Source organism: Papaver somniferum, chromosome 1 (genome assembly GCF_003573695.1).
Source record: "Papaver somniferum cultivar HN1 chromosome 1, ASM357369v1, whole genome shotgun sequence".
NCBI lineage: Eukaryota > Viridiplantae > Streptophyta > Magnoliopsida > Ranunculales > Papaveraceae > Papaver > Papaver somniferum.
Window position 1 is genome coordinate 77,800,841 of NC_039358.1, and position 72,089 is coordinate 77,872,929.

The 72,089-nt window shown below is 38.0% G+C and overlaps 2 protein-coding genes across 3 annotated transcripts; one reads left to right on the forward strand and one right to left on the reverse strand.

Moving 5' to 3' along the window:
• The first annotated feature begins 8,666 nt into the window (after positions 1-8,666).
• LOC113291388 (beta-adaptin-like protein C) lies at positions 8,667-15,094 on the forward strand. Of its 2 annotated transcripts, XM_026540928.1 has the most exons (16): positions 8,667-8,771; positions 8,855-8,977; positions 9,932-10,129; positions 10,731-10,844; positions 11,037-11,287; positions 11,680-11,815; positions 11,942-12,121; positions 12,202-12,294; positions 12,392-12,603; positions 12,682-12,745; positions 12,843-13,022; positions 13,156-13,248; positions 13,444-13,847; positions 13,933-14,122; positions 14,216-14,419; positions 14,566-15,094. In XM_026540928.1, the coding sequence occupies exons 2-16, from the start codon at positions 8,891-8,893 to the stop codon at positions 14,863-14,865; spliced, it is 2,706 nt and encodes a 901-aa protein (XP_026396713.1). In that variant the 5' UTR covers positions 8,667-8,771; positions 8,855-8,890; the 3' UTR covers positions 14,866-15,094. The 2 variants fall into 2 exon arrangements, with proteins under 2 accessions (XP_026396713.1, XP_026396711.1); XM_026540926.1 differs by having other exon boundaries at positions 8,743-8,977.
• Positions 15,095-31,836: 16,742 nt separating this feature from the next.
• On the reverse strand, positions 31,837-33,463 carry LOC113330576 (delta-9 acyl-lipid desaturase 1-like). Its single transcript, XM_026577390.1, has 4 exons — positions 33,037-33,463; positions 32,791-32,931; positions 32,571-32,714; positions 31,837-32,446 (listed from the first exon to the last, which is right to left on the reverse strand). The coding sequence occupies exons 1-4, from the start codon at positions 33,373-33,375 to the stop codon at positions 32,069-32,071; spliced, it is 1,002 nt and encodes a 333-aa protein (XP_026433175.1). The 5' UTR covers positions 33,376-33,463; the 3' UTR covers positions 31,837-32,068.
• Between the last annotated feature and the right edge of the window lie 38,626 nt (positions 33,464-72,089).

Genomic DNA, 72,089 nt, shown 5'->3' on the forward strand with positions numbered 1-72,089 from the left:
CGCTAAGTCTGGAAAATTGTCAAGTTTAGATGAAAAACTTGTCTTAACATTACGTAAGCCCTTTTCATCGAGTTAATGCTTTATAGTCTTTATGTTTAAATATGTCAACTTCGTGGTAGCTAACATTGAATATCGATGAATTAAAGAATGAAGTTTCAAAGACGAAGAACTTAGGAAGAACCCAATACTGTAGCTAACATTGAATATCGATGAATTAAAGAATGAAGTTTCAAAGACGAAGAACTTAGGAAGAACCCAATACTGCAAAACGTTTCTAATTATATGGAATTTTCATTTAAAATGCCTTGTATGTGTTTTGTTAAGTTTATTTCTTTCTTTTCATCATAAAGACAAATTTATTAATAAGTAAAGAAAATTACTTGGTAAAGTTATCTTTATCCATGATAGAAAAGATGTGACTTGAAGGGTTTACCTCCCATGAATGACTCATACGACTGGTTAAAACATGCTTAGCAAGTTAATAGCTTCACTACACGACTTTGAAACATGAAAAACATTTAATGCTCTTTATAAAATCTAAAATTCTACTAATATTCGAGAGAATTTTTCCGTCCTGGAACCTACCCATAATAAAACTAGAAGCAACAATTTATATGACATACCTAAAATCATCTTGTATAGTAACATTTTTTTTCATCATCGTTCACGCATGTTTTCCTGTGTTGATGTGATTCCATCAGTCATTAGCCTAACCAGCCGTGGTAGTCAGTCCTAGTCCAAGTTCGCATTCTAGTTTAACTTGTTTGCGTCACTCATATACATATTTTTATCACGTTTTCTTTTTGTTCCTCAAGGTTATGCGCGTTTGGTTCCAAAGTTTTTCCTTTTAATCATTTTTTTTGACCCAGCGGACCAGATGCTTAACACTTTCCATGTAACTAAATTACGAGGCCACATATCTTATATTTGATTGACGACGTGGCTTTATAAAAGGAAATTTGTCTTTTTGGCTATTTTTTAAATGTGGGACTTCAAGGACCAGATTTGCTTATGCTCTCTCTCAATCTTATTTTGCCTCTCACAGTAACAAACACCTCTCTAATTAACTAAAATTTAGAGTCTGGCGGTTTGAATTATTATGAGCATCCACGGTGGTGATTGTTAAAATTTCAGTCAAATTTATCAAATTTGAAAAATAACAATGTGTTGTTTTATTAGCAACCACATTTCCTAATTGTTAAAAGATCATACGTGTTTTAAATTGGGCTATAGGAATCTACACATGGTATACGCAACTTCGATATCAAGAATTTTGTACGGATTTTAAAACAATGTATATAGAATCATACCTAATCTGGAACTGTATCTGGAACCATCCTCGACCTCAAAATGAGCATCATATTTTATGGGGATTTGAAAGTGTTTATAAGTTTATACTCAATTACTTAATTTCAAAGGAGAATCCCCCGCACTTTTATATTTACACTGTCTTACACTGTGCACCGCATTTTTTTTTCTTTCATAAGAACCAAATGGTAACCCATTGGAAGCTAATATTAGGGGGATACAAAGTTGACTGTGCAATTCTTTTAGACAAAGTAATCTCATCTTTTCAGCTTAATGTGAATTGGTTTCAACCTTTACGGTCTTCTCTAAAACTATCAATTATCTGTGATCTAATCCATAAGCTGGCTGAAGATCGTAGCAGGGTACATGCTACTACAACTAACAGAGGTAAAATCTAGATCCAATTCTCCACTTACTGGTGATAAGACTACCTTATTCTTATCACGAAATATAAAATAAACTTAAAAGAATATTAAAACCATTTTCGAAAACTTAAAAACAAATTAATTGCAAATATTAAATTGATTCGAAGAAAATCATTGTTTTTATCGGGTTATTTATGAAAGAACTTTTGAGACTCGGAGAGGGAATGAAAAAAAGGGTTTACATTCTTCACCCAATAGTAAACCCAAGAACATGCTTTTCATGTTCCTAAACAGTTCACCAGATTGATTAAAAACCAAATTAAAGTGAAATTGATCCCCATTTTTGATAAATCAAAACAAAAAGTTACATGTACCATTTAAATTTTCAAGGGTAATTAGCTCAGAATCTAACCACCAAAAAAGGGCCAGGAAGAAAAGGTTTAAATGCCCTATTAGACATAATTATTTACAAAATACATTGATTTTGGACTAACAAGTAATGAGAACTAAACCAAAATAAAATGAAAGAAAGAGATAAGATTTCAAAAATGTTGCCAAACAAGAAGAATAGAGAAGAATGAATTTGCTCAATCAACAGAGAGCTACAGACCCCTCAAAGAAGAAACCACAAAAAAGAAAAAAGAAAAAAAAAGGGCCGGACTTTGCTCCATCAAAGAAAACATACAAAAGAAAGCCTCCTCATAACTTGTTCAGTCCAGTCTAGTAAAAACCGGAAAGTTCTCCATGGTAAAAATGGTGGGTCATCCGCGGCTCCGCCAAAGATGTGTTTACAAAACAAAAAAGAATTATTAAATTTTTTACAATAGCATCTCGAATAGCCGGTGTAAATATTCTACGAAGCTCAATCAACATAGAGCTATAGACCCCTCAGAATTTCAGCGAATTGGATAGAGTAAGCACTACCGAAACTGTTCGTTTTTTATTATTTTGATGATAAAATTATATCTATGAAGATATGAAATTCCCAATTCCTTCATGGCTAGTATTCCTTTTTTTTTTTAATAAACATTCAATGTAGATGAAGTAACATCTATGTAACATATTAAACTGACTGTACGAAGAGTTCTTTTATGGGCTGCATGGACATTTCAATATCATGATTGTGAGAACATGTCCAAACACATTGGCACATGTACTATGTCAATATGGTGAGAAGTTTACATGTTGCACATATATATAAATATATTATTAAATGTCTTTGTTCTGTATGTAGAACCAAAAGTTTATAACCATATGAAGCACCCAACGGTCCGAACCTCTGTTTACCACTTGACTTCTTTGTCTTTTTGGAGCATGCATTTCCACTGCACCCTTATTATGCCCATCTGAGCTAATCAATGCCATGATGGTAGTAATTGTTTTACTGATCTTTAACTGTAATTTTGCCATGTGGTTGTTTTTGTGTGTACATTTGCTGAATTACGAGGACAAACATGTAAAAAGAAATTGTTCAAAGTCTTTGGTAACTTTTTCTCGCAGTTGCATTAAGTTTTTTTTTTTCAATCCATAAAGAATTTGATGTTGGCGAGTTTCGAACTCAGGTCACTGGTATCATCACCCAATGATTTTATCATTGTATTACAATGACATCGACCAGTTACATTAAGTTCGAGTGTTGAAATTTATACGAGAAGAAGGAATCATTCAGCTTTAAGTGGGATATTGATCAGGTTCATAAAATTGAGCATCAATGGTTCTTACAGGCGGGTTCTGCCTCATTTCATATTTAGAAATTAGTTGTTAATGTTTGTTGAGTGCGGCGTGTCTGAATTATTCTTGATTTAGTGTCTTCATTAAGAGCATGAAGGTTCTCCTGAAGATATCGAGAAAAAAAATTACTGAAAAGGAAGCTGAAGGTGATTCAGGTTGGTTTTTGGTTCTAGATTATTTGTTGATTTCATTATAATTTACTACATAGAGTATGAAGGAAACTAGCTTGAATTAGTTTGATTCACTAGCAATTGGGTAGAGTGGCTTATTATATGTCCACTTCTAATTTCATGTAATGAAATCTCTGCATGTCATCAACAGTTCGAAGTTTTTGACACCCATTGGTCATATATGATGGAAATGATCGATTCACTGAATCCAATATATCGTGGCCTATGGAGATTCGTGCTTTACTGAGTTCTTAGAATTTATTCGTTTGAGATCCTGTAGTTATCTGGTGTTTTTATTCAATTTTATTTCGCTTAATATATCATTTATTGATAAAAATCTTCTTGTTTTAGTAGTGATACATAGAAAGTTGGTTTCAATGGGAAAATCAGCTCATCTGGTTCAACACATTATAGCCCCTGTTAGAGCATTGCTTGGTTGAACCCACCAAGCGTTGGTATGTCAAGTTTGGTTGTCATATTTTAATATCAAAACTCAATTAGAGTCGCTTGATTAAAATAACTAGAGTCAACTTCGTTTAGGTTAGACTAGAAAGTCTAGGAATGTTGAGACATACAAGTATTACCTTGAAGACCCGAAGATCGTGAATACGTACCGACTACAATGAAAACATCATCCTTCCACTTGAGGTTAGTGATACTGACTTGACTTGTTTCCATTCCTATCGTTACTTTCAAGTCGTTTAAGATTGAAAACATAACATGCGAGGTTGTATCTAATACTCTAGTATTAGACTTGGTCATTTTATTATGTTCAAAATGTCAAGGAAGAACATTTGGTTACGAATTATAACATTTATCTTTTGAACTTCGTAAATGCGACATCGACAAAATCTATGTAAATTGTTACTTGATTATGTATTGGATATAGGTGTGATTTCATTCTATAAAACTATGTTTGATTACATTTATTTAAAGGAAGTACATATATGAAACTTGTTTCGTAATCGAAAAGAAATCAATAGGCGTATTAGTCGGGTTTTATATGAAAGATCTATTTGATGGACAATTCAAATCTAAGGTGAAAATGTTGGTAGAACCGATCTTAACTTATGTTGAGAGCTATGGTAGAATTGATCCTTACCTATATTGGGATTCATGGTAGAACCGATCCTAGATTTTGTTGGGAGTCTTGGTAGAACTGATCCTTACCTATATGGGATACATGGTAGAACTGATCCTTACCTATATGGGATACATGGTAGAACCAATCCTATCTTTTGTTGAGAGTCTTGGTAGAACCGATCCTTACCTGTATTGGGATACATGGTATAACCGATTCTAACTTATGTTGGGAGTCATGGTAGAACCGATCCCTAACTATACTTGGAGACTTGGTATAACCAATCAAACCTATGTTAGGAGTCATGATAGAGCCGGTCCCAAGAGAAAAACCGAGTTTCAACATTTTTACATATTACTTACGATTATGTGTGAGTTTGGAATCAGAGTCTGCTAAATAGAAAAGTTTCAGATGTCGACATGATTTGAACATGAGTATAATTCTTATCTTTTATTGTTCAAAGATATTTCTTGATACTCAAGGTGATCCTAAACCGAAATATTGAGAATCTTTTAATTAAGATTTTTGAATAATATGCTTTTGATTTTCCAGCAATCAAAACATATCTCATGAAAAACTATATTAGTTAAGTGCTAAACTAATATTAGATATTTTCTAAAGAGAGATTTCTGAATTACAGGTTGGATATTAGTTGGAAATATGAAAACCAAAATGAGGTACTTTGTTGCATGTCTTGAGAATCCTCGGGATTTGGATTTTCCTTGTTGTCCAAACAATCATGGTCTATAAATAATTGAGTTTGAATTTCTTGTAAATTATCCTAAGAGCCAGGAAAACTTCATTCGTGTTGTTTCTAGTGAAGCCATCTATCCGGAGAGAAAAGTACCCTAATTAGGAGAAATCCCTTACGACCGCCCGTTTAAAGACTTCTGCGGGATCAAGAATCTATACGAGTACTGTTGGTGGGAAACTAGATAATTGCATTGGTATTTTAGTTTTCGATTATTGATTTCAAATTGACTAATGGTTGTTCAAACTTTGATTGCACCTAGTTTGATTATTCTTGAGAGCCTTCTCTTTTGACATATGGTCACTCAAACAAGATCAAGGGATTAACATTGACTTGTGATCATCCATTGTTAGCAGACACTATTCTGTGCGTGATCGATCATAATTCAGGAATCAAATTTGTTATTGTGCAGGTATAGAAGACTATTGAAGACAAGAAGATTTTTCTTATTGGTTTTATATCTTCGTGATTTGCTTCGTGCACAAACTTGATCGACTGGGATCTGACTAGATCTAGTTTATATTTTGATATACTTGTTATTGTTAGTCGTATTTACATCGACAAGATATAATTTGGTGGTACTCTTCAATATCCGAATATGGTACTTTTGTTTGACTCGATCTGATTAACTTGTTTAATCCATATCTTAGAAGATCTAAACCCGACAAAGGATTTTAATTGATTTTAAACAAAAAATCCTTTGTCACACTCAACATACATATCTCTTATTGATTTTCTGAGATAGGATAGTGGTTACCAAACAGATTAGTTCTTTAATGTTTGGAAGACGATAAAAAGGGTTGAGTGCTTAAAGTCTTCAGAGAACTGAAGCAACTTAAGATAATGAAATCTATCTTAGGATTCACGTGCATTGTCTAGATTGGTTGTAGGCCCAAGGATATTGAGGAAACTAGGTAACTATGGTAGCTTACTTGGTCTCAACTATACGAAGTTGGTAGTGTCTTTGTATAACTGCTTAATGCAGAAAAACCGGATTAGGTCCCAGGGTTTTTCTGCATTTGTGGTTTCCTCGTTAACAAAATCTTATTGTGTGCTTTTAGTTTACTTTCCGCATTATACTTAAAGTAATTGGAATTGTACGTTAATCCCAAACACTTGGGGTTCATCCTTATAGTTTAAGGTTCAGTTTCGAACTAAAAACTATATACCAAGTGTATACCTTGTGGTTTGTTATCTTCTTGACAGTTTCTGTCTATAGTAAATCACGCAAGGTATCAGGCTTATGTAGATATCGAAAAAATTGTGGTATACTTGGTACCCTCGTCATTTCATGGAGATAGAGACCGAGTAGAAGCCAGTTATACCGATTCGAATGCATTTTTTATACTTATGCTACAAATGCATTTATGTAATGAACTAATAAATAACGTTAATATTTTTACGCAACAATTAGTGAACTAATTAGCACTGCAAATCAGTTATTCCTCGCCGAAATCTTAGGTTCCTTAATTAAAATCGATAACTGGAACCGGTTGATGTGGATAATGAAACAAAAAACACAGACTTGAAGTGGATATAAAACAAAGAAAAATTTAATTTACAGGAACGTCATATCACAACACGAGAAAAGTTCATTGACTGAGATTGAAAAATATGACTCCAGAAAAGAGAGAAATATACAGAAGACCAGAATAATATTTACCAGGAAGCAGTGATAATAAATACCGTTAAGGAACACATAAATTTATGAAATTTTATTAACCTTTTAGCCATCAAACTTAAAAATAATGGAATTTGTTTTATATCCAATCTATACTTTAAAAGAAAATGTCAATTTAAGGATGCATGCCATCAAAAATACTTCATACTGTAGTTTATTTATAAGGCATTGAATTCCTTGATGATATTAGATTTGCTGTCATACTTTAGATGCAACACGCTGCTTGCATAACGTTGTGGGAGAATAAAACAAGTAAAATGTTTTTACATGCAGGTAAAGTCAAAATTCTTCTCATGAATGGAATGACAGGCGCAACGAGTGTGCATCTTTGCAAGTCAACTGCAACAATTCCATTGTGATTGAAATTTGACGATGTTTACAAACTTACGGGTTACGGCCCACTGTGGTGCCCTATTGGACCTTTTGAACAGGCCGCGTTTGCTAATCCACTTACATTACACCTCCCTTCTAGTCTTCTACACGAAACCTGTTTTGAGGCATACTGAATTTTTTTGAGGCATACTATATAATGCCAAAATAGGGTCACTAAATAAAAAACAACATTACCCCTTATCCACCCTTTTTGATAATGGCATAACTACCCTTACATAATTAGTGTTAATGATTATGATTAGATTTGATTAGTTAGGAATTTTAAGGATTGATTAAAAATAAAATTATTAGTGGTGAATTAGTAGATAAATCAAATTTATGTGAGAGAGTTGGGATTTTTGAGAGGAAGAAGAAGAAGTGAAAAAAACTTGGATTTTGAATTTTGAGATTTTAGTGATTAGAAGTGACCAAAATGGGTGATTCAAATCAGAGGTAGACTTCTATACGAGGTTTAATTTCTTTTTATAAGTTGAATCTTTCAAAAAAATGAATTTTTAAAACCCAGATCTACTGACCAGATGAACAGTTCGGCTGATAACTTTTCAGCCGAACCTCCGTTTTTTGAAATTTACCTAGGTTCGGCTGACAAGTTATCAGCCGAACCTAGGTATATTTTTAAAAAATTGAGGTTCGGCTGAAAAGTTGTCAGCCGAACTTCACTCTGAAACTGACAAATTTAGGTTCGGCTGATTCGAACAAAATTTAGCAAAGTCGCGTGAGCCGAACATAGTGTTTCTCTAAATCATACACTAGGTTCGGCTCAAAATTGATACTCCAAGATCAGCCGAACTGATCTTCTGAAAAACCCTAATTTCATCTTTGAAATCATATTCTATCGATCAAACAAAATAAAATCAATCAAAAACAAGATGGGTTTGTTACACATACATTCTAAAATACATCTAAGAGCAATTGAGGTTTGGATTTCGCACTTCAATATCGCTCACTTTGATTCGTGTTTGCTTTACTTGATCAATTTCTTGATTGAATTGGAGTCCAAGATGTTTAAGTTTAAATTTTATTTTGATTTTTGATTTTAGGTTTTTGAGAATAAGGACGTTCTAGTAATTTAAATTGTTTAAGGATATATAGGTAATTGAACTACCTTTAGACACCCCTTATAAACCCATCTTAGATGGTGTAATGAATGAGTGCCTCAAAAAAAAACATTGAGGATGCGCCAAAACAGGTTTCTTCCACACTCGGGGTCAGGTTCTTATGCGCTGCGCTAACCGGTTTATCGTGGTCCAATTAAGAAGCTGAAGAAAGAAAGAAAATATCATTCACTGAGGTTCCGTTTTTTCTTTGAAAAATTTAATTTTCCAGTCTGGTTTTTCGTTCCTTTGGACATTATTTTTTTCTTTTCTTCCCTAGTCTTGCCCCAAAAACAACGAAGAAGAAGAAGAAGAAATGAGTGGGCACGATTCTAAGTACTTCTCCACTACAAAGAAAGGAGAAATCCCTGAACTTAAAGATGAACTTAATTCTCAGTATAAGGTATTCCTTTATATTTACTTTTATTTGATTGTACCTTCAATTGCACAGTTTTAATCTCAGATCTGTTTCGTTTTTACGGATCTTTACAATTCTATTCGTCCAATTAAGGTTTAATATGACCAGATCTGTATTGATCTTTTGCCCTCTCGATTTCCTGTTTGTGATTTTCATAGATTAGAAAATGGGAGATCTAATTCCGTGTATTGTCACTTTCAGCTGAAATGGGTGTAAGATTTTCTGTATTTGTTTGTGAAACAAATGATCTTAGCTCATCAACTTAACCTAAAAGTTTGATTAGAAATATAGGAAATGTCAAGGCAGATCAATTTGGTAGATTTGTGTTTCTGCTATTAATTTTAGGGAATTGCACATGAACTGGTCTATGAATTAACATGGTAGGAGGATATGTCATATAACTGAGGAATTTGGAGGAATGTAAGCTTAATTTGATGGGAAAAGCGTATTATCATTGTAATTTAGATACAAGGGGACAGATATTAAGTTGTTTCAACTGTAAACTAGAAATTCATGAAGAAACGCAGTAGGCAAAGCATTGACGGGATTTTAGAAAATGTGGGATAGTTTTAGTGGGTTCAATTATAATGGAATCGTTGTAGGTTGTGGTGATTCGTGTTTGAAATATGCATGACTTCATACGTATAATAACATCACAACTTACATTACCTGTTGATACTGTATTAAAGAATTATAAGTTGCATATAATCATGGGCTAATGTGGATAACCTCTTTTGAGATCGCATTGCTGTACTTCTGGTTGTATTGGTTGTCTCGAATTTGCTCCTCTTTCGTGTTCTTCTAATACTTCCTTTCACCTTTTAATGATCAAAATAAGAGTTACTGAGCATTGATATTCTCTGGTTCTGGAAGCCTCATAGATATGTGTTCTACATTTTTTACTTGTATGAAGCCTTCTCTGTTTAATGTGTCTTTCAGGATAAGAAAAAGGATGCAGTAAAGAAAGTTATTGCTGCAATGACCGTTGGGAAGGATGTTTCCTCGCTGTTCACAGATGTGGTGAACTGCATGCAAACGGAGAATTTGGAGCTGAAGAAGCTTGTTTATTTGTATCTTATTAATTATGCAAAAAGCCAGCCAGATCTTGCAATTCTTGCTGTAAATACATTCGTGAAGGTATAAATTCATTAGGCCTTTTACCTTTCCTTTGAGATTGATCTTTATGGGCAGTTGGTCGCCTGCAACTTTAATCCCTTCATTTAGACCCAATATGCTTGTGCAAGCTACTTACTCCCGAGATTTATATATGCAGACAATTTTGTTTTGGCCTGTCAAAACACCCCAAAGAAACTGGTTTTGGTGTTAAATTGTGAGCCTAGCCACCTATGTACTATTTTTTGAGACTGCCATTGGGCTAATGGTGACTTCTGGTAGTTAGTAATTGTGATATGCTTAGGCGGACAGCTATTCCCGCATTCGATTCTACGGGTTGTCAAGGGTCACTAGAGTAAAGCTGTATCATAAACTCCTCATGGAGATTTTTGGATTATACTAACTGAACAGAACATGAAACTCTAGATAGTAGCGCCACATGTCATTTACATTGGTACTATTATGTGCTTATATTGGGGAGGTTATACCACCTTTTTGATGCAATATTGAATATTCAAGACTGTAGCTAAAGATAAAATGGTCATAATGTGTAACTTGTAAATAATACGATTTTAAGCAATTTCTGTTTATATATTCTATGAAACATTTCTGGTTATACTTTCAGGATTCACAAGATCCAAATCCTTTGATTCGGGCATTAGCTGTACGGACAATGGGATGCATCCGTGTTGATAAAATCACAGAATATCTCTGCGATCCTCTTCAGAGATGTCTCAAGGTCGATCAATCTGAACAGTAACAGTTATTGCTCATTTGGGCCACTTTGGAACTTCATGTAGCTTATTATAATCTTCTTTCAGTTCTGTTAATTTTCCATTACCAGTTCCGAAGTTCCTCTGTTTCATCAATATTTTGCATCTTATGGATTTGAGATCTGAAATTTGAGTTTATGATTTTTTTTCTCTCACAGGATGATGATCCCTATGTTCGCAAGACAGCATCTATTTGTGTTGCTAAATTATATGATATTAATGCGGAGCTAGTGGAAGATAGAGGATTCTTGGATACTCTGAAGGATTTGATATCTGATAACAATCCGATGGTTGTAGCAAATGCTGTTGCAGCTCTTGCAGAGATTCAGGAGAATAGTAGTAAACCAATCTTTGAAATCACTAGTCATACACTATCCAAGCTCTTGACTGCTCTGAATGAATGTACTGAGTAAGTTCTCATGTAAAAGCTTAATTTGAACTCTATAGTTTTCTTTCTTCACAGCCTTATGCATATTTATCATGTGAAATGCCACTCCGTTCCTTTCTGTTTGTTACACATCTAAAAGTAGCAATCCTGGATACAACTCTTACAGTAGTATGTATTACTCAAACCTTTCAGTTTTGAAATGCCAACATTTTAACCTTACACACAAGGCACAACTTATTATGGTACTTGCATGAATTCAAATAGGGGAAATCTAGGGGGTATATTAAATAAGAGTCGTTTTTGGGTGGTCGGACTTGATCATCCTGTACCTTTTTGAGAGGTAGCTGTATTGCAAGCTTGTCAAAGAAAAGCCACCAGAACTTGCTGACGAAGTCACCTTTCATACTGTGCAGATGGGGTCAAGTTTTCATTCTGGATGCCCTTTCCAAATACAAGGCAGCTGATGCTCGTGAAGCTGAAAACATAGTTGAACGAGTTACTCCACGACTGCAGCATGCGAACTGTGCTGTAGTGCTATCAGCTGTTAAGGTTACATACTGTCCTCCTTGTATATCTCAGTAGTACTTGTGATTTCCCATACGGTATCATTGCAATATCATTCTTTTCCACTTTACTTCACACTGTGTGTTAAATTATGTTATGAACTTGCGGCAGATGATCCTTCAACAAATGGAACTCATCACCAGTACCGATGTTGTTCGAAATCTTTGCAAGAAAATGGCCCCTCCTCTTGTAACGCTTCTTTCTGCTGAACCTGAGATACAGTATGTTGCATTGCGGAACATTAACCTTATAGTCCAAAGGCGACCCACAATCCTTGCTCATGAAATCAAGGTGATTTTGATGAGCATTAATTCCCTCATGTTCTCAAGTTTGAATACCGCTACAATGTGTGCTGATACTGTCTTTTTTAGGTTTTCTTCTGCAAATACAACGATCCAATTTATGTGAAGATGGAAAAATTAGAGATCATGATTAAGCTTGCATCCGACCGGAATATAGATCAGGTAATGCATTTTTTTTTTCTAACCGTGATTTCTAATTGAAAAAATCAGTTGTGCTACTATGGTTTGTGATATCCCTCGGTGTCTGTACTTTCCCCAGGTCCTGTTAGAATTCAAGGAATACGCCACCGAAGTTGACGTGGATTTTGTCAGAAAAGCTGTCCGTGCTATTGGTCGCTGTGCCATCAAGTTAGAAAGAGCAGCTGAACGGTGTATAAGTGTTTTGCTTGAGCTTATAAAGATTAAAGTAAACTATGTCGTCCAGGAGGCTATTATTGTCATCAAGGATATCTTTAGGCGATATCCTAACACGTAAGTTACGGTAACACAAAGTTTATGTAACTAATGGTTCACATTCTAAATGCTAACTGTAGTCCTATTTCCCTGTAGCTACGAATCCATCATTGCAACACTTTGTGAGAGCTTAGACACCTTAGACGAGCCGGAAGCAAAGGTACTCACATTCCTTAGATAACTTATAACGTCCTGAGTTGAGGTCTCTTTATCTAAAATTAATTCTTATATATATGTTTATAATTTTCTTTCCGCAGGCATCCATGATTTGGATAATTGGTGAATATGCAGAACGAATTGACAATGCTGATGAGCTCCTTGAAAGCTTCTTGGAGAGTTTCCCGGAAGAGCCAGCTTTGGTTCAGTTGCAATTGCTTACAGCCACTGTTAAGTTGTTTCTGAAGAAGCCAACAGAAGGCCCACAACAAATGATTCAGGTCTGTTGCTTGGATTCTTGGTCCAGTGTTAAAATGTGTACCCTTGTTATTGATTCTCCCGCATTTTATTACTATCTAAAATTTTCCTTCTACTTGCTTATGAATTTTCTTTTCTTCAACTGTACCATTGCAGGTAGTCCTGAATAATGCTACTGTGGAGACGGACAATCCAGATCTGCGTGATCGGGCCTACATTTATTGGCGTCTTCTTTCAACAGATCCTGAGGTAGGTTCAATGTCTATAGACATTTGTTAGCTGGATGAGTTTTAAATCTATGACAACACTTTTAGATGGATCCTTTAAAACCAGTCTTTTTTGAAAGCTGGTCTTCATAATTAAACTCTAATCCAACGATCTAATAGATCATATATGGCTCGTTTTAACTATTTATTCATTCAATAAAACCTACTTATATTGCAGGCAGCGAAAGATGTGGTCTTAGCTGAGAAACCTGTGATAAGCGATGATTCTAACCAACTTGATTCTTCACTTCTCGATGAACTTCTTGCAAACATTGCAACTCTTTCGTCTGTCTATCATAAGCCCCCAGAAGCCTTTGTAACCCGTGTTAAAGCTACTGCTCAAAGACCAGATGATGACGAGTATCCTGATGGTGCAGAGACAGGGTTTTCTGAATCATCTGTCAATGAAGGCATTACTTCACCTTCCGCTAGTTCAAGTAGTGGTTCATATGCTGCTACAAGGCAAGCAGCACCAGCCCCGGCACCAGCACCAGCACCTGCTCCGGTGCCTGATTTGCTTGGTGACCTGATGGGTCTGGATAATGCTCTTGTCCCTGCTGACCAGCCGACATCACCTCGTGGGTGAGTAAATTTTGGATTTGCTATTGAATTAGCCGTTTATACACTCAGCATGAGTATTAGTAATGTTAAAACTATGTCTACGCAGGCCTCCATTACCTGTTGTGCTTCCAGCAGCAACTGGTCAAGGCTTACAAATCAGTGCCCAAGTTACAAGGCAAGATGGACAAGTATTTTACAACATGTCTTTTGAGAACAATACACAAGTTCCTCTAGATGGATTCATGATTCAATTCAACAAAAACACATTTGGTCTTGCAGCTGCCGGTCAATTACAGGTTTTTACTTCTATCTTCTATTTGATTTATTTTTCGTTTTTCCCCGATTTATATAGAAAGCTGATCTTGAGCTTGAATATGTTCTGTAACTAGGTTCCCCAACTACAACCTGGCACAACCGCGTCGGTCCTTCTGCCTATGGTTTTACTCCAGAATCTCTCCCCTGGCCCCCCTACCTCGCTGTTGCAGGTTGCAGTGAAAAACAATCAGCAGCCTGTATGGTACTTCAATGACAAAGTTTCCTTGTTAGTGTTGTTCTCAGAAGATGGTAGAATGGAGCGTGCAAACTTTCTCGAGGTAAGTTTTCATGTTTGTTTGTTTTTTTAGATATTTTGTTCAAGTCTTGCCAAATTTTATTTACCTTGATGTGAATAACTATTTCAAAATTGAGGAGGAAATGACTTCTTCACATTTCATTTTATTGTTTCTAATTCCTTTTGCAGACATGGAAGTCCCTTCCTGATTCGAATGAGGTTACAAAAGACCTTCCAGGCATTGTGGTGAACAGTGTGGAGGCGACTCTTGACAAATTGGCTGCATCCAATATGTTTTTCATTGCAAAGAGAAGGCATGCAAACCAGGAAGTGTTGTATCTGTCTGCCAAGATTCCAAGAGGGATCCCCTTGCTCATTGAACTTACAGCTGTCATTGGGATCCCTGGCGTTAAATGTGCAATTAAGACACCAAGCCCTGAAATGGCCCCTCTCTTCTTTGAAGCTTTGGAAATTCTTCTCAAGGGTTGATTCTTGTAGTCTGTACTTTTGTAAGTTTGTAAAATACATGATGGGGATTCTCAAGATTTTGGTTCTTTCAGGTCTCTTTCATAGTTTTCTGTATGCATCTCCTCATTCGTTTTTTGGTGTTGGGATTTATAGAGTTTCTGCAGTATTCTGTGTGTCAATTCTTGCTGTGATAGGTTTCATGTTGTTTCTTATAAAATTCTACTCTGCAAAGCCTAGTTTATTTTTGTCACCGACGGTCTCTTTTTTGTTATAAGATGATGGCCACCATACTTCACACTGTGTACACCTTCCCCGAGGTTCCAGACTTTCTAATTGGGGCGTGCCGAACAACTTTCCAATAGTGGTGTAGAAATCATGGTGTACGCGAGCAATTTGAGATATCTTTGACATGTGCCCTATTTTCAGAAATGTTTTCATTTCTTGAGACTGACATACTTTCTTTGGGTAACGATGAACCATAATAAGTAAGCTGAATACAACGGAGCAGGATGCCACCTAATTTTCCATTTCCGTCTATAGGATTTGTCTGTTCGACATAACTACGACATTTCAGAATACGAGTAATGAAGACGAGTAATGATGACATTAAGTAGTGGCGTGGAATCCTTTCAAGATAATACCGAAAACAACCCTTTTGTACTCTAGTTCGTTTTTTTGGTCGGTCCAAAAATCTTTTTTGATAAAGATGTGATGATTTTTTTCTTGAAGATGAAACCAAAAACAACTCTTTTCTATCCAACCAAACTTAACAAGTGCCAAATCATCACTTTCACTTGTTTATAACCGATGTTAACCCAAAGAAAGCCCCACTGTCGTCGACTGATGTATATGGAGGAGTAGTTCAAAGTGAAAACAAATCTTTGAAACTTGCATTTGTCTATTTGGAGAAAAAACAAATAAAATGACGAAGCTTCTTTAGAAATAATTCTGAAAAATCTATAGAAAAATAAATAAGATAAGATGGAGTTGTTTGGATTTAAAACTATCCGTTTTTCATCGGTCACAAAAATGATAGGAAACACACTATTCATATGCGCATGAAGTGGATGAGGAAATGACCCATTGTCAGAAGAATAAACCCATTATACAAAGATGATTACAACGAGAGGTGAGCCAGGAGCATGCACCATACAAAGGGTTTGCGCCTTGTCATAAAAGAAAAAGAAACTATTCCAGGCCCCACCGAAGTCAATTTTATATGGGACAGCGACAGTGGCCAATTTAGGCAAAAAAAAATATCTGAGCAAGAATTTCCAATCAAAATATCTTTACAAAGACTATATTCCTTTTTACATTGCATTAATTATTATATAAACAAAGAACGGTAGCTGAATCTACTGCTATTGAAATGTGCAATAAAGGAAAAGCAGAAGCTATTGATCAAAGAATGGAAAACTCTATTCAAAAGAGCTTATCCAATACTTTCCAAATGGGCCCGTTTATCATTAGATCCACTATTCTGAAGACCTTTGATGTTGGTCCGGTTCAAAAACATTTGACCCAGTTGGAAAATGGTTTGCCAATTGTGCTAAAACAAGTTACTACTCAAAATGTTACAGTTGCTGCATCTATCTCTGGATCAGAGTCAACTCCCAGTGGTCCGATTCACACCTCTAACTCCTCAAGAAGATTCAAAACTGCTGCTCTGCCAAATACCAGTCCAATCATCACTAGAGGAGTAGCTAATACTGTTGAATAAGATGCTCTAGCAAACCTCAAAATGAAGATTAACCCCATAGATGATTTACGAAAACGAACAAGAGCTAATTCAAGTGCGGCTAGTATAGTGGTTATCCCTAAATAACAAACTTCTACTGAACCTGATTATGCTCAGCTCTGTCCTCCAATCACCAAATTGGGAGAACTACCAGCAATTGACCTTTCTACTTGCTCGTTCAATACCCAATCAGTTTTTAACTCTTTTGGGAGCTACAATGTACCTGCTGAAAATTCCCCAAGCAACAATGGTGTCTGCAATAATTCTCTTCTCAGTGCTGCTAGTTCTAGTCCCGATTCCTCCCAATTTGACTCTCAAAGTGGTGACGGTACCAATGCTTCTCTTGGTGGTGGATCTGACTCTACCACTCAGGTAAATCAACCCCCTCCATATCCTCTAATTGACACTGCTCATAATACCATAAATCATTTTCCTGTCAATAATATCAACATGATTGCTTGGAACCTTAGGGGCTTTGGTAAAAGATCTGCTAACAAGGAGCTTAGTCTTCTATGTAAGAATGTCAACCCAGATATTATTTTCCTCTCTGAGACCAAAATGAACAGAGACATGACCAAAATAAACAAAACTAGGAATTTTCTTGTACCTTTAATGTTCCAAGTGTTGGGAGAAGTGGTGGTCTTGCCCTTGCTTGGAAAAAGGAAGTTCACCTCAACATTATTTCCTCCAGTCTGAGGGGCATCTACGTTACTACTACTGATATAATCCATTCTAAGACCTGTCATATTCATTTTATGTATGGAGAACCTAACAGTAGTCTAAGACAAGCCTTTTGGGAACAACAATGCCAACAAATAAATGTCCCTTTAGATGAACCTGCTTTCTTTATAGGATACTTTAATGCCCTCTTAGGTACTGAAGATAAAAATGGTGGCCTAGAAGTAGATGACCCTGATTTTGAAAATCTTAGAAATTTTTGTTTTGTCTTTAATCTCCATGATCCTGGCTTTTGTGGACGAAGATTTACTTGGTCTAATATGCAAAAAGGTCCTGATTCGATTCTTGAAAGATTAGATAGATGTCTTATTAATCAAACTGCTGAAGATCTTTTTCCTAAACTTTGTGTCAATAACCTTCCTAGGGATTCTTCTGACCGTTGTCCCATGCATATAAGGTTTAACTATGAGGATATTAGTATGCCTAGACCTTTTCATTTTATGGCCATGTGGATAGAGGATCCTACTTGTAGAGATATTATAGCTAATGCTTGGTCTGCTAATGTGGTAGGTTCTCCTGCCTACAAACTTAAAGCTAAGCTCTTAAGCAACAAGAAAGGCCTAAGAGATTGGAATAAGTCTTCTTTGGTAATATACAAACTAATATATCAACCATTAGAAAAGAATTAGCTGACCTTCAAACTTTTAATCCTACTGATACTAGTAATACTTCAAGACTGAAAGCCAGGTTGGAATATCTGTACAACCTGGAGGAGTTATATTGGAAGGACAAATCTAGAGAAGTATGGCTCTTGGAAGGTGACAGAAATTCACCATATTTTCATAGAGTAACTCTCTTTAGAAGAAAAAGAAATGCTATTAGCTGGATAAAGAACTCCTTGAATACTATTATAACTGATAGAGATAGTATTGGAGATTCTTTCAAAAATCTTTATTCCACCCATCCTCAGTAATTTCAAGATGAAATTCTTGCTGATCTTCCTGTTAAGTTCTCTGAAGAAGATAATGCATCCTTAAATATGCCTCTGACTCCAGAGAAAATTAAGAATGATGTCTTCCAAATGGAGGGGAAAAAGGCTCATGGTCCTGATGGTTTTACAGGCCTCTTTTATCAAAAGCATTGGGACATTGTGGGGGAAGCTGTTGTTGATATGACTCAAACCTGCTTTAGAACTGGTAACATTGCCAAGGTTTTTAATTATACCAACATAGCTCTTATCCCAAAAGTGCCTCTTGCTGAATTGGTAACCCAGTATAGGCCTATTGGCTTATGTAATTTTATTTATAAAATTCTTTCAAAAACTCTGGCTAATAGACTGAAAACTTTTATGAACAATATTATTTCCCAAAACCAAAGTGCTTTTATCCCTAAGAGGAGTATCTCTGATAACATTTTGCTTGCTAATGAAGCCATACATGCTGTCAATCATAATGATAAAGTTGAGGGCATAGCTTCCATCAAACTTGACATGTCTAAGGCCTATGATAAGCTTGAGTGGGATTTTCTTGAGAAAGTCTTAACTAAAATGGGTCTGTCTAATCATTGGGTTAAACTGATAAACCAGTGTGTCTCCACTGTGTCTTATCCTGTCCTTCTTAATGGTAGCCCTACAGGTTTCTTCCAACCTGAAATAGGTCTAAGACAGGGAGACCCTCTATCTCCCTATCTTTACATCATTTTTTCTGAAGCCCTATCTTCTTACATTGATAACCTCCAATAAAAGGGTACTTTAGAAGCATAAGAGTCTGTAAAGAGGCCCCTGAAATGACCCATCTTCTGTTTGATGATGATTCTCTCTTGTTTTCAAAAGCTACCGAAAAAACTTTCATGTCATAAAAGACTATCTTCAAAAATACTGCCTTGCTTCTGGGCAAGAAATCAATTTTGAAAAATCTGGTATTTTGTTTAGTAGGAAGATTCCTGTACATAGGAAAGCCATTTTGGCTAATATTTTAGATATCCAAAGCAGGGATTTAGGAGAAAAATATCTTGGAACACCTAGTGTTTTCCAAGCTTCAAAAATCCAGAAACATATGGGTATTCTCCAATCCATTGATGCCAAGATCTCTATCTGGCTTCACAAGCTCTTATCCCAAGCTGCTAGGACTACTCTGATCAAGCACATTGGTCAAGGTATTCCTCTTTTTCAAATGGGAGCCTTTCTTATCCCTAAACACCTTTGTAAACAGATGGACTCTCACCTATGTAAATTCTGGTGGGGTGAAACTTTAGATCCCAAGGATAGAAAGTTGCACCTTCTAGGATGGGACATTTTATGTTCCCCTAAAGCTGAAGGAGGTTTAGGTTTCAGGAAGGCTGAGTTAAACAACCTAGTAATGCTTGCTAGGAATGCCTGGAGAATCCTGGAAAATCCTAACTGTCTTCTGACCGCTATTCTTAAGGCCAAATATTTTCCCAAAACTGATTTTTTGAATGCTAAGTGTACTGCTAAATGTTCTTGGACTTGGAAGTGCCTTCATGCTATTAAGGAGCTTATAAAACCTTTTATTTCTTGGATTGTTGGGGATGGTCAATTTATTGACCCATGGTGTGATAAATGGATTCCCTCTCAGGGTTCTGCCACACCCAACCCTCTTGTTCCTCCTGATCCTAGTATTAAAGTTGCTTATTTCATTGATTCCCAATCCAGAAGTTGGGATGTGTCTAGACTAAACACCCATTTTGATAATGCTTCTCTTCATAATATTATCTCCATTCCCTTAAGCCAGCTTTGCACTCCTGATAGGAGGGCTTGGGATCTTTCAAAGAATGGCAAATTTTCCTCTAAATCTGCCTACTTGGGGATCAGAGGCCTTATGCCTTCCCCTTGTAAAAATCTTTGGAAGTGCATTTGGAAAGTTAAAGTGCCTTATAGAATTCAAGTATTTTTATGGAGAGCAGCTAGAAATGCCTTGCCCTCCAGAACCATTCTCCATACTAGAATGCCTATGCATAGTGTGGATTATCCTAGGTGTTATGATCCTCAGGAAACTATTATGCATGCTTTGGTCACTTGCCCTTTTGCTAGTAGAGTTTGGTTCATTTCTGATTTCAACATTAATATTCATTTTTTTCAGAATAAATCTTTTTTAGATTGAATTCTTTTCTGGTTAACTGACCATCAGTCTAAATTGTCTGAGGATAATCAATGTCTCTTTGTGACTATCTTATGGTCTCTCTGGACCAGTAGAAACAACTTCATTTTCCAAGGCATTAGAGAAAACTTCACTGCTGTCTTAGCTAGAGCTAGAGCTATGTTCCTCACTAGGAATTCTAGAAATCCTAGTTTGACTACTCCCTCCACCATACATGTCAGTATTAGTGATAAATGGATGCCTCCTTCTTTTGGTTGGATTAAATGCAATACTGATGGTGCCTTTGATGATATCTCTGGAGCTAATGGTGCAGGGTATGTGATGCGTAATTTCTCAAGAAAAGAAACCTTTTGTGCCTCCTTAGTCTTTGATGTTCACTCTGCTGAAGAAGCTGAAGCAAGGGCCATCTGGGAAGTTCTGAAGAAAGCTGTGGAACAACATCTCTCTCACATCATTGAAGAAAGTGATGCAAAATCTCTCATCGATCAATTTTCAGCTGGGAATTTCGATGGAGACTCTAGGACGGATGCTATCTTTAAAGACATTCTTTTTTTTTCTTCCAAATTATCTGCTTGTATCTTTAGTTTTCAGCCTAGAAATTGTAATTCTGTAGCTCATGAGCTTGCTCAATGGGCAAAAAAAAAACAATTCTTCCATGTACTGGTCTAAACCCCTTTTTGGATCCTTCCAACAGTTGAGGAGGACCATTAGCCTTTTTGAAGGCCTTTACTTATAAAAAAGAAAAAAGAAAAAAGAAAAAAGAAAAAAAAGAACGGTAGCTGAGATGGGAATATGTCAAAGAAAGCGTGCATTAACACCAACTCTTCACTGATATAATTATTAGCTCTAAATCTGAATTTATAATCTTGATTAACAAAATCATAATCAAACCAAGAGCTTATTTATGGTCTTCACATAAAATATCGAATGAATCTCTTCATATATATATATTTATGAACCTAGTAACACTCTAATCAAATCACAGTAAACAAATAAATTTAAAAACTAATCACCTAATAAGCTTTACCATTACCATTCTCATGAGTTTCTCCAAATCCTCCATTTGTAGTAGTATTATTGTTTTTGAAAGACATTTTCTGTTTCTGCAACTCAGTTGGTACTTTAACATCTGTTGCTAATCCCAAGTGGTGTAGAAATTATGGTGTATGCGAGCAATTTCAGAAATGATTTCATTTTCAGATATCTTGGCCATTTGCCCTATTCTCAGAATCTCAAAAATGATTTCTTTAGGATTTGTCTGTTCTACATAACTATGACCTCTCAGAATTATTTGCGATCACCATCAACTTCTAAAATATCCTTTGATAATTTTGTATCCGCTCAATACTCATAGATGTTACAATTCTACTCGCCTGGCATCCGAATATGACGGTGTTGCTGGAACTTACAGGTACACAAAAAAAACAAGGTTGCTACGTGGGTTACCAAACTCGATAAGATCGAAGGGTGGTTAGCTGGTTGGGAATGGAGACTGGTAACCTGTAACCCCGTTATGTTTGGCAACCCTTGTAAGCTTTAGCATCCCTGAGACATACTTGGTAGTCTTAATATAAGAACGAGTTATCATGTATAAGGAACGACCAACCCCCCATTCCATAAAGTTTCAAGTAGAAATGAAGACGAGTAATGATGACATTAAGTTGTGGCGTGGGATCCTTTCAAGATAATACCTTCTTTTTTTTTTAAGAAAACTTAGGCAGAGCCTAAGGTAATAGATTCATAACAATGCTAGTGGTGTCCTTGTTTTGAAAAACATCAAACCCACTGCTAAGGTTCTTACAAGTAATAGCCAAGTTTAGAGCTTGGAGATTTTGGGTCCTATGAAGAAGTTTAAGACCCATTAAAACAAAAGATACAAGTTTTACATTTAAGACTGTTGCTTCATTCAATGTTTGTTTTTCCTTATGATAATTCCTGCTGAATCTTCCCTTTATAGCTTTGAGATAAAGAGCATTGAAGCGTTCCAGAATTTAATTGGTTTCAGCTTGTATTTCAATGTTCATGTGCTGCTTTTTCTCTGCCCACTCAAACGATAAGTCTGCTCCTCCTGTGGCTCCTCCTGCTCCCCATTGACCTGTGTGTCCTCTGCTATCAACATAGTTTCCTGCAAAATCAGTGATAGTTAGTGCTGAGAAGAACTGATAAGTGTTAGGATCCTGAATAGTGCAGATTTTGATTAAGAAACCAAAAGTCTGCTTTTGAGGAGAGATCCCAACATAATTTCCCGTTGTTGTTATATGGGGATCGGTATCATAAGTATGCCCCTGAGTATTCAGAGCATGGTAGGGCAAAGTGTGGATTCTGTTATGATCACATAGATGTCGTTGTATACTGAGAGTTGTATTCTTAGCATTTGGAGTAAAGTTTTGGAATACTAGATCACATCTAGCCTTCCATATGAACCAGCAAGTGGTTGCATAAGTGCAGGTATTGTCACTGCAGCTAGCATTTTGAAACCAACTATTGAACCAATCCATGAAAAGAGTTTGGTGATCAAAAAGACCATGATTTCCACCTAACATGTGCTTCCAAACCTCAGTGGCATCAGGGCAGTTGAGGAACATGTGTGTCATTGTCTCCTCCCCACTATTGCATATTTTGCATATGGGATCAATATAGTGGAGAATGCTTGCAGTTTTAGCATTAGTTGGGAGGATTTCATGAGCGCATTTCCAGAGAAAGATTTTAATGGTTGGTGCCACTTCCAAGTTCCATATAGCTCCCCAGTTTCTTGTTGAATGATCATTTCTATACAGGTTCTCTATTTCGGCTTTGTACAAAGCTTTAACAGAGAATTTTCCTGTGCTGTTGAGTTTCCAGTGCATGATGTCTTCTTATCTGGAGTGGATAACAAGATCACTAATGACTTGAGCAGTACCAGGATTGAAAATTTTCTGAATGAGTTGGAAATTCCATTCCTTTTGATCAGTTATTAAATGAGCAAGCAGTTGTATATCAGTAGGGCAGTTTGCAGGCTTTGTGATCTTGTCAGTTGAGTCAGGTATCCAAAGGTCCTCCTAGATTTTGATTTTGTTACCATTTCCTATTCTCCAGATACAATGGTGTTGTATATTCTGAATTCCTTCAAGAACCCCTTTCCAAATCCATGAGTTTCCATCTTTGGCTTTGGTATTCATGTTTAGAACATTTCTACCGAATAAGTATTGGCATCCATCAATTTGTACCAGAGAGAGTCCTTATCCTGTTCCAGCCTCCATCTTATTTTTTTTATCATGGCACTATTGAAGAGTTCCATATTCATGAACCCTAATCCACCAAGATCCTTTGGTTTGCATATAGCTGTCCAAGATTTTGGGTAAAACCCAGTGGGGTGTTCCAGATTTTTCCCCCAAAAGAAATTTCTTTGTAAGTTGTTCATATCTTGACAAGTTTTCTTAGGTATTATGAAGCAGTTCATTTGATAAATGCTGGCTGTGGAGGTGACAAATTTTATTATAACTTCTCTTCCAGCTGGATTTAGAGGGGAATTCTTCCAACTTGACAGGTTTCTCTTCATCTTATCCACTCCTGGTTTGAAAGATTAGATTTTGCTTCTGTCAGTAAATAGAGGAGAGCCTAAATATTTGTCATTTAGGGGGAGAGCTTGAACTCCTAGCAGATTGCAGATATGAGGCATTAGAGCTGGGTCAGTGTCTTTGCCGAAGAAGATACCAGATTTGCTGAAGTTGATAAGTTGACCAGAAGTATCTCCAAAGATGTTGAGGATGTCCTTGAGGTTTTGGGCTTCAGTAGGATTTGCTTTGCAGAATACCATACAGTCATCAGGAAAAATAAGATGGTTTATAGATGGAGCATTCTTGCAGATTTTTACTCCAGAGATGATGCCAAAGTCTTCAGCATGAGATAGAGTTCTGGACAAAGCTTCCATGCAGAAAAGAAATAAGTATGGGGATAGAGGATCCCCTTTTCTGAGACCTCTAGAGGGATTAAAGAATTTATCAGGGGAGCCATTTATCAGGACAACTGAAGAAGTAGTGGAGATGCACTGCATAATTTTGTTACATCATTCAGAGTCAAAGCCTATTTTAGTCATAATGGTATGAAGAAATTTCCAATGCACTCTATCAAAAGCTTTGTCCATATCAATATTGATCCCTATGGTTCTTTTATTTCCTTTGAGACCTCTTCTGGTTCTCATGTAGTGAATAATTTCATGGGCTATAGCTATATTATCAGCAATTTGTCTTCCAGGTATAAAGGAAGACTGGTAGGGGGATATGATTTTGTTGAAAAGAGGTTTCATTATTTGATCTAGAAGTTTGGATATTATTTTGTAGGTGGTGTTGCAGAGACTAATGGGTCAAGTTGGGTTTTCAATTTTTTGTATCAGGGATATAAAAGTGGAATTCATTTCTTCGAGAAGATGCCCAGACTTGAAGAAATTTTGTACCATTTTAACTAAGTCTTCTCCTATAATATCCCAGTTGGCTTGGAAGAAGTTTGGAGGAAAACCATCTGGACCTGGAGCTTTATCTTTGGCCATGCTAAAAAGAATAACTTTGACCTCATGATTTTCAGGAATTCTATTGAGATTGTTGTTATCAACATTGGTGACAATTGTAGGGATGAGGTTAATGATTTCAGGGTTCATGTTAGGAGATTCAGCAGTAGCCATCTTAGAAAAATGGTTGGTGAAACATTGTTTTATTTCTTGGTAATCCTCAATCCAATTTCCAGTACTGTCTTGTATAGAATCTATCTTGTTTCTTCTTAATCTGCATTTTGTAATTCTATGGAAATAACTTGTATTCTTATCCCCTAATTTGATAAATTGATATCTGCTTTTTGTCTTCCAGAATTTTTCTTCAATGTCTTGCCATTCTCTGAGAACTTGATTTGCAGTTTTTAAAGCTTCACCTATGTTGTGCTTGAAGTAGTTTTCTTGTATCCAATGTAGATGTTGCTTACTTTCTTCAATATTTGACTTTATGTTTCCATACACTTCTTTGTTCCAAACTTTAAGTTTCAGCTTAATGTCTTTGAGCTTTCTAGCAATGAGGAAAGCACTAGAACCAGACAGATTCCTTTGCCAGCATTCCAGAACAATATCCTTACAGTCCTTATGGTCCAACCAGGGACCAAAGAACTTGAAAGGAATTTTACCAGTACACCAATGAGGATTAGTGTTAAGAAGAATAGGGGTGGTGATCAGATCCAATTGCTAGAAGATTAGTGATAGTGGAGTTTGGATATAAGAGAATCCAGGATTCAGTGGCAAGACCTCTATCCAATCTCTGCTCAGAGAGAGCAGGACCACTTCTCTTATTGGACCAAGTGAAAGGGCAGCCTGTACTGCCTAAGTCAATTAGATCCAAGTCCACAATTTTGTTACTAAAGATATTAGCTTCTACACTGTCCAATGGTTGAGTACTGTATTTTTCATTATCATGCAAGATGAAATTGAAATCCCCAATGGCCAACCAAGGAAGGGAGTGATTGGTAGCAGTTGTTTCCAAGTCTTTCCAAGAGTGAAATTTACTTGGAGTATCATAAAGGCTGCCATAAAAACCAGTAAAAAGCCAAGAGGGGCCACTGGTAGGCTTGATGGTAGCATTGATATGGTGAATGGAATAATCCATAATTTAAACATCAATATTTCTCTTCCATATCATTACTAGTCCTCCAGCAGTACCACTAGCCCCTCCAGGATTGACATGCCAATAATTCTGAATATTAAGCTGTTACAGGAATTTAAAAGTTTTCCATGTTTCTGCTTTTTTCAGAGATGAAACAGATGTCAGGGTTGAATTTGGTCAACATATCATTTAGGTATTTCTTGGTATGTCTTTTCCCTATCCCTTGACAATTCCAGGCTATGGAGATAAAAAATTGCCAAAAGTAGGATACATGAGGATATTTTGAGGTTGGTCTCCTAGCTATAGGATCATAAAAGAATATAATGCAACAATATAAGTGCACATGGTAATGGTGCAAGTGATTTAGAATAACATGAAGAATAAAGAGATGTACCTCAGAGGTTGATGTTGATGAGACAGAAACACCATTAGTCAATTAGGGAATGCTTGAGTCCAGAGGTTCAGCATAGTTGTCAGAATAGTCCTTGAATCTTTTGATGTTATCAGCTTCACTAGTTTCCATGGGTACTGAAATATGTGTGGATTTTTTCCTCTTTGGCATGGTTTTTTTCTTGTCAGAATCTTTAAGAGAAGGAGGATCAGTTGGTGAGTTTGCTTCAGCGAAGACATGAAGTGTCTTTCTAGCCTTCTAGGCCTTCTTTTTGAATTGTTCAGATTCAACATCCATTCTTTCTTTGATTTTAGAAAGGGTTGGTAAAATTTGGGTGGGGATAGCTGGGAAGATACCAGTAGTGTCTTGATCTTGATTGACATTGGTGTTTGTTGGGTTAGGGTGTTTGGTTCTAGCTGCTTCCTTGATCTTTAACTGAGCTTGATGGTTCTTGTAGTTGGTGGAGATTTTCTTAGATAGCTCAAGTTTCCTGTTCCTTATTTGGTTAGCAATTACATCTGGGTGTGGGGAGTTGGGATCAGCTCTGGTAGAAGATCCAAAAGTGAGATGTTGAGAGGATGAAGGAGCAATTTTTGCTATTGTCTTTTCAAGTTCCTTCTGTCGTGCATTTATCATTTTCATTTCAAAGACTTGGGCTGCATCAACATCAGTGTAACCTCTGTGAATGACATTTCTACCTTCTTGGACAGATTTTTGATAAACAGTTTGGGACGGTGGTAGAGGTTGAGGAGTTGGCAAGTTTTTGTAGTTAGAATAATTGGATTTTGAGGGTGTAGGTGGGATGGGGCAATGTGGGGATGGGTGATCTAGAATTCTACAAACTTTACAGAATTTGATACTGTTGAGAGCATAGGAAAATTCAAGCCAGTGAGAGATGATTGTGGTTTCAAAGTCTTCAATACCAAACTTTAATGGCTTAGTAACATCAATGGTGAGCTTGACTTCTAAGTTTTTCTCAAAACCTTCCCTTTCATAAGGTTTCTTGGCTGTTTGATATTCTCCAACAGGTTGCAGAATATTGTTGATATCTGGTATGATATGAGTTGGGATTCTTTTGATGAGAAGCCAAATCATAACCTTAGAGAATTGTTCTTCATGAATTAAGTCTGGACCTCCCAAGGGTACACCAACTAGTACCATAATTTTATCAAATACTCCTCTAGTTCCTCCATTCCTGAGAGTAGAATAATCTTCTTCATGGGTGAGTCTGAGAATAAAGTAGTTCCTTCTCCTGTTCCATATATCCAATTCAACTCTGCCATTGAATTCCCAGTTATTGTTGATGAAATTGCTGATTCTTGATGTTTCAAAACATATGTTGCTGCAGAGTTTTCCAATAAAACACCATTTCCAGTCTAAGGCTTGCTTGGTTCTGATGTTTTCAGGGTTTAAGAAAACCTTGGGATATAAGTCTGCTTCAGGCATTTTGAGGGTTTTGTTCATCTGAGCAACAAGGTTTTCAATGGATGGGTTGGGAGATTTTGATGAAGAGGCCATTTTTGGGTGGAAGATGGGGTAGTAGACAGAAAGCAACCAGTAAGTGTATTGAACAATGTGTATTGTGGTGGTATAAGACCAGTAATGATGTTGAGGGGAATCAATCCAAACTTTAATTTGAAAAAGATACTTGACCGTGTCAGTAATGCACGATTTTTGTAAGTAGTTGTGGGTTGTCCTCAAGGTAGGCCAATATGGTTTTGGTAGGTGCTGATCAAAGGATGAGAGCATCTTATTGTTTTTATACTTGTGATAGTTGTTGTTGATGTAGATGACTAATGGGATCTGGCTCAAGTACCTGCACACAGAAAATTTTATATTGTTATCTAAAGTATTGAGAGTTTTACCTTGTCCTTCCCATTGGGGGTGGTAGATGTTATGTGCATAATCTTCAGAGAAGCTGAAAGTGATGTGTCTAACTTTAATTTGAAGTTTTGGCACGGGTTGATTCTGGTTTGTGTCCTCTAGGAAAGTGTTGATTTTGAAGTGGTCCTTGTATTTGCAGTTGTGGCGGATAGAGAAAGAGTTGTTGACTCTTGCCAGCTCATTTAGAGGTACAGTTAGCCAGGACCTGATCATAGCAATCCAAACCATAAAGACCTTACCTTGGGCTGTTGATATGGTTTCAGCTCCCCGGTAGGCCCTTTGTATTTTATGGGATCCTATAAGGAGAAAGATTGAAATCCACCAGACCTTAGTTGGCCTTTTGGGGTCTGACTGTGTTTGCATCTGGGTGGTAGAAGTTATCTGAGTCAGATTGAGAAAATGAGTCAGCCCTGACAGACTGGGAGGTGTATCCGAGTCTGTTTTGGTGGGTATGCTCCGTATTCGTTCATTCGTGGGTTGACCCGATGCAGCGTGGAGAAGGATCTTCTTGCCAAGTGTTGATTTCCGCTTCTCATGAGCCAATGGTGTCTCATTGCTTGTACTAGGCCAAATAATGATGCTAGTAGGCTTGAATATACACATCAAGTTGCAAGACCAATCTTTAATGCTGTGAATCTAGTTGCCCCCAGAAGATTTTGACGATTGAGATTGTGCAACTGTTACTCTTCTTTGCTCGAATAAAACCGCTGAGAGAGTAAAATTTTTCAGTTTCTCAGTCATTCTCCTTGGAGAAGGTACAATTGTTATTGAAAATTCCCCCTGTCTAAAGAGATTTCCGTAAGAGAGTTTTCTTTAAGAGTTCAAGTTATGGAAAAAGGTCAGAGTTCCCAAGAGCGTGTACAAGGTGAACCACAGAAGAATGCCCGAGTCGGAGAATCCGTGGAACATGTTAGTTTTTCTGTACTTTAAATTGGTGTTGAGTAAGATTTGATATTTAAAGTATGTGATCAATTTGGGGATGCTTGGAGATTTGACAATTGAAATTTGTAGGTTGCTACTGCAATTGTATGTGAAGGTTTTTCTGGGTATAATGAGGATCAATTGCACTTTCTTTCTGGTGCAATGCATGAAAGAGCAGGTTTTAGGATTGAAAGAGCAAGCACTGGAGGTGGAAGAGGATGTGTTGAGGGAGTGGTTGTGCATGCATCCACCAGAGTTGGGAGACCACCACAGAGGCTTGATCAAGGCCGAATTGAGAATGGGGAGCTTGTGGGTGTAAAGGATGGGCGGGTTCTGTTTGCTGTTCATCCCACACAGGGCCGACAAATGGTAAGGGAGGGGATTGTACTGGTGGATGATGAAAGAATCATATGTGGTGGAACTCAGCAGGGATTATTTGCACCCCCACTCCCTGACAAAACCAAGTAGCAAATTCGGGTTAATGCTACTCGTCCTCCTACTCCTGGAAAGATATTTTTCCCAAATTTGTTTATGCTTGCACCCACTCTTAGGCAGATGGCTCAGGATGTGGTCGAAATCTCCCAGACTGGAATTGGCGAAGTTACATATCCACTTGAAGTTCCTAGAGATGAGCCTTTGATCCATGGTGTTGATTCTAGGGTTGTGGGACAGATACACAGGTCTGCAAAAGCCAGTGCAATGCGAGGAGAAGAACCTCAACTCCATGAAATGCCAGCTGAAGATACATTGCCACCAGGAGCTGATGCAATGCTTGTAGCACAGGTGCACAGAAATGTAATAACTTGAGCTATAAGGGATGCTACTAGTGCAACTGGAGGAGGAATCTAGCCAGGTAGTTTCCAAAGTGCTGCACATAGTGTAATTAGTAGTAACAAATATACAGTAATTTTCATTTTTTGTTTGAGACCAAGCTTCAAGAGTGGGAACCAAAGAAAGAACAGATCTTTGAATATGTGCAATTGTGGTTAATTCAGAATGCATGTTAATACTTTTAATGCATGAGATCAAAGTGCAGTGCAAATGATCTATATGAGTAGAATTGTAACAGTCTGAGTAGTTTCCCCATAATGACAATGCCTGGTAGATAATAAGGTTCTAATTATAATCATGGCTAGAAGTAATAGCATGACTAGCAAACCTTGAGGAAAGTAAGTACAAGAAAATGAGCGAAATGGAAATCAGATGACTAGGGTAGAAGAGATACATGCTTGTAGGCCTAAAGGAGATTAGGGCTAAAGTCTTACCTTCAAGCAAATCAGCTAAATTAGAGACAAGAAACATACCAGAATTCAAGCTAGCAGGTTTCCAGCAGATGTTCAAAACAACATAGAAAATTGGGTACCTTATCAGTTGAAATTGAGATAAATAGTCTAGAATTGAATCTGCACTTTTGCTTAAGATGCTTAGTTTGAGGTTTTTATTTGGTATTTTGTGGTAGCTTAGAATGTAGAAGAACTTATTCAAATCAACAACATTACAGGGAGAAAGTTTAGGATGAGAACATAACTCATATACAGAGGAGGGGAATTTTTTAATTGAATGGAAAATTGTGGTGATGTTTCCATTCGAAGAACAAGATAATCCAGGTAAGATGTTATGGATTGGGGTATTACTTTCTGAGAATGTGATTTGTGTTACATGGGTGAATTTTGTGATTTGAGTGAGATGAGAGAGTCTTGAAATTTGTATGTTTTGAGTGATTCCTGTGATTTGAGTAATGTAATTGCAGGTGCAGTCGTGATTCATGTGAGTAATATTCATGAATGAGTATTGAAATTGAAAGTAGAAATCAGATAATGAATGAGTTAAACGGTGAGAATCAGATTATCGGCGGCCAAAAATAGCCGTTGCGAGAGACGTCGGGAGAAAACGACAGAGAAGAAACAGCCAGAACTAGCCGATAGAGGGAAGAGGTAAGAAATCAGGTGGAAAGTAGAGAGGAGAGCTCCATAAACTTTCTTTCAAGATAATACCAAACACAACTCTTTTGTATTATTCTACTACGTTTTTATTGGTCGGTCTACAAATCTTTTTTGATAAAGGATATGACGATTTTCCTTGAAAATGATCCAACCGAACCCAATACTCTAACCAAGTACCAAATCGTCACTTTCACTTTAGTCTATTTCGAAAAACACCAAATAGAATGACGAAGTTCCTTTTTAGAAATATGGTTTTAGCTGAAAAATCTAAAAAAGGAGAAGATTGAAACTGATTTTCTTAGCCTTACTTTTATCGGATTCAGTTGGAGTTGTTCGGATATAAAATAGCTATCAGTTTGTATTGATTATGATTACGAATTTGTTCGCGGAAAGCATAAGGAAAGGAACCCAAAGTCAGAAGGGTAGGCTCAGTTCAAAGATATTCCAAGGAGAGGTGCGCCATAGAAAGGGTCTGCGCCTTGTCATAAAAGAAAGATGGAAATATCTCGACCCCCACTGGAGTCAATTTTTTATGGGACAGTGGCCGATTTAGGCAAAAAAAAAAAAAACAATAAATCTGAGAAAGCATTTCCAATCAAAATATCTTTGCGAAGACTATTCCTTGATCTTTACAAAGACTATATTCCTTTTTGCATTGCATTAATTAATATATAAACAAAGAATGGTAGCTAAGATGGGAATATTTCAAACAAAGTGTGCATTAACACCAGCTCTTTACTTTAGTACTATTATTATTAACTCTATAAAATAATAATCTTGATTAACAAAATAATAATCAAACCAAGGCTTATTTATGATGGTCTTCACATAAAATATTGAATGAATCTCTTCATATTCATATACATGAACCTACTGGTAACACTCTAATCAAATTTTCCCAACACGCAACCAAATAAATTCAAAAAGCCTATCACCTAATAAGTTTTAACATTACCATTACCATTCTCATGAGCTTCTTCAAATCCTCCTCCATTAGTAGTGCCAGTACTATTTTTGTAGGACATTTTCTGTTTCTGCAACTCCGTTGGTACTTTAACATCTGTTGCTAATCCCATACATTCAAGAGACTTCACAACATACCATGGGAAATCAAGCTGCCACCATTCCAGACCTAATCGAGCCGAGTTCTGGAAAGCATGGTGATTGTTATGCCAGTTTTCTCCATAACCTATCAACCCCAACACCCAATTGTTCTTTGATAAATCTTTCGTATTCCATGGCCTACTTCCCCATGTATGACATACTGAATTGATCATGAACGTACTGTGGTGCCCCAGTGTAATTCTCACTCCCTGATCACATCAAACAATGAAGTACTTCAACATCAATACTATTCCTTACAAAATCTACTCAAAGCTTCACAATTTTTTTTTTACAGATATGAAGAACTAATCAGAAAGAAAGATTGAAGCTTACCATGCCCCATAAAACATAAGGCCAACCTCCGACCATGTACATGATAACCCCTAATCCAATCAGATGAAGAAGATAGGTTTTCTGAATAACCCTATAGAATGGTTGCTTATATAAATCCATTACATTACTGGTCGGATCTCCACACTACACCAAAAACATAAAAATAAAATCAATTGCATTCTTATACGAAAAAAAAACTCAAGAGAGATAAAAATCGAACCTTTTCGCAGACATAGCTGTAGTAGAAAACCCAATTGATATGACTAAACCAAAATCCTTCGTTTGGTGTATGTGGGTCTCGATCAGAATCTGTATACTGATGGTGGTATCGATGAACACTTGCCCAGAACATTGGATCACCCTGATCATCAACAACAAAGAACAAAAAAAAACAAATAATCAGAAATAAAAACAAATCAATGAAACCCAAAAACAGAATTTACAAAAAGGGTATTAATAATCTGACCTGAGCAGCATGGAGTCCACAGTAAGCAAAGAAATACTCGAGCCATCGAGGAAGTTTAAAACTTCTATGAGTAAGATTTCTATGATAAGAAAGACTAATACCAAGATGTAGAGTAATAACATATAAAACCACTGAAACCCAGAATGCATCCCAAGTGAAATAAAATGGTGCAAAACAAACAGCTGTATGTTCCAATATTTTTAACGCAACTGTTAATGCATCTCTGAACTCCCATTGTCTTTTCAAAAACCCTAATTCTTTATTTCTTCTTTCAGCCTGTGTAACAACATCATAATCATCTGTATTTTTTGAATTCGTATACGTATCAGTCGTACCCATTTTATTTTTATGATGTGATTTCCCTCTTAATTTAGACTAAAGAGTACTACGGAGATAGTTTGTTGAACAGAAGATGAGCTTGTGAAAGATAGATATAGATAGTGATAAAACAGAACAGAAAGTAAGGATAAAGTCAAATTTTTCGTAAAATATATATTTTTGCCTTCTAACACAATCTAAGCCGTTGACGAAAAATTTGATAAACATGAATCGAGATGAAGTCGGGACCCTGTGCCTTTAAAATCTCTGACGTGTTACTGATTGCTTTTATATTGGTTAAATTGGAGTGCCCCACCCGCACACACCTTAGGTCGATTTGTGGATTCATTTGCAGCATCGTTTCTTTAAAGGGCAATATATGTGAATCATGAATGATACCTATATTTTGCACGTGGGACCAAGTGACAATTAGAGAATTCAATGATGATTTTTCTGAAATGAGATTCGACTTTGGCGTTATCCTTTTCTGTCGATGGCGCATCTTTTTGTGGTGGCTACACCACCAAAAAGCAAATCTGCATCTCAAAAGCCAAAGTACTTCTAAGAGCATCATTTTATTTATGTATTTATTTACTCTTCCGTCTCACTGTTAGTGGAACTATTCGTTTTAAGATTTTGTCTCATTAATAATTTATTTTATATCATTTATACGTAGATGTTTTAAAATATTTTTCAATGATATAAAATTTACGAATATCCGTGGTATGATTTGAAAGATAAATCATTTCTAAATTATACTACTAGGTCAACTAATAGTGAGACGAAGGTAATATTTTTTACAAAATCAGGTGGATGGGCAAAAGTGTAGTTATATTATGGGAAAGAAACGGGTTGTTGGTAAAGAAGCGGCTGCATACAGAAGACCCGCTAGTGGGCATGCAGAGTCCGCGGGCGGTTGCACAAGATGCATGAGCGGTTTCAGAGGATCCGCCAATGGTAAAAAGCCAACGACTCTTTTCTCAATGGCTACAATTTCAAAACCTTACAAATTCCTCCATCTTCAACCATTTTCACTCACACCACTCCACACTCTTCTTCCTAATTTCGCTAAACACAAAATCTTGTACTTGTTATTTACAATTTGTAGGATAAAATAATGGTTATGAGGGTTGGCATAAATAGTTTATGGAAAAAAAAAGAGATCGAAAAAGTCGAAAAATACCAATGCCTGCTACAAATGTCGATTCTACTCAAAATCCTGATGCAGAGTTTGCTTCGCCGAATGTAGTTGATGCTACAAAATTAATTCAAGGTCATGTGTCGCGGCATCAAGAGCGGTTTGCATATCATAAAAAGAGAAGTAGATACGAAGACTTAAATGTTGTTTATCTAGCTTTACCCCCTTGATAAGCGCATAATTTACTATATTTTTATTATCAATTCCATGCTTATATTTGCTATATTTCTTGCATATCACCTTGTATTAGTCTTGTTTTCCTTTGTTTGTCTTATTTAGGTAGAATCATTCAAAAGGAGCGAAAAGAGTGTTGAAACTGACGTAGAAGTGAGCATGGACTAAGGACCAGGTGGAACTTAACCAAATTCAGGAGTATTCAACTCTATATTGTAGAAAATGAAGAGAGGAAAAGAAATAAAAAAGAATGAGGTATTCCGAATTCGTATGCAAAAGTTATAGGTGAAACTGTTAAGGATTCCTATTAGGGATCGAAGGCAGAACCGGTCCACACCTCCAAAGAGTTGCGAAAATACTTTCCAGATATGAAAAAATTAATTCGGAAGTATTCCCAAACCCTAATATTGTTGGGGATATTTAAGGAGACTTCTCAAGAGTTTCCGAACAAGTTTTTATTAGGGTTTCATCACCGAAAGATAGAGGAGATGCTAGGTTTTACATCTTTGTTTTAGGATTTACCTTTTTAGGGGGAAACCATGAGATATCTTCTTCTTCTTGTTTCTTTGTACCATGAATAACTAATCTTTTGTTGATTATGGAGTGAATTCAATGTTTTAACATGAAGCTCTGTTAGTTATACAAGTTTATTTGGAGTTTTAATCATCTTATAATATGTCTTCACTATATCTAATATGTATGATTAGTTTCTACACTGTTTGGGTACGAAACTAAATTAATCTACTGATCAATCTAATGCTAGTAGATAGTTGAGTGATTAGTAATTGTCAAGCATCTTCTGCATAAGTAGAAAACGTAAGACCTTACATAGGGATTCTGTGGAGCAATCACGTGTGAAGATAACATCAGTAAGTGAACCGAGCATATTGAGTTTAACTGCTGAGATCAACCTAGGAGACAAATTTGTTTTAAGTCTTCGACTTTGGTTCGTAGTAACTCTTAGTTGCCGATGAGATCAACTAAGGGAATCACGTGCGTAGAGTCCTGCTGGGATTCAAGAGGCGTAAGGAACGCGACTGTACCTTAATCGGTGTGAGACTTGGTTAGGGCTTAACTACATTCCAGTCCGAAGTTAACTTGTAGTAGGCTAGTGTCTGTAGCGGTTTAATACAGTGTGGTGTTCAAACCTGGACTAAGTCCCAGGTTTTTTGTGCATTTGCAGTTTCCTCGTTAACAAAATTTCTGGTGTCTGTATTATTTCTTTTCCGCATTATATTTTCAATATATAATTGAAATATCACAGGTTGTGCATAGTTCAATCACCTTTGTTAAGTCCGACCTTGTTTGTTGGATAGTGACGTGATTGACGCTTGGATATTGGTCTTTGGGACCATCCAAGTTATTCTCATAACAATCAGGTTCGCGGATTTCTATCTGTTTGAGTTACTGATTGTATTGAGAAAGAGATAAATAAATCTCTCTGATATATTTCCTGATTGAGCTTAGTAACTTGGCGCTTTCAAAAAATGTATCAGATCTTAATCCATACAGATTGCCAAAACGAAATAATTGGGTGTGGTTGTTGTACCCGTGTTTTCAGCACGCATTGGTTTTATATCTCCATCCCTTTTTTTTAGAGTTTTCATATCATATCTTGCATTCCCATCTTATTTTTCGAAAGGGAATTCGTTACAATTTAAGCAAACCCCTCTGGAATCAACCCGAGTCAAAGTAAGTTGAATAGAGGCGATGGAAGCTCAGTGGAGCTTTGATACCCAAGGCCTCACCGGTATTACATCTCTGAGTGGAGCCATCATGCTTTTTGTTTGCTAGAAATCAGTAGGTTTGCTGTGGTGGAGTCATCCTTGTTTGTGTTTGCTTAGATATTCCCTTCCTTTTAGGATTTTTCTTTGTATTTTTGTTTTTCTAGTGTATGCCCGAGGTCATTAGAGAGCGGGCTTGGAAAAGAAACACTCTAGGTCTTTTTATTAATGACAAACCTAGTAGTTCTTCTTGTGAAGGCGGGGAGCTCGAAGACTCTTCTTTTGAGAGCCCTGTCTTTGGAAATTTCAGCTTTGAAAACTTGACAATTAGTGAAGAAAGTACTCCTAGTCCTTTGGTAGTGCCAGAAATGGCAACTTTGAAAGCTTTGTTAAACCCAACTAGGACCTCTCGTCCGTCTTGTATCAAGTTAGCTGAAACCGAGGCAAATTATGAACTGAAACCTGGGACTTTACAGATGCTCCCAATGTTTTTAGGAAAATAGAATGAGAACCCCTATTTTCATGTTAGGGAATTTGAGGAAGTTTGTAGCACTCTGAAAATTAAAAACCTAAGTGATGATGTGTTGAAACTTAGGTTATTCCCCTTTTCCTTCAAAGATAAAGCCAAATCTTGGATGTATAGTTTGGCCTCTGAGTCAATTGAAACCTATGACCAAATTACTTCTGCCTTTATACATAAGTTTTTCCCAAGGCATAAAACATCGTCTATTAGGCCACAAATCTGTACTTTTGCCCAACAAGAGGGAGAATCTTTATATAGGTACTTAGAAAGGTTCAATGACTTGATATCTCAATGTCCTCATCATGGTTTGGAGAAGGTTAGGTTAGTTCAGATCCTCTACGAGGGTTTAGATTATTCAACAACAACCATGGTTGAGTCCTTATGCACAGGTGGGTTTGAGAATAAAACTGTTGATGAAGCGATGACATTTTTGAATGAAATCTCCGATAAGACCCAACAATGGGAAAATAGTAGGGAACCCCAGAAAATAATTCTTCTAAGTAGAGGAAATGTTAATAGGGTAGAAGGAACTTATGAGTCAGATGCCAAAATAGCATCTATAGCCAAAAGGTTAGAAGCCTTAGAATTAGGTCATTCTAGTGGTAGTAGTGGAAGAAATGAGCCTTTTTAGGAAGGCCTTGCTGTTGAAGAGCAAGCCAATGCTCTTTATAACAACACTAGGTTTGATAACCGACAGAAGTTTGACCCATATTCAGAAACCTATAACCCTGGATGGAGAAACCATCCAAACCTTTCTTGGTCCAAGGGCCAGAATCAAGGTCAGTCTAGTAATACTCAGGTTCCCCCAGGTTTTGGCTATACTAAGAATCCTTCAGCTCCGGCCCAGTTTCAGAACCCTTCGGACAAGAAGATTATGAGCTTAGAAGAGTCTCTTGCTTTGTTAAATCGTAATACTGTGCAGTTTCAGCAATCTGTTGCTCAAGGTTTAGAAGAAAATAAGAGAATAGGTCAGGCTAACTCTCAGGCTATTTCCGAGTTGAAAAACCAGGTTAGTCAGATAAATGAGTCTTTAAGAGAAAGAAGTAAGTTTCCTAGTTAGACTCAACCCAACCCTAGAGGAATTAATGAAATAGGTGAAAGACCATCTGATCATGTGAATGCTATTAAAACCCTTACGAGTGGTAGAGTGATAGACAACAAGGTTTCCATGCCTGATAGTGAACATGTTGTAGTTCACCCTTCTGAACCAGAAACTGAGGAGACTGATAGAGTCTCTAAAGAGACCAATGAGGGTCATATTGAACCCGACTTTGTCCCTAGAGCCCCATTCTCACAACTGCTAGTTCCAACTAAGAGGGAGTCCAATTTTAATGATATATTGGAGGTTTTTAAGCAGGTAACTATCAACCTTCCACTACTGGATGCAATTAAGCAGATTCCCTCTTATGCCAAGTTTCTCAAGGATATGTGTACACGAAAGCGAAAGCTTAATATCCAGAAGAAAGCCTTTCTAGCTAGTCACGTGAGTTCTATTATTCAGAATACCACTACTCCTAAGTATAAAGACCCAGGGTCCCCTACCATTTCTTGCACAATAGGTAAATACCGTGTTGAGAAAGGCGTTGCTTGACTTAGGATCTAGAATGAACTTACTGCCATATCATGTGTACCTTAAGCTAGGACTTGGTGAGATGAAACCTACCCAGATGACACTTCAGTTAGCTGATAAGTCCGTTAAAATTCCTCGTGGTGTGATCGAGGATGTTCTCATAGAGGTTGACAAGTTTATTTATCCAGTGGATTTTGTTATCCTAGATACCCAACCTGTCCCTGACCCAGAGAACCAGATACCGGTAATTTTAGGTTGCCCGTTTTTAGCTACATCCAATGCGATCATTAACTATCGAAATGGTATTATGAAATTGTCTTTTGGTAATATGACTATTGAGCTGAACATTTTTAATATTAGTAAGCTACCCTCTGAACTAGATCACTCGAACATAGAAGAGGTGAACATGATAGGAACATTAGTCGAGGAGTCATTACCAAACACTTTGTTAGAAGATCCATTAGAGAAATGCCTATCTCACTCTGGGATTGATTTTGATGATGATAATGTGATTAATGAGGTGAATGCTTTGTTAGATTAAACCCCTTTGTTGGACACTAGTAATGTATGGAAACCTAAGTTTGAACCACTACCAGTTTCTAAGTCTACCCTAGTTCCTTCGTTAGAAGAGCCTCATAAGTTAGACCTAAAACCATTGCCAGATACCCTGAAATATGTGTTTATAGGCCCGTCAAAGACTTTACCTGTGATTATTTCTTCCGTCTTGGATAGTGATCAGGAAAGTAGGCTAGTAAACGTCCTTCAAAACAACAAGGAAGCTTTAGGGTGGACCATAACGGACATTAAGGGTATAAGTCCCACTGTTTGTATGCATCAGATCTATTTAGAGAGTGATACCAAACCTTCTAGGGATATGCAACGTCGACTAAACCCTAATATGAAAGAGGTAGTTTGAAACGAGGTCCTTAAGTTGTTAGATGCAAACATTATCTACCCCATTTCAGACAGTAAGTGGGTCAGCCCCGTTCAGGTTGTTCCCAAGAAATCCTGTATTACTGTAGTCCAGAATGATAACAATTAGTTAATCCCGACCCGAGTGACCACGGATTGGCGTGTTTGTATTGACTATAGGAAATTGAACAAGGTCACTAGGAAGGACCACTTTCCCCTTCCCTTCATCGACCAGATGCTAGAGAGATTAGCTGGACATAGTAACTACTGCTTTTTAGATGACTACTCTGGATATAATCAGATCGTTATTTCCCCAGAAGACTAGGAGAAAACCACTTTTACCTGTCCCTTTGGTACCATAGACGCATGCCTTTCGGGCTTTGTAATGCCCCCGCGACTTTTCAGCGTTGCATGATGAGCATATTTTCTGACATGGTAGAACGGTTCTTAGAGGTCTTTCTGGATGATTTTTCAGTGTTTGGTTCGTCTTTCGATGAGTGCTTGCATCATTTGTCACTAGTGTTGACTAGGTGTAAGGAAAAGAATTTAGTGCTTAATTGGGAGAAATATCACTTCATGGTTCGTTCAGGAATTGTTTTAGGGCATATCGTATCTTCTAAGGGTATAGAGGTAGATAAATCCAAAGTTGACCTTATTAAGACTTTACAGGTCCCAAAAACCGTAAGAGATATTAGGTCATTCTTAGGGCATGCAGGTTTTTATCGTCGATTCATTAAGGATTTTAACCTAATTTCTAGACCTCTTTGCAATTTGCTTGCAAAAGATGTTAAGTTTCTCTATGATGATGCTTGTTTAGAGGTTTTTGAGAATCTTAAGAATTTACTCACTTCCGCCCCCATAGTCCAGGCACCCAACTGGAACCTACCCTTTGAGATCATGTGTGATGCTTCAGATTATGCTATTGGTGTTGTGCTAGGTCAGCGAGAAAACAAATTACTTCATGTGATTTACTATGCTATCAAAACTCTGAATGATGCCCAGTTAAACTATACCACTACCGAGAAGGAACTGTTAGCCATTGTGTTTTCCTTAGACATGTTTAGACCCTATATCTTAGGTTTTAAGATCGTCATATATACTGATCATGCCGCTTTGAAATATCTTATGTCTAAGAAGGATACGAAACCTAGATTGATTAGGTGGATCCTTTTATTGCAAGAGTTTTCTCCATACATTAGAGACAAAAAGGGTGCCGAAAATGTTGTAGCAGACCACTTGTCTAGGCTAGTTGTTAGTTCCCCTGATGATTCCCTTACTATAAGGGATAGCTTTCCTGATGAACAATTGTTCTTTGTTACCCAACTACCTTGGTATGCGAATATAGTGAACTATCTTATTACTGGGCGGTTGCGTGTAAAACCAATGACCATAGGGTTGTGATTGAGTTCTTGAAAGATAATATACTTACACGTTTTGGTACACCGCCATCTATAATTAGTGATGGAGGGTCTCACTTTTGTAATGGACCTTTTAGGCTTTTGATGAAGAAATATGGTATTGCACATAAGGTAGCTACCCCGTATCATCCACAGACTAGTGGTCAGGTAGAAGTTTCAATAAGGAGATAAAACGCATATTAGAGAAAACAGTTAATCCTAATCGGAAAGACTGGTCGTCTAGGCTTACTGATGCCTTATGGGATTACCGTACTGCGTTTAAGACCCCCATTGGAATGTCGCCTTATCGGCTTGTTTATGGCAAGGCATGTCACTTACCTGTTGAGTTAGAACATAAAGATTATTGGGCTGTTAAGCAGCTAAATTTTTCACTCGACAAGGAAGGAGCCCATAGGAAACTCCAGCTCAATGAGTTGGAAGAGATTCGTAGAGATGCATACGATAGTGCTAAGGAGTATAAGAACAAAATGAAACTTGTGCATGATAGAAATATCTTAAGAAAGTCATTTTCTCCAGGTTAAAAAGTTCTTCTGTATGATACCCGCTTGCATTTTTTCCCTGGGAAGTTACATTCTCGGTGGACGGGTCCTTTTATTGTTCGCACTGTCTTTCCTCATGGAGCTGTTGAAATCGAGACACCGGATGGTAGTAGTTCTTCGAAGGTTAACGGTCAGAGATTGAAACCCTTTTTAGAGCCCTTTCCTACAGGTGATATTGAGGAGGTCCCTCTGGAGGACCCTGTTTACCCTTGATTGACCATCGAGGCGATTGTATGTTGTATATTAGTTTTTGATTTCTCTTTTCACCCAGGTACTATCTTTTCGACTTCTTTCTTTACTGATTCCTCGTGTTACTTTACTTTTTGGTATTGCTCTTTCATTAGAAACATTGAGGACAATGTTAGATTTAAGTTTGGGGGTGGGGAAGAAACTTTTTAGCTTTTAGTTTCAATAAATAAACTCCAGAGCCTAGAAATTTATGCTTATTAAGGTTGGCACTAACCAATCTAAGTGGATGTGAACATCTTGGTTGTAGGAGTTGAGAAACCAATCTGATTATATGGAAACATCTAAAGAGTCTATTCATAAAAGCACAGAGCTCAGGTGTTAGAATAAAAAAAAAACATGATAGTTTCACCATTTCTCGTTGAATCCTAATCCTTCTATTTTTTTTAGTGATTTGGTGGGGCACACGATTCAAGTTGTTACCATTGCTAGGGTGAAATATAGTGATTGAGATTTCAAAAAAAAAAAAAAAAAAAAAAAGATAGTAAACAGGGTGAAATAGAGTTGAGTATTTTTAAGTGATTTAGTGGGGCACACGATTCAAGTTGTTACCATTGCTAGGGTGAAATAGAGTGATTGAGATTTCAAAAAAAAAAAAAAAAAAAAAAAGATATAAACAGGGTGAAATAGAGTTGAGTATTTTTTAAGTGATTTGGTGGGGCCCACGATTCAAGTTGTTACCATTGCTAGGGTGAAATAGAGTGATTGAGATTTCAAAAAAAAGAAAGAAAAAAAAGATAGTAAACAGGGTGAAATAGAGTTGAGTATTTTTTAAGTGATTTGATGGGGCACACGATTCAAGTTGTTACCATTGCTAGGGTGAAATAGAGTGATTGAGATTTCAAAAAAAAAAAAAAAAGTTGAGCATTGAGACCAGACCATCAGACCAACCGGAATAAATTCAATAAAGTCGACCGCTGGTGCCCTTGTATATGCCAGTTTTGTTGACCTAGAGTTAGGATTATCGACCGTTGGTCCCCTTGTATATGCCAGTTGTGTTGATATTAGTCTGACCGGTATCTCTGTCCATTAGGATAGGTTCATCCTGGCAGAGGCCTTCAGACAGATATGGGAAACAACATTCACTTTAAACCATCTTTTTCTTTATCCATCTTCTTAATCTTTCCATGTGATTGGTTGACTCCGGTTATGATGTCCAGAAACTATCTGAGTAGAGCTCTGTCACTTTATATGAATTTTAGTATGCTTGAGTGCAAACTCGTGTACAACAATTGGAATTTCGCATCAGGGTACTTCCTCCTGTAGTCAGTGATTGTATGTCAACCAAGGAGATTCTTTAGTTCCTTCCAAGGTTCTGCGTAGATAGCTAGGGTTTGGAGTAATGGCTTTGTGGGTACACCTATGGTAAACTCTCCCAAGACTAACTCGGTTTTATTTATTTTTTTAGTTTTGCTCGAGGACTAGCAAATAATAAGTTTGGGGGTATTTGATAGACGCATTTATGTGTCTAATTTGTCCTCAATGTTTCGTATTGTTAGTACTTGTTTTCGTCCTTATTATGGTGTTTTGTGTGTTTGTAGGTATTTTTTGGAAATAAATATTGATGGAAAATTCGGCTCAAAAAGTTGTTAAAGGCACGGAGGACATATGTTATTCGGACTCCAACAACGGATAAGGGGCGACCACTGGATAAGGGGTGACCTTCTTTAACAAATTCAAAATTTTGTTTTGGCGGGAAAATGGTGAAGAGAACTGGCAGATTTTCAGTCGGATGTTTGGACGTGATTTAGTGAGATTCAATCCCTAAAACTTAGTGGGTAGACTTGATATGACCATAGAAAACTGTTATGGGTGTTCGTTTGGATCAGAATTGGCTTAATCGTGTCATGGAGTGAAACAGGGCAGCACGTGCATGAGAGAAACATTTCACGAGATTGCATGAGTTTTGGAGAATTTGAACGTGTATGATGACTAGAGCAACAGTTTGGAGCGTATATAACTTATATTTGGAGATTAATCCAGCTGCAGACACGTGATTGAAGAAAAAAAGGAAAGAAATTATGAGAGAATATTGGGAGTAATTGAGCGAGATTCAACAGGCTGTAGGTGTATAAATAGGTTTCTGGTAGGTCGAGAGTGGGGTGTCGAGAGTTGGAGGTCGAGAGGATAACTCAGGAGCGAGAAATCACGAGTTGATCAAACTCTGTTTCTGCTGCTGTTGCTGATGAAGAACACCAAGAACACGAAGAACAGACTCGCGGAGACAGTCGTTTATCAACAGTGATAACGACACAGAGGCGGGGGTCGTAGAAGCTTAACAACGATTGTTGGCTTTAATCGTTTTATGTAAAAGTGTTTTGCAACAATTAAAAAGGTTGCAAACACCCGATTTTTAATAGTTTTTCTCCAATTCATCATTTGTAAACACTTTGAGCAATGAAATCAACTTTTGAGTGCGTTTCCACAATGATGAGCTAAACCCAATCCTTGGGTCGACAGAGGATGCTATCTTTCCAATGAAAAAGTGGTAATTCTAATTATTTAATTTGTGCAATTTTTATTTATGATTATTTGCCTAGATTGAAAATAGATTTTATGGTTTTTGTTAAACAATTGTATTTTCTTTTGATGGAACATGCTTAGCCTAGGGTTTTGAAGTCTCATGCTTTGGATTAACATTTGTTGTTTCTAAAAATCTACTTTTGCAATAGTTGAGAATCAATTCGAACGTGCGAAATTGCATGATTATAATTAGTATCACTTTGGAATTGGTAAATAGCGGAATCCTAGCCCCAGTCTCTCCATAATTCTCACAACACTTTTTATTCGAGTTTGTTATATTTTTTTATTTATAAAAATTAAGTCTAAAAAAATCTTCCTTCACAAGTCTCAACGAACCTTTTTACTACAACAACTTGAAAACACATCAGTCGTCTTGAATCCAGGCATCCATTAATTCGATAACTTCTTCAATAGAGCAGGGGAAATCAGGTGCTTCTGGATCTTCCATGTGTTGAGGAGGAGCTTGCACATTATCCTTCTTTTGCGCTTTTGAAGGGGTTGAGGAAGTATGCTTGCGTTGTGGTTCAACTTTCCGTTTGCTCCCTTCCGCAACAACATTTGTGGAAGTTTGAAGGTTGTATTGTTTGTTGATCAAACGTCTGCTGCTGCCTCTGGTCTCTCGTGGTTCTTCAGCTTTTCCAGTCTTAGTCCTTTCTAGCAGAGCAGGTGCAGTAGTTGCCGACCTCTTGGATGCTTCATGGAGTTCTGAGAAGGTCTGGAACCTGAGATTCTCCAATAAGGCTCTGTAGACTGGAATCATTCCGTTGATACATAAGTACACAAGTTGCTGCTCTGTGACGTTCGGATCATGGCAATCCAGCGCTTGTACTCTGAACTTTTTCACATAATCGGTAGGATGTTCGTTGTTCTTTTGAAACATCCTTCCGAGATCAGAGAGGGTGACTTTCTCTGAAACGAAGAAATACTTCCTATAGAAAGCATTAACTATTTCTCCCCAACTGTTGATAGTTCCTGGTGCGATGTTGTTGTACCAGGTGTACGCCCTGCCTTTTAAGGACTTTGGAAATTCTTTGAGGCGAACAACATGGTTATGCTCATGTTCACCCAAAGCTTCTAGGAATCGAGAAACATGTTCCCGATCATTGCCGGTTTCGTCGTACAAAGTAAAGGTTGGAGAGATATAACCTTTTGGAAGAGGAATCCTTTGTGTAGCAGCAGGGTATGGAGGCTAGTGACGATGGACATCTGGGGTCTTGTCCTTTCCACGGTTCTACATAAGGCGTTCCAAATCTTCCCGAGTAATGAAGTTCGATGATTCCTTTGCTGATGGATCGTCTGCAGCTTTGCGGACTTCATCATCATCCACTGCATGAGTCGGAATTACCTCAGGATCAACGTCTGAGGATTTTTCCTTCTCTTTTCCTTTTTCTTGAGTTTTCTCTGACATCTTGTCAGTGAGAGTCTTCAGATAATTAAACAGCTCTTTCTGTGTAGTAGCCATATCAGTTTGTTTCTGTGCAAGGGTCACTTGCACTTTGATGAGATCAGCAATGATAGGTGGTGGGTTTCCTCTGACTTCCTCAGGGTGTAGGCTGAACAGAGGATGACCTTCCGTGTTAGCATGAGGAGGAGTAATATCATCACCGCCGGTGTTAGAGACCGGAATTGTGTCCGAGATATCCTCATTGTTGTCGTTGCTGGTGCTACCATCGTTTGTCTTAGGATCTGCGATCGTACGTGACCTAAGATCAACCATCTTGTGAAAGCTTGAGATTGCAACCGAGAGATTAATATCCCACTGTGGTCGCCAATCTGTAGATGGGGCAAAACGATTTTCTGGTTTTCACGGGATTGAGGAGACAACCGTACGGACGAGACTCCTTGAACAGAGCGAAATGTTCAACCTCACACAAATGCACTGCAAGAAGGGAGTGCTTTGAATTCGAGAGATAAATCTGTATTACTCCGGCCTAAACCAAGACAATGGTCGTTCCAGAGTAAATTCGGTCACAAGAGAGGATGGGTTGATCTGTAAGAGGGAGGCTGAGAAATGTGTGGAATCCATGGTAATCAAAGATTGTAGGTGTGTTGTGAATTCTAAATAAGATAAGTTATGAATGATTTAAGTTACCCAGTTGAGAGTAATTGCTCAATTGATGAAGCGTTAATCTCGTGTTGTCCGTGAGACGTGAGATTCTTGTATATTCAATCATGATTTCAGAGACTTATTTATATTGCTGGAATTATAGACACCATGATCCCATGAAGTGTGACAGTTGATGGAATCAAAGAGTGGGAAAATGGAAATCGTTTTTGAAACCAGTTGCTCATCGTGCGGAGACTTGGTCGATTTTCCATCCACTACTTTGTTAACTCCTTCAACTGATTGCACGACTTGCTCACATTCCATCGTGTGTATGAACACACGTGCCGTAGACCGCCAGACAAAAACCCTAATATATATCCCCACGTGACACGATTGACGTCTCGTGGTTAATTAGTCAGTTGTTGACTTCATGACTTTATGGGACGATGAGTCCATGTATTTGCTGAGTTGAACATGATTTTGCAAAATGTTCTGAAACTCATGAATTGAACGTGTCTGTTGAGACAGACGTATAATTCTCACGTTGATAGTTGAGGCAAGCAAGTATTGCTCATTCGATGAATTGTTGAATATTGATAGTTGAACCAATATTCCTTGATTTGAGCAAATATTGCTTATCTGAGCAAGTGTTGCTCGTCTGATGAATTATTGGTAGCGTGACCAAAATAAAACATTAATTAGAATACTGGTAGTTGAACTGAGCATAATTAATAAGAATACTGATCATGAGATCGTCGTAAAGTTATTAGTGTTCGAATCTGGAATTATGATCCTTGGACTCAGAAACCTTAATTTGATCAATTGATGACCAATTGATGGTTTATTTCAAAATCAATCCATGGAATGAAGGAGGGATCGGCTACATGGGATCATGGATCGACCATGTAGCGCCTATATGTTCATGTGGGCAAATACCAAGGTCTCTTGAAGAGTTGGTGACTTGTTGACGAAAGAATGATTAAATGCTGGTTCAATCATTTCTCCTATAATGCTCGTCTGAGCCTTAGGTGATAAAACCTAATTAATTATGAAGAGGTAAGGGACCGACCAAGGGGTCATGAAATCATCCCTGGGTGGTCACGGGATCGACTGACGATCATTCCATGAAAATCCAAAATTATTTGGAAGAGTTTTGAACCTAATACGTACAATTGCGCAAATTAGGTCAAATCATGAAAATACATGGGACCGGCTCATTGCGAGCCAAGGAGCCAACCCTGGTCGGTCAAGGTAACATGCTCACGTCGTCAACACGTCTGTGTCTCAATCCTGAGAATGTTGATATTTTCTGGCGTGCAGTTGAGCATCCATTCGAGAAAATATGACAAAATTAGGATTTTGCTGAAACTGAGGAAACTTCATGAGATGAAGGAAAATAATTATAAAATGAAGGAATATGTGGCGTGGGACCGCTGGAGCCAAGGCATGGCTGGCCGGCCAGTGACCATGGTCCCATGGTGCATTTTTCTAATTTTATAATATTTTTCATGATTTTATGAAAATATCATGAAATCAAGGAATTTTGTTGAAATTAAGGAGTTTCCTTAAAGTGAGAGTTTCCATGGGATCAAGGAAGCAAATATTATTAAAATAATAAAATAAGGGTGTGTGGGGCCGTCCGGCTTAGGCCCGGTCCCACGAATTTCCTTAATTTTATGTATTTTATGTGTATTTTTCCATGATTTGAAGGAATTTTCATAATTTGAGAGAAATACCATGAAATAAAGGAATTTCATGGGATCAAGGAAACCTTAAAATAATAATAATAAAATAATAGGGCATGTGGGACCGGCTGAGGCATGGCCGGCTGGGGCCCGGTCCCACGGGTTTCCCTAATTTTATATTATATTTTCCATGGTTTTGTGAAAATACCATGAGATTAAGGAGTTTTCATGAGTTTAGGGAAATAATAATAAAATAATGAGGAACCATGAGGTGTGGGGCCAGCTGGGATCAAGGCATGGCCGGTTGGCCAATAATCACGGCCCCACAATATTTTTCCTAATTTTATATTATTTCCTTGGTGTGAAGGAAACACCACGAATTCGAGGAGTTTCCTCAAAACGAAGGATATTTGTTCAAATGAAAGGATTTTCATGAGATCAAGGAAAATAACAGAAAATATGAAAAAAATATAAAACTTGCGTGGGATTGACCACGGCACGGCCGGCCAGTCGGTGGACCCATGCTCCCAGCGCCTTGGTCAGTATTTTAATTATTTATTATTTTCCTTCCTATTTTGTATAGGTTCATCGTTTCGTCGTATTCTGAAATACTCGTTCGTGCGGTGATTGTTAGTGCATCATCGTTGAGTACACTTGCACCTTTTGAGCCGGGGCTTACTCAGAGGTAGCTCAGACGCCCGTGCGTTGAGTATTTATTACTAACCCATGGAATTCTGTTGGGAAGAATCATAGATTGAAGTAACGAAATATTGCGAAAATATTTGAATATTTTCAGAAATTCAGTGGATGAATCCAAGAATTTAAGAATAATTAACTGATGGCTCTATACTAGCAGAACAAGCTGTCTAGGAGCATTAATTATTCTAACATGAGCTTGCTGGAGCTTTATATCCTTTATATAGTCAGGGAAAACTTGTTGTTTGTATCCTGAAGACGTTATCGCTCTATACTAGAAGAGCAAGCTGTCTAGGAGCCGTCAATCTCGTGATTCTATATAAAAATGATTACTGAAGTGTTAAGTATTCATGAGATATGCCGTTGTCCAGCCGAGAGACTACATATCCGCATGTACACTGAGAGAAAGTATTCTCAGTTAGAGGATTCGATGAGAGTCCTGTATCTCAATATTCACATCTGATTGCTGGATCAAGAGTTCGTATAATTATGGGTTTACAATTTTAGCCTTTGTCGAAAATCCACCATCTACAGAGGGTATGATGGAATGCGAGGCATCAAACGCTAGTGGAGGCTTTTCGAGAAACATATTCATCATGGCTCGTAAAGTATGAACTATCACATGCCTGAAAGCCGTGTCAGAAACATGCAGTATCATGATTTACGGTTTTGACCTTTGTTGAAAATCCACCATCAACATTAAGTCCCCTGCTTAGTGAGGGAAATTCATGTTCCGCAGTAAGCATTAGATGGTGATTTTCAGTCGACGAGATCAATGGTTGAATTGGCCGTACAAAGGAATTTTCAGAATCTCCGATTTGCTCCAATGGTGTCATGTACAAGCAAATGTTCAGGTGAAGATCCTGATAGTATGATAGAGTGTCATCCCGTGAACACGGAGAGATGAGGCACTGCTAATTTGGTCGGTTAAAGTCCAGTTTTGGTCGGTTTAGCGTTCACGGGCCCAAGCTCAAAAAGGGAAACCCATGTTTTATTAGGTTTTGGAAATAAAATTGATATAAAAGGTAAGTAACCCTTGACAGCTTGCCGCAGGAAAATAAGCTTGCCGTAAGGTAAGTAACCCTTAAGGTTTGGCTAACTTGATAACTTGCCGTAGGAAAATAAGCTGCCATTTTGGTGCTGCGATCAAAGTACTTTCTTCCAGTGGAAAGGCTCCTTGCAATGAACAAACTTTTTTTGTAATTGCAAGACAAACACCCTGCAGCGCCTCCTCCGGTTGTTTCTGGTGATGACTTTATCACGGACCCAATCACCGTGGATTGTCGTGCTGTTTTGGGAGCTATTAAGAGTTTTCCTAAAGGAACATCATGCGGTCGAGATGGTTTGAGGGCACAAAATTTAGTTGATGCGATGAGTGGGGCAGCGGCTGCTGTAGCAGATATTTTACTCGCTTCGATTACAGGAGTTGTCAATCTTTGGTTGGCTGGCAAATGCCCGGCGGAGTTGGGAGAGTTCATATCCAGTGCGCGCTTAACTCTGTTACTCAAGCCTAGAGGGGGTATTCGGCCTATTGCATTTGGCACGATTTGGCGTAGATTGGTTTCTAAAGTGGCTGCCTTTTCTGTTGCGAAGGATATGTCCTCTTATCCAGGTGACTATCAATTTGGGGTTGGTGTTCCTGCTGGAGGGGAAAGTATTTTACATGCTGTAAATGATCTCCCTTAGTTGAAAAGTTACTCGGAAAAGATGTCAATGCTGCTTATTGACTTCTCTAACGCTTTCAACATGGTGAGCAGATCTCAGCTCATCAAGGAGGTTCGTCTCCAATGTCCAGGTATTTCTTGATGGGTAGAATTTTGTTATATGCGACATGCTAAACTTTACTATGATCAATACATTTTGTCGTTTGCCCTTCGAGTACAACAGGGTAACCCTCTCGGTCCCTTGTTGTTTTCTTTGACTCTTCACCCTCTAGTGAAGACTATTGCTTCAAGTTGTAAACTCGATCTGCACGCCTGGTACCTTGACGACGGTACAATCATTGGTGATACTCTTGAGGTGTCTAAGGCCTTGCGTATTATAGAAACTGAAGGACCAAGTAGAGGTTTACATCTCAATGTTAAGAAAACATAAGTCTTCTGGCCGTCTATGGATCCCAGAAGTATTGATGATGGTGTTTTCCCTCCTGACATTGGTAGGCCATCTAATGGTGTTAAACTTTTGGGTGGTCCTGTGAGTTTGGATCTGAACTTTATCAGTGACATGATGCTGAGTAGAGTGAACAAGACGGTTCAACTTATGTCTGCCATCAAAAAACTCAAGGATCTTCAAAGCGATATGCTATTACTTCGTAACTGCACTAGTGTTTCTAGACTATATTTTGCATTGCGCACTACCAATCCCGCTTCCCTTCAGCAAGCTGCCGAGGTCTTTGACGATAATTTGCTCAAGTACTTGAGACTTCTTATCACTGGTGATGGCTCTGGTTTTGGACCTTTGCAACAGAGATTAACTACATTGCCTATCAAAGATGGTGGCTTGGGAATTTACACCATGGCTGACACTCGCGCCTATTCTTACCGCGCTTCTCAGAGTCAGACGACTTCAGTGCAAAAGGTGATTCTTGGTAACTTATTCCCAACAAACAAAGGCTCTGCTTATCAGTTGGCACTGCAGAATTTTATTAAGGTATGTGTATTACCTTCTTCTTATTGCGTTGATGATACTTCCCCCCCCCCTTCCATGCATTCCCTAGCAGTTACTTATTTTGATGCAATTAAGAGGAAAGTCCCAAACCAGTTTTCTACGTCTACAAGAGATTCCATTTTGTGGCAGTGTAACCAAGTTAAGAATGCTCAAGATTATTTATTTGCTATACCTATTAGTGGACTTAATCAGTGTCTCGGGCCTAGACAGTTCAGAGCTGTCCTTTGCTATCGCTTGGGTATTCCTTTGTTTGTTGAGAATGGTTTGTGCTCTAGTTGTAACAAATCTATGGATATTTATGGAGATCATGCGATTCATTGTGCTAAGGATGTTGGGGTTAAGTTTCGACATGACTTTGTATGTGATGTGGTTGTCGACATTTATTACAAAGATAGTGTGCCTGCGCACAAGGAAGTCTCTCTTGGGCTCCTGTCAGATAATAACAAAGACCTACGACCGGCTGATATCCTCGTCCTCAACTGGGAAAATGGTAAGGATGTCTGCATGGATGTTACAGGGGTATCTCCCTTCACTGGTGAAGGTATTCTCTCTTTTGTCCCTGGCAAAGCTATTTCTAATGTTGTTGCACGAAAACGTACCAAATACTTGGATAAGTGCGTTTCACTTGGTTATGGGCTTGGCATTTTAGCTTTCTCTACTTTGGGAGAATTAGGTGAGGATACTTTATGTTTTTTTAAGCGTCTGAAGAATTGCTTAGTTTGTAATAATGCTAGTAGTGGTGTTGGTAGATTTATTTTTCATAGATTAGGTATTGCTATTCAAAAAGGTGTTGGAGCCCAGCTTGTGGCAAGGTTACCAACCAAAAGTATGTAATCTGATATTCTCTCGTTATAACATTCAGTAACCCTAAAAAAAAATATTCTTCATTGATCGACCACCCTTTCTTCTCCCTCACGCTCGAGCAGAGAAAAAACTCTTTTTTTTTTCGTGAACACCGGAGCTCCACCTCTACCGACTGCCGTCGGCCGATTTCCGGCGAACTCCGGCGCCGACAAAGGTACGTAATTTTTTTTTATTTCTGTGAATTCATGAGTTTTCTATGAGTTGTTCAAAACAAAATTTCATAGTTGTATGCAGACGTAGGTTTCATGAAGAATTTGTTTAAAAAATGTATATATGCCCGTTTGTTCGTTAGTTTAAGAAACGAGAAAAAATCCCTAATATGAGAGAGATACATAAATCCTTGAATAGACACGATTTAGTTGCAGTAGAGAAAATTTTGTTTATAAGTGTTGATGGTGGATTTTAGTTCAGGGCTAAAATTGTAAAACCAAATTTAATGCGCTGACATCCTTCAAAGGGTAAAGCCGTTTGATAAGTGATGAGTGCAGAAAACCTCTTCACTTTATTTATTCGAAGCAATTCAATAAATACACAAAATTCACCCAGAATGGTGCGTGCAACAACAATCCCAAATATTCCATGAATTTTATTAGCATTATTAATTAATGCATAATTTGCCTAGTATTTCCCGTGCTATGTTCTCAGTCGAACTCTCTTTATTGACATGACATGCTGACTGAGTGTTCACTCTCAACATAGTAGCATGAATCTCCGTGCCAATATTGATACATTTCTGAAATACCCACACAGGCTACATCACTCTCTGACAAAGAGAATTTCGAATCGACGTTCTTTGATTAAAGACAGCTCGATCGAACGTATTTAATTCCCTTAAGGAAAATCTGGACTGTCCATATCAGTCTCAGAAACGATCGTGGCCACGCAAGTTGGCCGCACAATTTAACAAGCCTAGCCAAACCCTGGAAAAAATAGGCAATTGTTGTGATGACCACCGACGAGCCCACTTATGCCCTATCCGGTCGAACAATCACCATACTCCCCCAGCACCATCAAACGCTAACCCAAAGTTGAGTGATCGCGCTGTTTTGGGAGAAGCTCGACGAGCATAGACTGTTCAGGGCAGTCTTAAAACCATCACAACCGTCCAACTTCGCCAGTCTGGTTGAACGAATTAGATCATCCCATGAATGATCAGGGAAGCTAACGCACACGTTGATGGGCCCACTTCTCCTTCACCCGATTGGTTTTCTCACGGTGAGGCCATGGAGCAATGAAACGATTTCTCAAACCATGGCAAGCGTGATGCTTCTAAGGGTCGTGGAATTCTACTAGTGTCTTAAATCGATCATAACTATCCAACTTAACCAGCCTATTTGTATGACTTAGATCGCATTTAGGACCATCAGGAAGGTGCACATGCATTCCCGTCAGCCCGACATGGGCCCCACACGATCGATCTCTCCAAAGGAGGATCACGGCGTGCCAAACTGCTTGGCCAAAGTCACGTATGCGTGACTGTTTCAAAACCCTAATTAGGGTTTGCGACAATGCACATCTGTCGTAGTTCAATCGTGACCATCCATCTTCGCCAGCCTAAACGGAGGGTGTAGATATAGACTCAAGAGGTCCCAAGGATGTTAACGTGATCACTGTGGGCCCACCTTTGCGTATGACCGACCGGCCTATGCAGATTAAGGCCCGGCGCCTCAAAACGCACGCCCAAATATGACATGCCACACGACTTTTAAACCTTTGTAGCAATGTATTTCTATCGCAAATCGATCACGACCACTCATCTTTGTCGGTCAAATTGAGTGGTCTAGATCGAATCTTTGTGGGACCGAGAGGTATAAGCATGTATGCCGGCGGACCGTCTCCACGCAAGCCTGGTCGGTCCCGCCAAAATTAGCGCCCATGCTTAGATTCGGCCAAGCCAAAGAGGAGATGTTGCGCACCTCTAAATCCATCAACGACAGAAAATGTGTGCCGTAAATCATCTCGTCCGTCCAACTTTGCCAGCTTGGTCGGACGGCTTGGATTAAAAATTAGGCGATCAATGAAGCGCCTTAATGATCACCGTCCGCCACTCTGTCACAGGGAGTGATCGACCAAATGGTGGCCCGCCCATGCAGCCTCCAGGAGATCACTCGAAGATGGTTGGGCGTGCTGCCATTTTAAGACGCTTAATCCGCTACTTATTCAATCAAGCTTTAAAACAACGATGCTTTATGCATATCGATTGTTTTGAGTTTCTTGCTTTACAGCGATGCATTACATGCATCGAGCATACACGATATTTCATGAATATCAATTTCATAAATAACTCAGTTATTTAAATTAATAGCACAGTATACTATTTCCTGCGGTGCGACCCACGACCTGACCCACTCATTCGAGACATCAAACATGTCACAAACTGGGTGATACTTACTGGGGTATTGGTCTGGCGGTTTACAGCGTGCGGCGTGCAACGCGCCCATTACGATAACATGTTAGGAGGCATGGACGAATAACGATGATGAGGGAAGTGGGCAAAGGCATGATCATGTGACAATCACCTACACGACCCCACTACTCCATAACTCAACTTCCTCCACTCCCTACGATATGAGGATTGCGCTCAAATGACTTGTATAAATAGGTTCTTTCGACCTATCTTCAAACAACACAGAGAAATCAAGTGTTGTCACAGTATCCAGAAAACACTCAGAACTGATAGCTTTCATTGTGCAAGCCAGTTCATCATTCTGATACAAGTCATAAACACCCAACACCTTCATAATCTCAACACCTTCTTCGCTTCCCTCCCTAAGATCAACCCCATCTCCTTCACTTTGTGACCGAAGCAAGTCTGGAATGGCCATTTCTTGGTTTAGGCCAGAATTGTATAGATTGATCTCTCGAATCAAAAGCGCTCCCGTGCAGTGCATTTGTTTAGGGTTTAGATTCGTTTCTCATCCACACACCCAAATTTACCAAAACCAGTAGAAACATTTTTCACCCATAAACAATAAGATTTCATGAAAACCAAAATTTATTTTCAAAGCATGAACTTTCACAAATACTTTTAGGAATGTAGGTTCCTTCGTAGTAGAAGTAATAAATAATGATCCTTTAGAGGAATTTTTGAAAAGACCTGTAGTCCATGATAAAATTTATTTGTGAACTTTCAAAATTTTATTTGGAATATGTGGTCCCTTGCAAAAATAGAAAAGACCCTCGTTTCGAAGACGAATGCTCGTTTGAGCAAAATAAGTTTTTTTTATTAACTCACGTAATTTTTTTTTTCAAAAACGTAGGTGAGTTTTTTTTTAATTTATTTTTGATAAAAAATAAAACAACAATTATTAAGTAATTGTTAAAGATAAATAATTGTATTTTATGATTTTATGATGTGTGTTTGTGGCATAAAATCATGGAACGTTCACATGAAGAGTTTATATGATTTGTTCATAGTTTCGTGAAAAGTCAAGTGTTGACTTTGAAATGATGAGTTTTACTCGGCTTTGCAGGTTTGAAAGAACGAGCAGATTTTAGGAGTTTTACGCTGTTATCACTAAGTTCGTGAAACCGTAAATAGGTAAGAGTTGAGGATTACCATTTTGTAGACACTGATGTGAGCATCATAATTATTCCATTGCTTTTAATTCCAATTCCATTGTTGATAAAATTCATGTATGGATGTCACATCAACATTCGCAAAGATGACTGATTCCCGTGGTACCTCTTCTGAAGATAATGTTTCCGGAGAGGATATTTCTGCAGACGCGTCTTCCAGAGATGATGATTCCTCCAGAAATGATGATCCTGAGACTTCTCAGGAGAAAAAGGAAACTCCCAAAACTAAGAACATTCCAAATACTGAGGACAAATTCTTTGTATATCTGTATAGGCCTGAAAAACGTCCCTTAGGCTCCGCGTTCCGTCTACTTATAAATCCCAGTAGCACTACTCATAACAAGTTGGTATCTCCTTCAGCAATAACTCGGTTTTGTTTGCAAGGGAGACACTATTTGGCTTCATATGTGGAGCTCAAACTTTCTCGGAAGCCTCTGACACATTTCTCCGGACGGGAGAGACATATGTTGGGTCATACTCGTGTAAGGATCATGCTAGATTGTGCACAGGGACACAAGCCATTCAAGCCGCTGGTGATTTAATCAGTAATCACGATATACCAGCTATCGTGGCTTTACTTGCTCGTTGGTGCATTCCTACTCATACTTTCATATGCAGATGAGGAGAATTCACCATTACTTTAGAAGACGTAGTCGCTTTGTCGCATCTTACAATTACTGGCAATTTCCCTAAAAGGCTCTCAACAGAGGAGAGTGCGATATCTAATGTATTGGAAGCTAAAATGCACAAATTCAACGAGTCTCCCAAAATTTGTTATGCTCAATGGTTGAGATACTGGTGTCCAAGAGATGGAGTTCCCGAAGAACCTGTTGATGGCACCTTAACTATTGCTGCTTTCTTATATTTGTGGTTCTCCAGAGACATTCTTGAAGATAGTGGATATTTGTTGAAGCCGTTTGTGATTCCTTTCGCCATAAAGATGGCTAAAGGTGAGAAGCTTCCCATTGGTAGTCTATTTTTGGGTTCACTATTTGCCAATTTAAACTCCTTAGTTATAGACTCCAGTATCTCCAACGGCTTCATGAAAGTTGAAACATTTGTTAATACTATGTTTTTTCAAGCTTTGACGTGGGAGCATCTTGAGAGTTATGACCCAATTCCTTGTAGCATCTTACAAGGACCCAATGTTGATACTCGTCATGCTTTCCTCGAGACAAATAATGCCAGGATCATGCGTTGGTCTACAAAGCAGCCACAATACAAGTTATGCCTCACTGACATTTTAGACATCGAATCTGAATTCAACTTTCGCACCTGGGTATCGGTTCCTCCTCTTTTTTCACAATTGATCACTTTCAATACTACTGAAGAAAATGTCACATCGAAAACTGGTGCCGGTTTGAGTGATGGAGAGAAATATTTTATATTTAGTTGCACTCCTGGTTACTTAGTATCAGTAATGCATGGAGAATTCCAGGTAGAAGAATATAACATCGATAGAGCAACTCGACAGATGGGTGTTGATCAGTGTATTCCAGGTCATCGAATGAACAAGCCATCAGTTGAGCATTTGAAGGCTCAATTTGATTGTACCCATGTGGAAGGAAATAATTATTTATTCTCATGCTTTGACCGAGCTACCTACGTAACTCCGGGTTACATAGACTTCCGGCGTCAACAACTTGAGCGTTTGTACAAGTTCGCGATGGATTTTAAGTCTCCGGAACGAGAATTTCCTTCCCCTGACATGATTTCTAGTCGACCAAGGTTGAGATATCTTTCCCGTGGTGACAAAAGGAAAACGCCTCCATAATATGTACAGGTAAGTACTTCTCTCATGATTTTGACAAAAGTATGATGATTGCGCCTTAAATATCTATTGATTTTGTGATAGGATGGCCGTGATGTGAGATCTCGAATCCATGTAGACTTCTCAGACCTTCAAGAAAGTCCCCAGGGCGGAGAAGGCAGATGCAAGACATCTTATAGGATGATACCGAATAACGTGCAGTCTCCAGCCGCTTCTTTTGTGAGTTGTTAGCACTTCCTCTATCATCGCGATTTTCTTGTCCATGTAATTAGGATCCCAAAAGAATATTGTTAATTTGTTTCAGAATTTTTCTCCATCGGTTATTGACGGTCTTCATCTTTCCTCTATACGAACGATTCAAGAATCCAACGTTGATGACGAGGTTGATGTGAGTATCCTTTCATGTAAGTGACTTCGGCATTTCCTTGAATGAAGTAATGATGATTGTTGTTGATGCATCCAGGAGGAGTTTGTTATGGAAAGCCGACATGGCCACGTTACTCATTCGTCTTCGAATAGTGGCGAGAAAGAGAACTCTCAAGAATTAGGACCAAATGGAGGTAATGGTGTTCCCAATGTTGATGCCGACCATATCAACCATTCAAATGACTTAGAGATCCCCCAAGTAAGTACCCACTTCATATTTTCTTCATAGAAGTATAATATTACTGATTTGAGATTGAATGAATGAGAATCCGCATGAATGAATGAAGAAACTTTAGTGAAATACGTCGCCAGAAAATTCAGAACTCAACTTTTTAGAAAAAACACCATAAAATCTTCATACGATGTCAGATTTTCGCAATCTGCCCATGTATCCTTATGCCCAGGGAATTTCCAAGATTTTTCAAAGAAGATTTTTAAGTTTTGAGCACGTTTAGGGGCCGAAATTAGCGAAACAGTACACTTCCAGGAGACTTTCAGGAATTTTGCAGCTGGCATGTAGTCCAATGTTTTGGCCACAACTCCTTACTCGTTTATCCGATTGCTATGAAATTTTGATATGTTATAGAAGACATCCATACGAAGAGAAAGGTATATGATTCAACCTTAGATTCCTTACCAATTGCTACCAGTTCGTCATCTTATACAGGGAAGTAAAAAATCTCTTCGGTCGGGCTTATTGAAAAACGTGTTTCATGACTTCCACACCATTTTCTCATGTCTTGGATGCATAATAAAGAACTTAGATAGTGTTAGTTCACTTACATTATGTATTTTATGATTGCCTTTGGTTTTCATGCTCGAATTGCTCTAATCTCATGTAGTCTTCGTATTAGGTACCAAATACCGAAGTTGAGAATAACCGAGCAAATGACGATTCGAACCGTATGGTGAATCAAGTTGATGATGTTATGATATCTGAACCTCAACGCCATGAGAATATTGCTAATGAATTTTTCGAGGAAATTGAGACTCCAGTTGTTATTGTTCCGACGGAAGGAATCGAACCAAGAGCAGAAGAGACTGTGCCAGAAGAAGCTATTACCATGACTATGGAAGCTGTTCCGGTAATTGATACACGAATATCCCAATGCAGGGATTTTTTGTGAGCCTCCATTTGGTGATTTACTCCCATATCATGTATCTATTGGCGGATTCAGCGTTCCCATCGGGTATGCTAATATGTATGAGAAGTTATGGAAGATGTATGGCCATATTGTTGTTACAAGAAATCCTGAACGCAACTACTTCTTGACAATGCAATTAGGAAACATATTGCGTGTCATAGATGATATTCGTACCAAGGCCAGAAGTACTGTCACTCGGGATGTACTCTTTGATTGGGAGTACAACTTGGAGAAATCTGAAGAACTTGGTTTTAACTTGAAGTGGCTTCGTCAGAAAATCAACACCATCAAGGATGCAGTAGTGAAGAATATACCCTTTACCAGTGATGTTGTAGTGGAGAAAATGGCTAAGATTGCCGAGTTGACTGAAAAGCTGGAGTTCGAGAAAGCGGCTTTGCAAGTCTTGGAAAATGCTGAGAAGCAGAAATCTTACTTTTCCGACTTCCTTTAATTTTCCTTTCCATAATCTCTCGAACCTTGAACTTCTGAGAGATGTGAGGTTTTATTTTGGTTTTGAATTTTGATTGCTTTTGAGTTAGTGAGTGATTGAGGATTTTCTTTTTGGAATTGATAGAGATTTTTCTTAAAATAAAAAACTTTGATAAATTGCTGAATTCAAATACTGAAAGCAATAATTACAAACTCCCGGAGAAATTGAAAATACATGTGAAAGAAAATCCTAAAAATGAAAACGTTAGGTGTTTTGAGAGTCCATGCGTTGAACACAAAACATCTTGAGATGCTGAATATTTCATGCGTCAAAAGCCTTTAGCCAATTTTCATGAATCACTGGCACATTCTTCTTGCCCTTCATATCAGCCAATTTGTAGTATCCTCCGGCTACTGACTTAACAATCACAAAATGCCCTTCCCAGTTAGAACTCTTTGTGCAATGAAGATTACGTTTAGTCGTTTTAAGAACAAAATCCCCTTCATGAAACTTGTTTTGCTTGGTTTTTCGTGCCTTGAATATCTTCTGCTGGTTCGAAATTCCTCGTATAATAGGATTCCAGGTTGGTGGATCTTTCCAATTCTGTGGCACATGTGGACACTCGTGCAAGGGAGAATATTTAGGATATTGATTGTGAAATTCAGTCATAATTTCAGCAATGACTGTGTTGGTGAAACGATGGATTCAGAGAGGTTCCGCGTCTAACCATTTAGTGAAGTATTGTTGAGGCGATACTAACCATTCATAACGTTTGGCGATAGCTTGGTTATGAGTAAAATTGAGTCCCCGGACAAAGGTAACATATTTGAAAGTTGATAATATGGACGCACGAGGGGGAATAAGACTTGCCTGAGTGCGGAATCTTCTGATGAACTCATGTGCGCTCTCTTTGGGTTTTTGTGTGAGTTCCATCAAGGCTTCGACTTTTCCCAAATGTTCGAACGGTGGATCATCTTCCGCTTCGTCCGAGTGAGAGATTTCTTCAACGGAGAAATGTGCAATTGAAGGTGTTGCAGTCACCTTCTCAACATGAATCCATGTCCGTCCAAGAACCATGTCATATCCTGGATCTTCTCTGATTATGTGAAACTTGGTTTCTGACCAGGTTTCACCAAATTTCATTCCGAGGATGATGTAACCATATGCGTATCTGGATATTCCTTCGTGATCTCTGACTGAGACAGGTACATGAGTGGCTTCTTGCCGAGTGATGCCTGCATCTCTGAGAGTTTTCAAAGGAATGATATTGACAGCAATGCCAACATCGACCAACGCTCGCTTGAATTTATTTCCTTTGAGATGACTGTGGTGATAAGTCCCCAGTCGTACATCTCCTTGTATGTTGCTGGAGGTTCATGGAGTGTTTCTGGGATTGTCAGTCGTTTCCATGACACAATGTGGTTCAATGCTGCAAACATATCATTTCTCCGAGCTTTCGACAAGTACAACAATTCACAGACATGTTCGATCAGAGATTGAACTGTTTCTTTGACTGGTGGTTCAGAGAACGTGAAGGTTCAGATCATGAGTGGATTCTTGTGTACTCCTTCAGTCCCCAGTTCTCCTGAATCATCATTTTCCTTGAATATGCGTTTCAGAGTTCTGCAATCCCTGGTAGGATGACTGACATACCTATGAAAGCGACAGTAACGCGGATTTTCCACTTCTTCGTCTGTCGGTTCTCTCTTGACGGTAGGTGAGTTGATTGCACCATCTTGGACCAGACTTCCAGTAACTCGATCACCTCTTCAATAGAAAAAGGAAAATTTGGCACTTCCTGATCATTCTGATGACGTTGAGCCGACGCTTGTGCGTTTCGAGTTTGGTTGTCCTTCCTTGGGGCTTTTGGGGGATGAGACGTTGGAGGAGCACTTTTATGTTGTTGTGCTTCAGCTTTTCTCTTGCTTCCCTCAGCAACATTCATGGAAGCCTCAACATTGCACTGCTTGTTGATTAAACGCCTGGTGGTGCTGTTTTTCGTCTCCTCGACTTTGATAGTTTTCGTTCTTTCTAGTAAAGCCGGAGCAGTAGTTGCTGATCGCTTGACCGCTTCATGAAGCTCTGAGAAAGTATGAAACCGGAGATTTTCCAGCAAGGCTTTGTAGACGGGGATCATCCCGTTGATGCACATGTCCACCAATTGTTGTTCAACAACATTAGGATCATGCCAATCCAAAGCTTGAGTTCTGAACCTCTTCACATAGTCGTTCGGGGTTTCAGTATTCTTTTGAGCCATCCTTCCTAAGTCGGAAAGAGTAATCTGCTCAGAAATAAAGAAGTATTTCCTGTAGAAAGCATTAATCATTTCTCCCCAATTGTCTATGCTTCCTGGTGCAATGTTGTTGTACCATGTATATGCTCGGCCCGTCAGAGATTTCGAGAACTCCTTCAAACGGACAACATGATTATTTTCATGCTCTCCTAATGCTTCCAAGAATCGAGAAACATGTTCTCGCGCATTCCCTGTTCCATTGTAGAGTGTGAACGTTGGAAAAGTGTAGTCTTTTGGGAGAGGAATTCTTTGCGTAGCAGCAGGGTATGGAGGTTGATGACGGTGCACGTACGGTGCGTGGCCCTTCCCTCGATTCTCCATAAAATGTTCCAGGTCTTCACGAGTGATGAAGCCAGCAGGTTCTGCAGTTTTGGGGACTTCCTCGTCGTCGTGGACTGGAATAACTTCAGGATTGCTGTTTGGAGATGTTTCCTTGTCTTTTCCCTTCTCCTGGGTTTTCTCCATTTTGTCAGTAAGGGTTTTGAGGTAATTGCATAATTCCTTCTGAGTAGCAGCCATATCAGTTTGATTTTTAGTGAGAACTTCCTGGACTTTCATAAGATCAGCAACGGTGGGCGTATTTTCTCTGACTTCCTCAAGATGTCGACCGAAGAGAGGATGATTTTCAACATTGGTTCAAGGAGGAGTGATATCACCATCATTGTTGGAAGCATGAATGGTTTCTGGAATACCATTATTGTTGCTAGTGCTAGCATTGTTTGGGTTAGGATTTGTAACCAAACCTGACCTAAGATCAACCATTTTGTGAAAATGTGAGATTGCAACCGAGAGATTAATCTCCCACAGTAGTCGCCAATCTGTAGATGGCGAAAAACGGTTCACTGGTTTTTCAGGGAATTGAAGAGACGAGTGTGTTGTCGAGACTCCTTAACCGAGCAAACTGTTCAACCTCACACAGATGCACTGCAAAGGGAGTGTTTATATTCGAGAGATCAATTTGTAGGACTCCGGCCTAAACCAAGTCAATGGCCGTTCCAAAGTCAATTCGGTCGCAAAGAGGTAGATGGGTTGATGTGTAGGAGGGAAGCTAAGAATTGTGTGGGATAAATGATGATCAAGGATTGTGGATGTGTTGAAGGTTTCTGCAAGTTTTCTATGAACTGATAAGTTCAAAGTAAGTTCTGGTTGATTGATAGAATTTCTGAGAGTGATGACTCGAAAAATTTTCTTGTTTCAATCATGGATCCAGAGACTTATTTATATTGTCAGAATAAGCACATTGATCCATGTAAGTGTGACGGTTGCTTGAGTGAAAGAGTGGGAAAGTGGAAAATCGTGGTGAAACCAGTTCCAGGTCGTGTGGAGACTTGGTTTACCGTCCACCCACTATTTTGCTAACTCCTTCAACCGTTTGCACAACTTACTCATATTTCTCATCGTGGATGAATCCACGTGTCGTAGACCGCCAGACCAAAACCCTAAGTAATATCCCCCAAAGTGACGTGATTGATGTCTCACGAACGTGGAGTCTGCAAAGCAGACTTGTATTTGATTAGTCAGTTGTTGACTGATTAGACAATGAATCTAAGTTTTATTGAATCGAGCATGAGTGATCGAATGCTCGATGATTCATGGATTGAACATGTTAGACGTTCTTAGATATTGCTCATCTGAGAAAATATTGTAAATTCAAGCAACCGAGCATCTGAATATCGAGATCAATATTTGAGCAACTGAGCAAGTATTGCTCAGTTCGACGAATTACTGAATATTGATAGTTGGATCAATATTCGAGCAACTGAGCAAGTATTGCTCAATTCGATGAATTACTGATAAATTGCTGAATATTGATGGTTGGATCAATATTCGAGCAACTGAGCAAGTATTGCTCAATTCGACGAATTATTTATTGGTGATGTGACCAATAAAATATTAATTAAAATATTGGTAGACTACCGAATATTATATAATTAATCCATATGTTGATTGCTGGATCAACACAAATTTATTAGTGTTTGAACTTGCTCAGAATGATGAACTCGTGGAGCGTTTGTTCGAAACCCTAATTTCTGATCAATTGTTCGTCAATTGATGAATTGCTGAAAATAGGTCATGAGTGAGGGAGGGACCGACCACATGGGATAATGGACGACCATGTGATGCCCAATTGTAGAGTGAGCGTGCACCAGAGTTCTGAGTTTGACCAGTTGGTGAAAGAATGATGATTTAAATGCCGGTTTAATCATTTGTTGAAATAGTGCTCGATTGAGCATTAGGTGATAAAACCTAATTATGGAAAAGTGAGGACCGACCAAGAGGGAATGAAACTGGCCCTTGGTGGTCATGGGACCAGCGGATGGTCGTTTGAGCAAATTCCAAGTTGGTTGGAAAGAGTTTGGACCCAATATGAGCAATTGAACAAATTAGGTCAAAATTATGAGAATGTGTGGGACCGGCTCCTTGCAAGCCTTAGGGCCAGCCTTGGTCGGTCAAGGAAGCATGCCCGTGTCGCCACAATGTATGTGTCTCAGTCCTGAGAGTTTAAGTATTTTTTTTATGTGCGTTTGAGCAATATTTTGGATTTTCAGAAGAGTTCGATTTTTGACTGAAATTCTTGATTTTGCTCGAATGAGCAAGTAGAACTTTGCTCATTTGATCAAAATTCAGAAAATATTAAAATAATGATACTGTTGCAGTGGAAAATAGGGGAGAAAGTGAAGAGGCAAAGAGAAGTTTCTATTGATCAGGAATATAGGTTACATGAATACAATTTCCTTTATATACATATCAAGATAAACTCTAAGTAACTTGATGGACCGCACATCCATGGGCCGTAGGCCCTGTAACACTCCCCCTTGTGCGGTTCAATAACAAAACTTTATACATAGTGCTTTGAATGTAGTTATTCAAATGTCGTTCTCTCCTTGATGACTTGTGCCGAAATCAATTGCCTTACTAAAACTCTGACAAGGAAAATCCCAGTGGGATAAAACCTTGGTACAAATCTTCACATGTAGTACTTCGCATGTTGTCTCTTACTTTACATGTAGTTCATCACATGCAATACGATCTTTAAAGATCGATGATCTAAGTTAATTTCCTCGTTAAAACTTCGTCAGGAAAACCCATAGGGACAAAACTTGAACTAAAGAAAAGAGTACAATATTAATCAAACTTAGAACATAGTTAGACGCATATACATTTCCTCATTAAAACCTTGACAAGGAAACCCAGTGGGACAAAACCTTGACGAAGGGGAAAGAGTACAACGTGACAGATGCAAGTAAAGGTGATCTGTTAAATATGATCACTTTGCTCCGTTGAAGTTGACTAGTTGCTTCACAACTCCTAAGACAGAAAATCCCCGTGGGAAAGACAATAGCCTTAGCTGGGAAATTACATTCCCAGTATTTGTTGTTGTCTCATTAAAAACCTTGCCGAGCAACAAAACCCTGTGGGAAAAAGTAACCTCGGTGAAGGAAAAGAGTTCAACACAACATTAGATGCTACCCATGATGTCAGACAATTTTCATTAGTCTAATGCAGTCAAAAGGAGTTTATCACACATTACTTTGGTGACTTGAATGTTTATAAGACCTTGTTGTTGATTCTGGAAGTTACGTTGCTTAACCGACTATCGTGTTTCATTTCAGTAATGTCAACAAAATCTTTATGTCTTCAACGTTCAACATACTTGATGTTTTTAGTGTTGTCTCGCTAAAAACCTTGTCGAGTGACAAAACCCTTTTGGGAAAAACTATTCTCGATCGAAGGGAAAAAAAGTACAACACAATTTCAATTTCGAAGTAAAATATGTCGACATCATATCCTTGGATCCTCCCCCTGATGTCGGCATCTCCCCATGATTACTTTCAGAGTTGTTCCACACAGTTCCTTTAGTCATGTACTTTTTGAAACTGAATATCGGTAATAACCTATAAAATAATCTACCATATCTACCTCGGATTACTTTCGTTGGAGAAGAGATTATTTTTCCTTCATAATCAACAACTTTTGGATTGCACTTTAATTAGCACTCCTTTTAATGTCTTTGTAGGGATAATACAAATTTATGTCAATGGTTACTTTTAAGTACGTGATTACATTCACTATACCATTCCAATGACGTTGCGTTGGCGCTGAGCTATATCTAGCTAACAAGTTCACTGAGGATGTGAAATTTAATCTAGTACGTTATTATACTAAGTACAACAATGCGTCTAGTGTACTTATATATGAGAATTTCATATCCCAACACATATTCGTCATCTTCCTTTAAAAGAAATGGTCACTTACTTACATTTGAACCTCGACTAATCATGGGAGTGCTATCAGGATGCATGTCTTTGTTAAATTTCCTGACAACTTTAGACATATGAAAACTGGTGGAATAATATCCCACAAGCTCAGTACTCGTTCGAGCTTTCCCTAGATTTTTCATCTCAAATTCGGATTTTTAAATAGCTTTTAAGGTCTCTTATTACATCAAGAGTACCCATCGTGTCTGTACCGTCGACATAAATAGCTACAATTCCAAATTAGGAACTTTCTTGTGAATACGAAAGAAAAAATAACTTATTTGTCTATCCCCTCCAAATCAAATAGCCACTTAGACGGGTATACCACTTCCGCCTGATTGCTTCAATCTATAAGTGAACGTTCTATCTAATTGTAAACGCACTATGTGGTTTAGAGTTACTTGATTTGGGAAACAAAAGTATATCACGTACTTTTATAAATATCTTCTATCTCTTGATTCTTTCAGATATACGTAACAACCACATACATATGATGTATTTCAAGTTCTTTTGAAATTACCAAGCTCACTAAGTAGCGGAACTCTATAACGTTCATTACAAGAAAATAATTCCAGGGCTTTGTGAGAAACCTCGCGCCACAAGGCGAGTCTTTGTACTTTAAGACTAGTTTATTCTCATTATGCTTTATGACAAATTAATTATGCATGTCCAATAGGCTTTACACTTGGTTGGTTAGCACTACCACACCAAATACCCGTATATTTTCCAAAGAACTAAGTTCTACATGGATTGTGTAGGCCAAATATGCTATTTATTTGAAATTAATCAAAATAAAGCATGGTTCGATCTCACTGTTCTTTACTTCTGGAGAAACTATTTATGTATTATATCATCACTGTGCACGCATGATCCTTCCATTGACTCATGTGCATTCTCATAATCCGTCAGGATTTCATTGTTCTCTAGAATCATTTAAAACTTCGGAGAGTCCTCCAGTATTGATTCATGGACATAGTCAGAGACAATCAAATGAGATGATTTCATTAATGATACACATTAGGTTGTGCCTTACTCATATACTCCTTTCTAGGTGAGCATTAATCGAACCTGGTGGTCTCTGACTAGGATGTGGCTCCTTTATGGAGCCACATCCTCAACTACACTTCCACCAAGTGTAGTTGCAACACCTTAGTCTATGGTGTACCCCATACTGAGGATTTCTAACCTTGCAGGAATATTTGCAGCTGGTATGTGTGATCTTGTCACTTTAGCGACATCAGTGTACATTCTGAAAATTGATTATTCTTTGTCACTTCACATTTACATTTATGGAGTAAAAGAATCAATATGAGACACAGTGGGAGAACACCACGACAATTCATGTCGTTCCCTTAGAAAATAATTTTTCTTATCTCCCCCTAACGACGGGAAGATTGTCTTATTAAAGTGATAACCTGCAAATCTAGCAGTAAGAGATCTCCTGCCAAAGGTTTTAAAATGCGGATAATTGTTGTGAGTAAATATCCAACAAAAATACTTAATCATTTTCGTGACCCATCATAGTACGATGTGGACTCGTAATGACACATATAGTGCAACCAAAAATGCGTAAGAACACAAATGTCAGGCTTAAATTCAGTTACCAACTGGTACGCAGAAAAGGTTGACTAATATTAGGTTCTAAAACGAATTAAGTAAAGATGCGCGTAATATTGCATATCCCCAAAGCAATAAATGGTAGGTTGGTACGCATAACCTATTCCTTAGACACCATCTGTAACCTTTGATGGTAGCCTCTGCGAGACCATTGGGTATAAGATGCTATATATTGATCCCATTAAACATGCAATATTCATCAAGTCCTTTTGATGTAAATTCTCTAGCAGTAACAAGGTGGTTAGTCTTTTCACTTTGCATTGTGTAATATGTGCTAGGAGTTTTCAAACGCAAATTTCTTGGGAACTATAACTAGTAAAAAATGTCAAAATATTCACCAGATCCATCACTCACTTTAATGGTCCGCATTCTGCATGAATATTTTTTCTAAATTTCACCTTGTTTTCTTTGTAATATGGAAATTTTACCATTTTCATCTTCGGATGGTCTCTGAAAAAGCGGGGGTCTAACAACACCACCCAATATTTCTCTTAGAAATCTGTATGGACTAACTCCGAAATACTTTGCTAGAGAATCAACTAGACAGTCAGACTCAATCTAGATAAAAGTATCTCAAGGAGTTAATATCTCTCTATTGATTTGATTTTTACTCAAGCTAAAAACAATAGCGAGTCTTTATCAAATACAAGGAATAACTTGGAGGGTACCAAAGACCAATGTCCAAGGATCAATCAATATCAATCAACAACCAAAGGTTGGATTTCCAATTGATGATCACGAACGCACAACCTGTATTATTTCAATTATATAAAATATAATGCGGAAAAGAAATAACACAGACACCAGAAGTTTTGTTAACGAGGAAACTGCAAATGCAGAAAAACCCCGGGACCTAGCCCAGATTGAATACACACTGTATTAAGCCGCTACAGACACTGTATTAAGACACTACAGACGCAAAGAAATAATACTTCAAGCTAACTTCAGACTAGACTATAGTTGAACCCCAATCAATCTCCTACCGATCCAAGGTATAGTTGTACTCCCACGCCTCTGATCCCAGCTGGATACTGCGCACTTGATTCCCTTAGCTGATCTCACCCACAACCAAGAGTTGCTACAACCCAAAATCGCAGACTTGATAATAAACAAATCTGTCTCACACAGAAAAGTCTATCAAAAGATAAATCTGTCTCCCACAGATAAACCCTAGGTTTTGTTCCATCTTAAGATATGAAATCAAGGTGAACAGGAACCAATTGATAATCCGGTCTTATTTTCCCGAAAAACAACCTAGATTAATCAATCACCTCTCTACAATCCTTCTTGACTACACAAGCGGTTTGTCGAGGAATCACAAACATTGAGACGAAGATGTTTGTGACTTATTTATCTTGCCTATCGGAGAACTCTCACGATCTCAAGAAAATCAAAGATTGTGCTCGTACGATAGAAGATGCAAGATCAGATCACACAACTACGATAAAAGTAGTATCGGTCTGGCTTCACAATCCCAATGAAGTCTTTAAGTCGTTAATCTTGTTTAAGAGAAGAAAACCAAAGGTTAAAGGATAATCGACTCTAGCGAGCGCACTAGTATCACACAGATGTGTGGGGATTAGTTTTGCACAATGCTAGATGTCTCCTTTATATAGCCTTCAAATCAGGGTTTTTCCTTAGTTACAAAGCAATCCATATTCACCGTTAGATGAAAACCTGATTTAGATTCAATCTAATATTTCTCAACCGTTAGATCGAAAACTTAGCTTGTCACACACACTTGGGTAGACGTTTACTGGGTTTGTGAAAATCATGTCCAAACGTGTACGTGTATGTTGGTTCAACATAGTAACCCAAAAGGTTAACCATATGAGCATTTCATATTAACCTTGTTCTTCTTCACCATAACTAGTTCAATTGACTCAAATGAACTAGTTAAAGAGTTGTTCAATTGCTATGAGATCTTATGTAACTATACAAGACACAATTGAAACAAAGATGATTCGATTCGATTGAATCATCTCATGAACTTTATAGCCACGGTTTGCATAAAGCATTCCTTAGTAATTTAAGTTTCATGTTCAGAGCACATCTTTAGATCATAACCACTTAAGCTCACAAACAAGTTCGCGGACTTAAGGCAACCGGTGGAGTTTTCCAAACTCAGTAGAAAATCTCGGCAAAGAGACTTTCACCAGTTCGCGGACTTACACGCAAACGAGTTTTTGGAAAATCCCAGCAGAAATTCTCGGTACAAGAACTTCCGTCAGTTCGCGGACTGGGTTCGCGGACTTGGCAAAGCTAATTACTCCGGTTTCTCTCAATCAACAAAGTTCGAAAACTTTGGATTAAGGAATACATGGTTATGTAATCTAAACTTTCATTCCAATCATTGAGACATTCTCAGAGGACGTTATATAACAGTTATTCACAGACCGTTTCGCGTCAGAGCAATTCTCAAAGTAATTGAAACTTTTCATGACTTCCGTCACTAGGTGAAGATAAACTTGATCAAAGCAAAACGATTTACCAACACATGATTTCGAGATATAGATAGGCGAGATATACTCGGCTCGAAATATCAAATGTATATGATCCAGTCTATATAGCATACGACTTTTGTCTCATAAGAAGTAGGAGATAGAAGAGACAGACTTTTGAGTGATAGATAAGTTCAAGTCTCCACATACCTTTTTGTTGATGAAGTTCCACGGTTCCTTGAGTAGATATTCGTTGTTGTATGATGAATCGCCGTGAAGTCCTTGAGCTCAACTACACTTTTCTATCCTAGTCCGAGACTTAGCTATGTAGGCTAGAAATCAAGACTCATAGTTTTGATCACTAACATTGACAAACATGCTTGAGATAGCAACGCATGCGAGGTCGACCGAGCTATGCTCTAACAGTCTCGATCCTGTTTTACTGAAGACTTTGTAAAAATGAGAGATATGCTTTTTTACCTAAAAGCATAATGGGAAGGGGGGTTGTGCATCTAGTAATTTAGAAAACACTTATTGAGATATATGCCGTCACTTTGCATTCACTCCAATAAAGTGATATTTGTATGAGTTCTTTCAAAACAATAATCATGTCACAACCAATGTTTCTTTATGGTTATGCCCAAAGCCTGTATGAGTCAGTTTCCAACATTTCATCGTCGGAGTCAATATGGATTCAATAATCCAAATATTATAGTGAATTACATTGCACTAGATTGACTCATTAGTTTCTCTAAAATATATTTCCTTCCAAATATATTAGAGACTATAAAATATGCAATCAGTTACATTCTCATCATTTTGATGTTCCACATGATATCCATTTGCATGGGTTACTTGGAAATTTAACAAAGTGTGATTATCTCTTGGTACATTTAGATATTTTGCGACGTCTTTGTTCTATGTTGAAAAAATAAATGAGCAGTGTTGCGCTCGATAAGATAGGGAAGTGGCCAGGCAAAGTTCTTGTTGCCATTAAAGTTGATGTGAAAATTGGTTGTTACTATGATACACATACACATACACATTACATTGTATATACCAACACCTACGACCAGGTGCGTTTCCAACTTTTTTATTATGATGGGAGCTAGAATTACATCTTAGCTGATCCCATGTTCAATTGATACCTATACTTTGGTGTCATTACTGCTGGTAAAAAAGAATATTTTTATCTCATGATATATATGTCCCTTTTCACATGCTTTATATGAGTCGATACGTCTAGCCCTCATTACTTTGGGGTTCTTTCCATTTTCAATTTTGCTACATTTAGCTTAATTTGAGAAATTTCTTTATCTCAATAGGCCAAGAGAATCTCACTACACATGTCAACCATTTACTTTAGGTTGAATATATTACTAAAGATAATTCTCTTTTTGTCATACTTCAACATATACCGGCTCGTTAGTATTATGGATGAAGTAGAGAAATGAAAATTTTATGACTCATATCATCTTTTGTGAGTTCTTCCACAAAAATTGGAATACATGTGATTTTATTTGAACGTATGTTTTGAAACTACTGAAGTATTAATAGTCGAGCAAGGGGATACATTCCACGGAACATTCAAATTTTTGGGAAAATATCAAGTATCTAATAATGGTGCTCAAGTACTTCTAAGCCCCAAATGAATACATTGGAATTGAGTTGGTACAACCAATTGAACAAAAAATAAACATCATTCAACTATAGCCAATATAATATTCAAGATAACAAACAACATTAAGACCAACATTCTTAATGATTGAGATCAATAAAAATAATTTAAATTGACTGTTTATATGCTGATGACTTATTTTAAAACAAAAATAAACAAAACTAGGCATATTCTAAAAACAAATAAATAAGCCTAGCGAGTAAATAAGCCTAGCATATAAAAACTCGCGTTATAGTTACATACTTCAAAATTTGGTTCCCACCGTATATTCACAAATCTAGAACAGGCTTAGTCGCGCACCGTCCACGCA

What these genes read in the sequence shown, in the direction of transcription:
- LOC113291388 (XM_026540928.1), top strand. Translation starts at nt 8,891, where the DNA reads ATGAGTGGGCACGATTCTAAGTACTTCTCCACTACAAAGAAAGGAGAA. An exon ending in AACTTAATTCTCAGTATAAG is followed by an intron (nt 8,978 to 9,931) that starts GTATTCCTTTAT and finishes TGTGTCTTTCAG; the next exon opens with GATAAGAAAAAGGATGCAGT. An exon ending in CTCTTCAGAGATGTCTCAAG is followed by an intron (nt 10,845 to 11,036) that starts GTCGATCAATCT and finishes TTTCTCTCACAG; the next exon opens with GATGATGATCCCTATGTTCG.
- LOC113330576 (XM_026577390.1), bottom strand. Translation starts at nt 33,375, where the DNA reads ATGGGTACGACTGATACGTATACGAATTCAAAAAATACAGATGATTAT. An exon ending in ACAGCTATGTCTGCGAAAAG is followed by an intron (nt 32,715 to 32,790) that starts GTTCGATTTTTA and finishes TTTTTGGTGTAG; the next exon opens with TGTGGAGATCCGACCAGTAA. An exon ending in CTTATGTTTTATGGGGCATG is followed by an intron (nt 32,447 to 32,570) that starts GTAAGCTTCAAT and finishes TGATGTGATCAG; the next exon opens with GGAGTGAGAATTACACTGGG.